The sequence below is a fragment of the Nicotiana tabacum genome, chromosome 19 (genome assembly GCF_000715075.1).
Source record: "Nicotiana tabacum cultivar K326 chromosome 19, ASM71507v2, whole genome shotgun sequence".
In the NCBI taxonomy this organism is placed as follows: Eukaryota; Viridiplantae; Streptophyta; class Magnoliopsida; order Solanales; family Solanaceae; genus Nicotiana; species Nicotiana tabacum.
In genome coordinates, this window is record NC_134098.1 from 146,057,510 (window position 1) to 146,129,598 (window position 72,089).

The window sequence follows — 72,089 nt, forward strand, 5'->3', positions numbered from 1 at the left end:
TTACGTTTTTCCATGTATTTATACCAAGTAGGGTCAGGCCCAAACGAAATCACTTTTTCCTACGTGAAATAGGACAATTACTCTGTAAAATTTGCACAGGCGTGTCGCATGGGGCGACGCGCCATGCGGGACATTAGTGGGAAAATCCAGACAGTTAAAATCTGTCAAGCTGCAGGAAAATTCACAAGCGCGACACCCCACGCACCGCGGCTATGGGGTTTTCTCAGAGTATGGATTTGTTCGTGCGTTTTGACATCCAGATGTGATTTTCGACCCCCGAACGTGATTCCGGTTTAATTCCTTGGGCTTTTACTCAGACTTCAAAGCTTCAAATAGCTCGAATTTATTCCATCCATCCACATAGCTCGAAATTACTCCTACAAGACATAAAACATGCAATGAGTAAAAAATACTAGCAATTAAAGCTCAAAACTAATAAAGTGTAGTAAATTGGAGTGCAATAAGCGACTAAAATACGAGATTATAGCCTACCATCAGTGCATCAAAGATGAAGATGGTAAAGTTCTGGTGGAAGAGGCGTGTATCAGGCGTAGATGGCAGGAGTACTTCCATAGACTCTTGAATGAGGGAGGGGACAAGAACATCATGCTAGGTAAGTTAGAAAACTCAGGGAGTCAGAGTGATTTTGGGTTTTGTAGGCGTATTAGGAGCGAAGAGGTTGAGAGGGCAATGCGGAAAATAGGCAGGGGTAAAGTAATTGGGCCTGACGAGATTCCAGTGGAATTTTGGAAGGAAGTGGATCGGACAGGCTTGGAGTGGCTTACTGTGTTGTTTAACGTCATTTTCAGGACGAAGAAGATGCCGAAGATTGGCGGTGGAGTTTGATTATCGTGTTGTATAAAAACAAATGTGATATCCAGGACTGCAACAACTATAGGGGTACTAAGTTGCTGAGTCATATTATGAAAATTTGGGAGAGGGTGGTGGAGAGGAGGGTGCGACGTAGTGTTACTATTTTTGAGAACCGATTCATATTTATGCCATGACGGTCTACTACAGAAGCCGTTCACATTGTGAGGAGATTAGTGGAGCAGTATAGGGAGAGGAATAAGGACTTGCATATGGTATTCATAGACCTAGAGAAGGCCTATGATAAAGTCCCGAGAGAGGTCCTATGGAGATGTATAGAGGCTACGGTGTTCTAGTAGCGTACATTAGGGTGATTAAGGACATGTACGAGAGAGTGAAGATTTGGGTGAGGACTGTGAGAGGAGACTTGGATCATTTTCCAGTGGAGATGGGGTTGCATCAGGAATCGACTCTTAGCCAGTTTTTGTTAAACTTAGTGTTAGAGGTGCTGACACAACATATATAAGTAGAGGTGCCATGGTTTATGCTATCTGCTGATGACATAGTCATGATTGATAAAACGCGAGACATAGTTAACACTAGGTTGGAAGTTTGAAGACAGATGCTGGAGTCTAAGGTTTTCAAGTTGAGTATGTCAAAAACTGAGTACTTGGAGTGCAAGTTCAGTAATAAGATGCATGAAGAAGGAGTGGAAGTGAAGATTAGTACTCAAGTCATCCCAAAAAAGATAGTTTCAAGTATGTTGGGTCTATTATTCAAGGCAACAGGGAGATTGACTAGGATGTTACTCATTGTATTGGAGCGGGGTGAATGAGATGGAGGCTCGCCTCAGGGGTTTTGTGTGATAAGAATGTGCCACCTGGACTTAAGGGCAAGTTTTATAGAGTGGTGGTTAGACCGACTATGTTGTATAAGGCTGAGTGCTGGCCTGTCAAGAAGTCCCATGTTCAGACATTGAAAGTTGCCAAAATGAGGACGTTGAAATGGATGTGTCGACATACCAGGAAGGACAGGATTAGGAATGAAGTTATTAAGGACAGGGTAGGAGTGGCATCTGTGGAGGACAAATTGCGGGAATCGAGGTTGAGATGGTTCAGGCATGTGAAGATGAGGGACATAGATGATCTGGTCAGAAGGTGTGAGAGGTTGTCTATGGCGGGTCTGATAAAGGGAAGGGGTAGGCCTAAGAAGTATTGAGGAGATGTAGTTAGACAAGACATGTTATTACTCCAGCTTACCGAGGATATGACCCAGATAGAAAGGTGTGGAGGTCAAGGAATAGGGTTGTAGGTTGACAGATAGTAGTGTGTTCCTCCTAAGATTACCATTAGAACTACGACTATTTTTGTATTATCTTATTCATGGTTTTTACTATTATTTGTTGTGTCATTTGCACCATTACCATAATACATTATTGTTATTATTGCCTGCACTTGTTATTTTGTCTCCACTGTTCCTTGAGCCGAGGTGTTACAAACTCATTCGTGAGTAAAGTTTATGCAAGGCGAGGCCCTCGAGTTAAGGAAAATAGCAACGTCAAAGAGGATAAGCAGATAGGAATACAGATGCACCGGGTAGATATTTGTTGGTCATTTAAATAGTCAGTAGTTTAATTTTACTAGGATTCTTAATTCAGTAGATTTATTATATTTGTAGACTCCTAGTTATGCTTAATAGCTTTGTAACAAGACTCTATTTAAAAAGACACAAGGAATAAAAAAGGGCATGCAAGATTTATATAAGAAAACAAGAGAACTAGAACTCTCTCTAACGAGTCCTAAGGTTATAGGCTCCCTTTAACGAGCTTAATTATTGTTATCAAAATAGGTCGCTCACGGAATAGAAATAAGGGAAAGGATCTGTTGAACACAGACTTTCCAGTGAATCACCATGTGACAAGATCCATTTTGTGTGACCATAACAACTTGGTACCAGAGACAAACACTATGGGCGATCCAAGCAAACATAATGAGTTACAGGCTCTCCTTCAAGAGGCGCAAGCTACAACAAAGCAAGAATAACATAAGCAGTGGCATAATCTGAATCAAGGATGGTTAATTAACTGCAACAATTATCGTTACAATTGCAGGAGTTCATTGTTGGGTTTAACAAAAATCAAGGAAAGGATTTTGATGCTGGAGCAAGCAGCAATGTAGGTAACCAACCCTACAGACCAGAGAATCGACCTAATCACCTGACAGAAAATAGTGTGGTATCAAGGTACACAAAGCTGGATTTTTCTACTTTTGACGGATCTGAAGACCCATTGATTTGGCTACACCGTTATGAGAAATTCTTTTCCAATCAGAGAACAAATGAAGCAGATAAGGTAGGATTTGCAACATTTCATCTTCTAGATGAGGCACATTTATGGTATCGTCAAGTGGAACAAGAGTATCCATCAGTTGACTGGTCGGAATTCAAAGAATATTGTGCCATCAGGTTTGGGCCTCCACCGGGCAGTAACCCACTAGGTGATCTGGTGAATCTTAAGCAAACGGGCTCAATTGAAGAATATCAGCGCCAATTTTATAAACGTTTAGCCAGGCCTGTAAGTGTGTTTGTGTGGACCAGCAAGTTAGTCTTTTCACCGTCGGGCTAATCGATTCCATTCGGCTTGATGTTGAAATGCGTAGTCCACCAGATTTGGTTCATGCCATGAATATAGCTCGAGCTTTTGAAAAGAAACAGAAGGTGGTGTGGGCAACATCTTCTCGAAGGGAGACTTGGAAAGGGACTAAAGGTTATTTCAGTACTACTACAAGTTCAACAACTCCAACTCCAAAGGGTAGCAATGCACCAGGTGGGATTACTGAACCAAAGTTGGTAAGTTCTTCTGCTCCTTTCATAAAAATGTTGTCAAGGGCTAAAATGGCAGAGAGAAGGGAAAAACGATTGTGTTATAATTGTGATGAATTGTATTCGATTGGGCATCAATGTAAGAAGCTATTTTGGTTGGAACTAACTGATCTAGATGATGAAGAACATGACCATAAAGATGCGGAAGAACCTGAAATTTCCTTATATGCCATCACGGGATAGAAGAGTGCAAGAACAATATAGTTATTAGCAATCACGAAAGGTCAACCATTGTTGAGCCTGGTTGATTCGGGCAGCACACACAATTTCATAAGTAACACAACATCGCAACACTTGGGGATGCAAGTATAGCATGGGACAAGTGCCAATGTATCAGTGGCTAATGGAGAAAAAGTTTATAGTAAAGGAACTTTCCCATCAGTATCCTTCTTATTGATAACCAAAACTTTGAAGTTGACTTCTTTGTTATTCCGTTAGATGGCTTTGACATTGTTCTAGGGGTGATTTGGTTACAAATATTAGGCCCCATTCTTTGGGAATTCGTTATACTTGAAATGGGTTTTACTTCAAATGGGAAACAAGTCGTCTTTCAAGGGCAGCAAACCTGTTCGAAATTGCAACTTCAATTATTGCATGATTTAGATGAGCACCACAACAAACTGGAGCAGGTCTTGGCCGAATTTGCTGACTTGTTTCAAGAGTCTACTGGGCTGCCTCCAATGCGAAATTTTGATCATCGCATTTGCTTATTACCTAGTTCCAAACCAGTGGTAGTTCGAGCATATCGATATCCTCATTTGCAGAAAGATGAGATAGAAAAACAGTGTGCAGATATGTTAAGATAAGGAATCATTCGGCCTAGTAGATCACCCTTCTCATCTCCAGTTTTATTGGTTCGTAAGCATGATGGAACTTGGCATTTTAGTGTTGATTATCGTGAGCTCAATGCCAAGACAGTGAAGGATAAATTTCCAATTCCAGTGGTGGACGAATTATCGGACCAATTTTACAGGTCCAGATACTTCACGTAGCTAGATTTGAAGTCGGGCTATCATCAGGTCCGCATAGATCCTCTAGACATTGAGAAGATAGCCTTTTGCACGCATCATGGCCACTTTGAATTTTTGGTTATGCCGTTCTGATTGTCAAACGCTCCATCAACATTTCAAGCACTAATGAATGAGGTATTTCAACCACACTTGCGTTAGTTTGTGTTGGTTTTCTTTGATGACATTTTAATATATAGCAAGACATGGGATGATCATCTCACTCATATTGGCATCATTTTTGAGTTATTATGTGCTCATAACCTTTATGTCAAGAGATCTAAATGTTTCTTTGGAGATATCCAAGTAGCATATCTTGGTCATGTGGTGTCTGAAACAGGTGTGGCAGCATACACAAACAAGGTTCAGACTATCATTGATTGGCCTCAACCACAGTCCACCACTACCTTGCGCGGATTCTTAGGCTTAAAAGGTTATTATCGTAAATTTATAAGAAATTATAGTCATATAGCAGCCCCTTTAACTAACATGCTTAAAAGAAATTTGTTCCAGTGGGATGAAACAACTTTGGCTTCTTTTGACACTCTTAAAAAAGCACTTGCAACTGCTCCTGTTTTACAATTACCAAATTTTAATGATCCATTTATAATTGAATGTGATTCCTCGGGGGGTGGTATTTGAGCGGTGTTGCAACAGAATGGCCATCCTATTACTTTTTCAGTCGACAACTGGCAGCTCGACGTTTTAAATTGGTTGCATATGAGCGAGAATTAATTGGCTTGGCTAAAGCAGTGCAACATTGACGCCCTTATCTATGGTGCAGATCTTTCTTGATTCGCACAGACCACTATAGCCTTAAATATTTGTTGGAACGTCTTACCAATTTACCTCAACAGCATTGGATCAGCAAGCTTATGGGGTTTGATTTTTGTGTGGAGTATAAGGCAAGCCACTTGAATAAGGATGCTGATGCCTTGTCATGCCGTCCTGGTAAAGAGGAATTACTGTATGCCATCAACCAACCACGTGTACTACTGCTTGATGCGATTAGAGAAGAGATATGCAATGACGCTTCCTTGCAAGAATTAGTCCAACAAGTGCTTCGTTAAGAACTTGATGCCTCCTGGTCAATCAAAGACAGGCTACTATTTTATAAAGGTCGTATCTACTTGCTGCCTTCTTCCCAATTGATTGCTACTATTCTGTCGGGATATCATGATAATGCCCATGAAGGGGTACAGAAAACATTGTTGTGCATACGACAAGATTTCTACTGGAAGGATATGAAGTCGATTATTGGGAATTATGTCGTTGCTTGTCCAGTTTGTCAACGCAATAAGGCTGAACATCTAAGCCCTGCAGGTTTACTACAGCCACTTGCACTTCCTGAGCAAGTATGAGCTGATATCTCAATGGACTTTATTGATGGCTTACCAAAGGATTGGGGCAAAACAGTATTTTTTGTGGTAGTAGATCGTTTTTCCATATATGCACACTTTATACCCATGTCTCACCCTTACAATGCAACCCGTGTTGCCTATGTTTTCTTTGAGAATATTGTTCGCTTGCATGGGATACCCGTTCTTGTGATAGGGATGTCATTTTTACAAGCACATTTTGGGGAGAATTGTTTTGTCAATGTGGAACAAAGTTGGCATTCTCTTCTGCTTATCACCCTCAGACTGATGGTCAAACTAAATTTGTGAATCGTACTATTGAAATGTATTTGTGTTGCTTGGTTGGGGATTATCCAAAGAAGTGGGTTGATTGGTTGCCTTGGGCAGAGTATTGCTATAATACTTCCTTTCATACTGCATTGTAAACAACTCATTTTAAGTTTGTTTATGGCCGAGATCCTCCTAGTCTATTGTCCTATGTGGCTGGTTCTTCACGAGTGGAGGCTATTGACAATGCATTGTTGGATCGTGATTTAGTTCTGCTTGACATTCGTAGCAAGTTGCAACAAGCTCAAGTTAGGATGAAAGAATTTTATGACAAAGGTCACCGTGAGGTAGCATATGAGCCAGGTTCACTAGTTTGGCTGCGTTTACATCCTTATCGTCAAAAATCTGTTGCAGGTCAACTACGCCATAAGCTTGCACCTTGGTTCTTTGGGCCTTTTCCTGTGTTGCGGCGAATAAGGGAAGTTGTGTATGAGTTACAGCTGCCCCAAGACTGTAAGTTGCATAATTCATTTCATGTATCCATCCTTAAAGTTTTTAGGGGTGTTGCTCCTACAGTTACTCCGACTTTTCCACCACTAGCGGATGGTCGTGTTGTTCCTAGCCTTGTTCTGTTTTACGAGCTCGTCTTAATCGAGGAAATTGGAAATTCTTAGTGCACTGGTGTGGGTTTGATTTGTCAGATGCTACTTGGGAGGATGCTGAATATTTTCGTAATGCCTATCCAGGCTTCGAGCTTGAGGACAAGCTCTTTACAGAGGAGGGGGTAATGTTAGAGACTCATTCGTGGGTAAAGTTTATGCAAGGCAGGGCCCTCGAGTTGAGGAAAATAGCAACGTCAAAGAGGATAAGTAGATAGGAATACAGATGTACCTGGCAGATATTTGTTGGGCATTTAAATAGTCAGTAGTTTAATTTTACTAGGATTCTTAATTTAGTAGATTTTTTATATTCGTAGACTCCTAGTTATGCTTAATAGCTTTGTAATAAAACTCTCTATTTAAAAAGAACAACAATAACAACAACCCAGTATAATCTCACTAGTGGGGTCTGGGGAGGGTAGTGTGTACACAGACCTTACCCCTACCCTGGGTAGAGAGGCTGTTTCCAATAGACCCTCGGCATCCTTCCCTCCAAGAACTCCCCACCTTGCTCTTGGGGTGACTCGAACTCACTACCTCTTGGTTGGAAGTGGAGGGTGCTTACCATCAGAGCAACCCACCTTGTCAAAAAAGAGAGAAGGAATAAAAAAGGGCAGGCAAGATTCATATAAAAAACAAGAGATCTGGGACTCTCTCTAACGAGTCCTAAGGTTATAGGCTCCCTTTAACGAGCTTATTTATTGTTATCAAAATAGACCGCTCACGGAATAGAAACAAGGGAAAGGATCTGTTGAACACAGATTTTCCAGTAAATCGCCATGTGACAAGATCCATTCTGCATGACCATAACACGAGGGGTCTATCGGAAACAACCTCTTAATCTCTATAAGGTAGGGGTACGGTCTGCGTACACACTGCCCTCACCAGACCCCATTTATTTATGGAAATACATTGGATTAGTTGTTGTTATTGTTGTTGTTATGTAAAGGGGGCAACATCAGTGTTGCCATTATAACTATATATTCATCAGTTTAGGCATATAAGTAACAGACATAGATTTCCTATAGAAGCGATCATATCAGTTTAGGCATATTGGTAAAAGACATTGATTTCCTGTAGAAGCAATTGAAAATGGACAGAACATGCTGAAAATTGAGGCATTATACCTTCGATGAGACAAAGTGGGTTGCTAGACCAAAAGCAAGCATTTCAGCGCCATCCAACCTAGCACCAGTAAGACCAGCATATTCCCCTACCAAAGAAGAAATTAGCCAAGGGGAATGAGACTTAACATTTGTACCTACAAATTCTCTTTGTATCATGACACCACAAGAATTAGTCTTCTGCAATAATAGCAACATAATCAGAATAAAGAAAATAAGGGAAGAAAAGAAAAGATCGTATCTCTAAATAAACTCGGGTATCATTCATTCAAACATGTCAGCAATTTTTACATGTCTTCAAAGGCTATCTTACATTTGTAATGATCTAAAGAAATTCAGCTATCAGAATAAAAACTAGGGCTAATTTTTGTAATAACTTAAGCTAGACAAATTCAGCCATCACCATGAAAACTAAGGCTTACATCCAGCTAACTGCTCAAATATTTGTAGGAAAAATATTTTTTAAAGACTTTCATGTGAAGAGGATCGACCTAAGTATGATTATATAACGAGTGTAAAATTATTTTTAAAATGAGGAAACATATGATCAATGAATGCCGAATGGCGGAAAAGAGATAAAAAGAACATCCGGAAAATTCATAAACTATAAGAGAAGATGCACCAAATAGTATGTATAGCAAGCTTTTGAACACCTTCTGCAGGAGCTAAGGACCGATTTTCTGTTTCTGACTCTTTTTTACTTTTGATTTCAAGGATATAGGGGAAGAAGAAGCATCATTAAATGCAAATAGTTGACTTCACCATTGCTCTTAAGATAGCCTCAACAAGTGAGCAGCCAGGTAGTGACTTTTAATTTCAAACGATGACAAGTAGCAAATAACTTCACACTAAACTTGAATGAATTACATCAACAACAGTAAATTCCTTCATAAATATGAACAATGTGGCAAGTGAAATTACCAAAGAATCCTAGAAGTCTTGATAAACAGTAAGAAGCACCTACATCAGGAAAGAGTCCCAAAGTTGTTTCGGACATCGCAAAAACCTACAGGCTAACGTACATAAGAATATGTTGGACATGAAGTTTTTGGTATCAATTACACATAGCAACCAACATCAAGTTAGAAAAAGGGTTACATATTAATGCCAAAAAAAATAAACCCTCAATGCAAATCCGAGGTACCAACTAAAGCTCATGAAAATATACAGTTTGTGAGGTTTTGCTCGAATTTTGCTAGTGCTATTCCACTGGAACATTCATTTATTGATGCATTCCATAAGAGAAAAAATATAGAGACAGAAATTTCAAGCAAATGCTAGAAAATATGGCAAAGATCAAATGTAAAAGGGAAAGAAGATAACAAGACAAAATCTACTACTCAAGCAGAGGCAATACCGACTTTTATGTTGCAACTCGAAATCTACCATGTACAGAAACACCAGCTCCACCTCCCATGACAACTCCATTAAGGATGGAGACCTTCAGTGGGAAGTCCAAACAAGATTAAGGAATGCATCAAAGAAGGTTATGTCACAGAACTAACATAACACATAACCAGGTGGACGCACGTGGTGGCAAGCGGGTCCAACTGAACCCGTTTCATCAAAAATTAATACTGTGTATATGTATAAATTAGGATTAAAGCTGCGTACATTTTGTATAAATATTTTATTTGAACCCACTTGACAACTACTATTTTACGACTTAAGTTATGTACTTCTAAGATTGAATCCGCTTACACAAAATCCTGGGTCTGCCACTGCATAACCTAGCTTAACTTGGGGTTTGCTATATGGTGCCAAAACATAGTTCAGTGTGTACTCCTCTTGGAAATAATTAGCACCGAATTTCCAGTTACTTGATAAGCATAAATAAATAAATAAATAAATAAATAAATAAGTATGTGACCTGGGACATTAAGCTATGTGCACTTAAAATTACTAAGTTATTGAAAAACTTAAATATCATCCAGAAAGATCACAGTTGTCACCAGTCTCAGACTCATTCATAAGCATTCATAAGATACAAGCAAACACAGATTAAATATGTCCAAGATTTCTAAACTACAAGTTAGTACAATTGACATTAGAATCTGTAGGGTATCAATTGGTTTAACTATTAGTAATGCTTTCGCCCTAGTTCTCCTGGGAAAAGCAAGCGATATTAGCATCTATAAGTGAGTCAATTGGTTTGACAATCAGTAATGCCTTACAGAAACATGAATGACCATCAAATCAATTGACTCACCTATAGATCCTAATGTCAGATTACTTCCAAAAGAAGGGTCACCTTAACAAATCAAAGCCTTTATAGGGAGATTGTTTGGTACGTTGAATTATCTTATCATGACAAGTCCGAATATTTCGTTATTGTTAGTGCTGTCAGTTAGTTATGCAAAATTATTATGATAGTCACTGGGATCTAGTGGTATGCATCCTTCAACATATCAAGTGTAATTCAGGTCACGGACTTATATACAAGTTGAGGTTAAGAGCAAAGCTGAGTAAAAAGTGATTATTACTTCGTTGATGTTAAGTCACTAGCTATGTAATATAAGGGGTTCCACAAAAAGCCCAAAAATGAGCTTTGACTTGGGAAATGTGCTCCATTTACTTTTCTCTCTCTGACTATTTCCGGCGAGTTCTCCCTCCGGTGTGATATAAGGAAATGAGATATTGTGAATTCATTTATGATTTGGGACTACGAGGTAGTACCTCGGTAGTGCCCTTGTTGATATTAATTTATGGCCATAGTTGCCTCGATTAATTATTGTGATTTTCATAAAGCTGAAAGGAAATTCTGTTTTGATTCCACGAGATATTATTTGAAATTGTTTGGTGTCATTAAATGTGACATACTATTTGATTCATTTTCATAGTCATTTTATCTTATTAAATTATTTAAACATTTTTTTTTCATGTCATTATCTATTTTTTAATAGGGCCTGACCTGACCTCGTCACTACTCTACTGAGGTTAGGCTTGCCACTTACTGGGTACCGCTGTAGTGTACTCATACTACGCTTCTGCACATCTTTTTGTGCAGATCCAGGTACATCTTACCAGTCTAGACGTCAGTGAGTTACCTGCGCACGGAGACTTCGAGGTATATCTGCCAGCGTCCGCAGACTCCGGAGTCCCCTTCTATTATTTTATGTTGCTTCCTTATTTTTCTTTAGACCTTGATACATAGAAACATTGAGAATAAATTTTTAGAAGCTTGTGACTTATTTCTACCAGGTTTTGGGAGTTGTAATTATTTGAATTGTGGTTTATTTATTTCAGATATTTATGATTATTCCGCATTGATAGGCTTACCTAGTCTTAGAGACTAGGTGCCATCACGACCTCCTACGGAGGGAATTTAGGTCGTGACAAGTTGGTATCAAAGCACTAGGTTCATAGGTGTTATGAGTCACAAGAAGGTTTAGTAAAGTCTTGCGGATCGGTACGGAGACGTCTATACTTATCTTCGAGAGGTTATAGAACTGTTAGGAAATATTCACTTCTTTGATTCCTTATCGTGCGCCTTTGTTGATTTCAAAGTTCTAAACAATTATCTTTCTATTCTCTCACAGATGGTGAGGACACACAACTGGATCTGATGAGCATACACTTGCGCCCCTTGTTGGAGCCGCAAGAGGTCGGGGATGGGGCAGAGGCCGAGGAAGACCGTGTGGTGCAGCCAGAGCACCTGCACGAGCTGCTGCACCAGAGCCACCAGTAGCTCCAGTTGGAGAGCAGGCACCTGAGACGCCTATTACTACTCCTGCACTTCAGGAGGCTCTTGCCCAGTTTTTGAGTATGTTTGGCACTCTAGCTCAGGCAGGGTTAATTTCACTTGCTCCTGCCACATCTCAGGCTGGGGGAGGAGCACAGACTCCCGCCGCCCGTACTCCAGAACCACAGGCCCAAGTTGACCATGCCCCAGAGGTTATACCAGTGCAGCCAGTTATCCCAGTTCGGCCTGAGATTAGGGCAACAGTTTCAGAGAGGGAGCAACTCAGGCTCGAGAGGTATAAGAAGTACCACCCTCTCACTTTCAGCGGTTTAGCTTCAGAGGATGCTCAGGGTTTTCTGGAGGAATGTCATTGTATCCTTCGTACTATGGGTATTGTGGATTCTAGAGGGGTTTCGTTCACGGCATTCCAGTTTAGAGGAGTAGCCTACCAGTGGTAGCGGGCATATGAGTTGGATAGTCCCGCTGAGGCATCTTGACTCTCTTGGACTCAATTTTCGGATATGTTCTTAAGGGAGTATGTTCCTCAGAGTCTTAAGGATGCATGGCGCGCAGAGTTTGAGTAGTTGCACCAGGGTTCTATGACCGTGTCAGAGTATGTGGTCCGATTCAGTGATTTGGCTAGGCATGCACCAGCCTTAGTTGCTACTGTTCGAGAGCGGGTTCGCAGATTTATTGAGGGTCTTCACCCTAGTAACAGATATAGTATGGCACGAGAGCTAGAGATGGACATCACATACCAACAGGTGGTGTCAATTGCTAGGAGATTGGAAGGTATGCAGACTCGGGAGAGGGAAGAGAGGGAAGCTAAAAGACCCCGAGATTCTAGCACATATAATAATTCTCGTGCCCCAGTTGCAGACGGTCGTGGTAGAGGTTATGTGAGCCGTCCTATTCATTCAGCACTTCCAGCTTCCAGTAGTGTTCCGACTACTCCCTGACCTCAGGTTCCATATTATGCACCACTACTATCTTCTGTACCCCCTGTACGGGGTGCTTTTAGCAGACAGTCTAGTCGATCAGGCCCGAGCCAGTCCCAGCAGCCACGTCCTCCGAGGGCTTGTTTTGAGTGTGGTGACACTTGTCATATTATGAGGGATTTCCCCATACTTAGGAGGGGTGCACCTCTACGGATTTCTCAGGCCCCACCTATTCCATAGGGTCCTCAGGCTTCTCAGGCCATGATTACTGCACCAGTTGCCACTCCACCTGCACATCCAGCTAGAGGTGGAAGTCGGGCAAGTAGAGGTCGCCCTAGAGGGGGAGGCCAGGCCAGATATTATGCCCTTCCTGCTAGGACAGATGTTGTTGCATCCGATTCTGTTATCACATGTATTATTCCGGTCTGTCAAAGAGATGCGTCAATCTTATTTGATCCAGGCTCCACTTATTCTTATGTGTCATCTTATTTTTCCCCGTATTTGGGCGTATCACGTGATTCCTTGAGTTCTTTTGTTTATGTATCTACACCCGTGGGTGAATCTATTATTGTGGACCGTATGTATCGGTCGTGTTTAATTGTTATCAGTGGTTTTGAGACCAGAGCTGATTTATTATTGCTCAGTATGGTGGATTTCGATATTATTTTAGGCATGGACTGGTTGTCGCCCTATCACGCTATTCTTGATTGTTACGCCAAGATGGTGACGTTGGCTATGCTAGGTTTACCGCGGCTAGAGTGGAGAGGTACCTCGGATCATGTTCCTAGCAGGGTTGTTTCATTTCTTAAAGCTCAACGAATGGTTGAGAAGGGGTGTGATGCGTATTTGGCCTATGTAAGAGATGTTAGTATTGATACTCCTACCGTGGAGTCAGTTCCTATAGTAATGGATTTTCCCGATATATTTCCAGCGGATCTTCCGGGTATGACACCCGATAGGGATATTGATTTTGGCATTGATTTGTTATCGGGCACTCAGCCTATTTCTATTCCACCATACCGTATGGCCCCAGCAGAGTTGAAAGAATTAAAAGAACAGTTACAGGAATTGCTTGATAAAGGTTTCATTCGGCCTAGTGTATCGCCTTGGGGTGCTCCTATCTCATTTGTAAAGAAGAAGGATGGTTCTATGCGTATATATATTGATTACCGCCAGCTGAACAAGGTTACCGTGAAGAACAGGTATCCGTTGCCGCGTATTGATGACCTATTTGATCATCTTCAGGGTGCCAGAGTATTCTCTAAGATCGACTTACGTTCAGGTTATCATCAAGTGAAGATTCAGGAGCCAGATATCCCGAAAACTGCTTTCAAGACTCGGTACGGTCATTACGAGTTCCTTGTGATGTCTTTTGGGCTGACCAACGCCCCAGCAACATTTATGCACTTAATGAATTGTGTATTTCATCCCTATCTTAATTCCTTCATCATTGTGTTTATTGATGACATTCTAGTGTATTCCCGGAGTAGGGAAGATCATGAACAACACCCGAGGACTGTGCTTCAGATTTTGAGAAAAAGGAAGTTATATGCAAAATTTTCAAAGTGTGAATTCTGGGTTGATTCAGTGGGATTTTTGGGTCATATAGAATCATGCGAAGGGATCAAGGTAGATCCGAAGAAGATTGAAGCAGTGCAGAATTGGTCTAGACCATCCTCAGTTACGGAAATCCGAAGTTTTCTTGGTTTGGTAGGGTATTATCGCCGATTTGTAAAGGGTTTCTCTTCTATTGCTGAATCTATGACCAAAAATAACCCAGAAGGGTGCTCCGTTCAGGTGGACCGAGGAATGTGAGGAGAGCTTCCAAAAGCTCAAGACAGCTTTGACTACACAGCCCCAGTATTGGTATTACCTACAGGTACAGGATCTTATACTGTGTATTGTGATGCGTCGCGTATTGGTCTCGGCGCAGTGTTGATGCAAGACGGTAGGGTGATTGCCTACGCATCCAGACAGTTAAAGGTGCATGAGAAGAATTATCCTGTACATGACCTGGAGTTAGCAGCTATTGTTCATGCTTAAAAATTTGGCGGCATTATTTGTACAGTGTCCATTGTGAGATCTACACCGATCACCGGAGTCTACAATATCTGTTTAAACAGAAGGATCTTAATTTGCGGCAGCGGAGATGGTTGGAGTTGCTTAAGGATTATGATATCACCATTCTCTATCATCTTGGGAAGGACAATGTGGTGGCCGATGCCTTGAGTCGTAAGGCAGAGAGTTTGGGCAGCTTAGCATATTTACCGGTAGCAGAGAGGCCTTTAGCCTTGGATGTTCGAGCCTTGGCCAACCATTTTGTTAGACTGGATCTTTCCGAGCCAAGTCAAGTTTTGGCTTGCGTGGTTTCTCAGTCTTCTCTTTATGATCGTATCAGGGAACGTCAGTATGATGATCCACATCTGCTTGTCCTTAAGTATACAGTTCAGCACGGTGATGCCAAGGAAGTCACAATTGGATATGACGGTGTATTACGGATGCAGGGCAGGCTATGTGTGCCTAATGTGGATGGCTTGCGTGAGTTGATTCTCCAAGAGGCTCACAGTTCGCGGTACTCCATTCATCTAGGTGCTGCGAAGATGTATCAAGACTTGAGACAACACTATTGGTGGAGGCGGATGAAGAAAAACATAGTGGGGTATGTATCTCGGTGTCTAAATTGTCAACAGGTGAAATATGAGCATCAGCGACCGGGTAGATTACTTCAGAAGTTAGAGATTCCAGAATAGAAATAGGAGCGGATCACTATGGATTTCGTTGTTGGGCTCCCACGGACCCAGCGGAAGTTTGATACAGTTTGGGTGATTGTGGATAGGCTGACCAAATCAGCTCATTTCATTCCTGTGATTACTACTTACTCTTCAGAGCAGCTGGCTCAGGTATATATTCGCGAGATTGTCAGACTTCACGGTGTACCAGTATCTATCATTTCTGACCGGGGTACACAGTTTACCTTACAATTTTGGAGGGCAGTACAGCGTGAGTTGGGTACTCGGGGAGAGTTGAGTACAGCATTTCACCCTCAGATGGACGGGCAATCCGAACGCACTATTCAGATACTGGAGGATATGCTTCGTGCGTGTGTAATAGATTTTGGGGGTGCTTGGGATCAGTTCTTACCACTTGCGGAGTTTGCTTACAAAAATAGTTACTAGTCAAGCATTCAGATGGCTCCGTATGAGGCTTTGTATGGTAGGCGGTGCCGGTCTCTAGTGGGTTGGTTCGAACCGGGCGAGGCTCGACTATTGGGTACAGACTTGGTTCAGGATGCCTTGGAAAAGGTTAAGTTGATTCAGGATCGACTTCATACAGCCCAATCTAGATAGAAGAGTTATGCGGATCGGAAGGTTCGTGATGTTGCATTCATGGTTGGTGAGAGGGTATTGCTCCGGGTTTCGCCTATGAAGGGTATGATGAGGTTCGGGAAGAAGGGCAAGTTGAGCCCTAGGTATATTGGGCCTTTTGAGATTCTTGAAAGAGTTGGAGAGGTGGCATACCGACTTGCGCTACCACCAAGTCTCTCTGCAGTTCACCCGGTACTCCATGCTTCTATGCTTTGAAAATATCACGGCGATCCGTCTCATGTGTTAGACTTCAGTTCGGTTCAGTTGGACAAGGATCTATCTTATATTGAGGAACCAGTGGCTATTTTAGATAGGCAGGTTCGAAAGCTGAGGTCAAAGAACATTTCTTCCCTGAAGGTTCAGTGGAGGGGTCATCCGGTCGAAGAGGCGACTTGGGAAACCGAGCTTGATATACGCAGCCGTTATCCACACTTATTCACCAGCTCAGGTACTTTTTCTAACTCCGTTCGAGGACGAACGTTTGTTTTAGAAGTGGAGAATGTGATGACCCAAAATATCATCTTTAAATTTAATAATTAATTATGTGTTCTAATACCTCGAAATGCACTATTTATCATTACTCCACTTGCGTGCGCAGTCCGTAAAATTTTCCAAAAATTTTTTATGCGAAAAATGAATTAAAATGTGAATTAGAGCTTTAAAACTCAACTGAGTTGACCTTGGTCAACATTTTTAGCAAACGGATTCGGATCAGTATTTTGACAATTTTAGTAAGTCCATATCGTGATTTGGGACTTGGACGTATGCCCGGAATCAAATTCCGAGGTCTCTAGTCCGAGATATGGAATTTTAAAGAAAAATTAAAAGTTTAAATTCAAATAGTGATCGGATGTCGAATTATGTGCAAACGACCCCAGAATAGAATTTTAATGGTTCCAATAGCTCAGTATGGTGATTTTGGACTTAGGAGCGTGATCGGAATTTTATTTGGAAGTCCGTAGTAGAATTGGACTTGAAATGTCGAAAGTTGAATTTCTTTGGGAAGTTTGACCGAGAGGTTGACTTTTTGATATCGTGGTCGAAATCCGATTCTGAAAATTTGAGTACCTTCGTTATGTCATTTATGACTTGTGCGCAAAACTCGAAGTAAATCAGACGTGATTTGATAGGTTCCGGAGTCATTTGTAGAAATTAGAAATTGCAAAGTTCATTAGGCTTGAATCTATGTGTGATTCGTGTTTAAGCGTTGTTGGATGTGATTTGAGGATTCGACTAAGTTCGTATGGTATTTTAGGACTTGTTGGTATATTTGGTTGAGGTCCCGGAGGCCTCGGGTGAGTTTCGGATGCTTAACGGATCGAATTTGGATTTGGAGGAGGAGCTGAAGCAGCTGGGCAGCTAGTGTGATCGCACCTGCGCGAAAAAGGATCGTAGGTGCGAGCTCGCGGATGCGAGGAATGATTCGCAGAAGCGAAAATGCATGGGCTCTCCAGGCACCGCTGGTGCGAAAACCGCGGGTGCGAGAATATCACCGCGGATGCGAAGACCGTAGGTGCGAAGAAATCACCGTTGATGCAAAAATCCTGGATAGAATGTTAAAAACAAAGGGGGTTCCGAGTTTTGTCATTTTTGGACCTTCAAGCACGGGTTTTGGGGCGATTTTGAGAGAGAATTCAAGGAAAACTTGAGGTAAGTCACATGTGATCATTGTTAGTCAATTATATTGGATTATCATTAAATATTTCGAATAGATTACACGTTTTTGAGGTGAAATTAGAGGATTTGGGCCTAGGGATTTCAAAATGAGAATTTGAGATTTGGAGGTTAAGTTGATATCAGATTTTTGTAAAAATGGTATGGTTGGACTCGTAGTTGAATGAGCGTTCATATTTCGTAACTTTCGCCGAATTCCGAGACTTGGTCCACGGGCCATTTTTTGAGTTAATTTCGGATAAATGTAGTATTTTCTTACAGAATTAATTCTATAATTTTGGTTGACTGTATCGAATTAATTATGACTAGATACGAATCGACCGAAATCGGAAAATCGAGGAAAAAATATACTACTTGGTTAAATTGGAGCAAGTCGAGGTAAGTGACTTGTCTAACCTTGTGTGGGGAAAATTTTCCCTAGAATTGATATTAATGTGATTATTGAAATGTGTTGAAAGTCGTGTACACAAGGTGACGAGTGTGTACACGGGCTAAATGTGAAAGATTATATTTTTAAATTGTGTAGATCATTGTTGCGCATTTATTAAATTATTTTATCTTGTTATATTCTTCATCATTGATCAGAGATATATACTTTAAATTTGTTTGATCTTTTCATGCTAATTATTTTACCTATTTAATTGAAACTTGGTTTCTTTTATACTGTGCATTATTTGAAGGTTGATTTTCTTTAAATTAAATATTATTAATATGAAGTATTTGATATTTTTTTTAATTTGATATTGAAGCAACGTATTAAAGATTTTGAAATATTGTTTTGCTAAATTATTTATTCTTGAATATTTTCGTAAGATTTTTGATACTCATTGTGATGGAGCCGTGAGCTCTTATTTGTGGAAAAATATTATTGTTGGATTATTTTGGCATGAGTCGTGAGCTCTTTATTATTGAAAATATTGCTGTTGATTTATTTTTGGAAAATTGAAATATTGGGCACTTGAGGTACAAATTATGATATATTGTGATATTGATACGCATGCGGTGGTATAAAGTCTGGGTATTGAAACTCATGCGGTGAGATAAGGGTGGCTTGATATGCGTGGCTAGAAGGGGTGACTACTAGAAGTCATGCGGTGTGATAAGAGTGGCTAAAACGCGAGATGCTATTTCAAAAAAAATATTTTCTTTAAATAAATTATGAAGGCTCCCACGGTGATATAAGGAAATGAGATATTGTGAATTTATTTATGATTTAGAACTACGAGGCGGTACCTCGGTAGTGCCCTTGTTGATATTGATTTATGGCCATAGTTGCCTCGATTAATTGTTGTGATTTTCATAAAGCTGAAAGGAAATTCTGATTTGATTCCACGAGATATTATTTGAAATTGTTTGGTGTCATTAAATGTGACATACTATTTGATTCATTTCCATTGTTATTTTATCTTATTAAATTATTTAAACATTTTTTTCATGTCATTATCTATTCTCCAGTAGGGCCTGACCTGACCTCGTTACTACTCTACCGAGGTTAGGCTTGGCACTTACTGGGTACCGCTGTGGTGTACTCATACTACGCTTCTGCACATCTTTTTGTGCAGATCCAGGTACATCTTACCAGTCTAGACGTCAGTGAGTTACCTGCGCACGGAGACTTCGAGGTATATCTACCAGCGTCCGCAGACTTCGGAGTCCCCTTCTATTATTTTATGTTGCTTCCTTATTTTTCTTTAGACCTTGATACATAGAAACATTGAGAATAAATTTTTAGAAGCTTGTGACTTATTTCTACCGGGTTTTGGGAGGTGTAATTATTTGAATTGTAGTTTATTTATTTAAGATATTTATGATTATTCCGTATTGATAAGTTTACCTAGTCTTAGAGACTAGGTGCCATCACGACCTCCTACGGAGGGAATTTAGGGTCGTGACAGAAGGTCTCCTTGTAGTCAATCTCCTCTTTCTGTGAGTATCCCTTAGCCACTAGCCTGGCCTTGAATCTTTCCACCTCTCCGGAGGCTTTATATTTGACCTTATATACCCATTTGCATCCAAAAGGACTCTTGCCTTTAGGAACTGAGTCCTTACATAATACAAAAATTGTTTCAACACAACACAAACATCTTATTTAAGCTTTAAAAGAAACAACCAAGTCATTCTTGAGAAGTCATCTACCATAGTTAGAAAGTACTTATTTCCATCAAAAGTTGGAACTCTATATGGTCCCCATACATCAGCATGTACTAGTTCAAAACATTGAGTAGTTCTGATACTGTTACTAGGAAATTGAAGTCTAGTGTGTTTAGCAAGTGGGCACACATGGCACTTATTTATAGTAGACATACAATTGTCTAGCTTTATTGAAAACAACTTTTGAAGTACTCCACTTGACATATGCCCCAACCTCTTATGCCACAGCTCAGCATCTACTTCTTCTTTTTGTGCTACATTCTGCAGATTCTTTGCTTCAGCTTCTTTGACAACCATGCTCTTTGTTTCTTGTATTTTAGCTACATGTGGTGCTAAAATGTAAAGACCATCTGTCTCTTTATCAATCGCTTTCACTATCCCACTCTAAAGATTCTAAAAACACACAGAAATCAGGAAAAAAGGTGACACAACACCGTAGAGCCTTAGTTAGTTTTGACACTGATAATAGATTATATCTTAATTGAGGAATGTATAGCACATTTTCTATTGTGCTCCATGCTGAAAGTATACTAGTACCAATGTGTGTAACATTAGCTACTTCTCCATTAGGTAGATTAACTTGCTTAGAATTACTAGGCTTGATTTCTTCTGCCTTAGACAACAGATTAGGATCAGACACCATGTGGTTGGTAGCTCCTGTATCAATAATTCAGCCATGAGCTTTATTATTCACTAAACATGCACTACGGATACCTGTCATATTTGCTGAGGGAATGGTTCCAGTAACTTTGTTTAGCATCTGCACTATTTGATCATATTGTTCCTTAGTAAATGAATAAGCAGGAGTTTGAGATGTTTGTTTCCCCTGCCCACTGTTGTGAAGTCCTGGAGTCTGCATCATCAATTGTGGTTGAGCCTGCATCTGTGAACTTTGTCCTTGTTGAGTCTGCATCATGAATTGTGGTTGTGCCTGACACTTTTGGTATGTTTCTTCAGTGAAGACACTATAAGCAGAGGAATTGACTGCTCCCCCTTTCTTTTTGGATTTAGGTCCTTGTGGATAATCAATGATCTTGTAGTAATTTCTTTTGCTATGACCCTTCTTCCTACAATACTCACAAAACTCACCATAGCCTTTCCTTGGTCTTGGATAGCTATTAGGATAAAAGTTGCCAGACTGCACATTAGGACCACTAGTTTGAAAATTGTTGTTTTGAGTCCTTCCAGATCTAGAACTGAGCAAAGCAGTAGGCTCAAAGTTCTCAGAAGTTATAGTAGTTGTGCCTAAGTTTCCTGCTATAGCAGCTACTGATTTTTGGCTTTCATCTCTCATGATCATAGAGTATGCTTGATTCACTGAGGGTAAAGTATGCATTAGTAGTATCTGACTCCTTGCTAGAGAGTATGACTCATTCAGGCCCATTAGAAATTGATACAACTTTTGCCTCCTCATGTGTACTACATAGTCTCTAGATTTTTCACAATCACAACTAGGTGTAAGTACTAGAGTTTCGTATTCATCCCACAGATCCTTTAATTTTGTATAGTACACAGAGACTGAAGAGGTACCTTGATACAGAGTCGCAATCTCCTTGTGCAAATTGTACGACCTAGATCCATCTACCTTGCTGAATCTCTCTCGGAGATCTTCCCACACTGCATGTGCACTTGATCCAAACACAACTCCTCCAATAAGTTGAGGAGCTACAACATTCATCAACCAGGAGAGTACAATAGCATTACATCTTTCCCACTGTTCCCACAGATTATCTCGAAACTTCTCCTTTTTCCACTTTCCTTCTACAATACCTAGCTTGTTTCTTCCTCGTAGAGCAATTCTCATTGATCGATCCCAAAGAGTATAGTTATCAGTACCTGTTAATTGAAACGAAATGAGATGAGCTCCACTCGTATCTACTGGTCCAAGGTACATTGGGTGATTGTGAGGTAAATCGACCAAACAATCATCGCCAGTTTGATTTTCGTCCACAGCGTCAGCAATTTTACCCGCTCCAGTGACAGATGTGTTCACAGGAGCAGTATCTTCCATGGCTTCTTAGTTGTGCTTTGACAACAATTATGTCAAGAATGTCTATGGTGAATTTTTCAATCACAAATCTAACCGCTCAACACACGCAGCTTCAGCTTGAATCGATGGGGACTAAAATCACTAGCCTTAAGGCTCTGATACCATGCTGAATTAGCAGATTTGAGATGAAGAACCCTAGCTAAGACAAGAGACGAAATGAAATGAGGAAGGAAGAAGAATATCTGTATCTTTTTCATTCAATGAAACAATGGGCTACAACTCTGTATTTATACAATTAGTTACTATTAGAACTAACTAACCGCCTCTAACAATCTACTAACAACTCTACTGATAAATAGTCTAAAATTCCCTTGCTCTATATACAAACTAAGTGACCCCTTTCTCTACAGGAGTAATCTAGCCCTTGTAAATAATGTTATTCCTTTCACAGACTTTATCAGCTCTCTTACCCTGGCTTGACAGACTGCTTTTGTTTTTCTTTTGGTTTGCTCCTTGTACTTATTATAGAACATGATGTAATGGAGCTAACATATCTCATTTATAATCATTGCATCTTCTTGATACAACAATATATAACATCTTACTTCATCAAAAAAAGAAAAAATAGAGAACAAAGCTGAGTTCAAAGATATGGCCTTGGCCTACATCTGAGGTTATGTGATTGAAATAATTACTTGAGGAGTTAAACTTCGAAATGTAATGAAAATAAAATTAATCTATGTTAATCAAATTAAGAAAGACATTGAAACAATCTTCTAGACAATGGTACAAACGATTTAACAAGTTTATGTTGTGGCAGAAGTACAGAAGAAGCAAATACAATCATTGTGTGTATTTGTGCAAGCTTGAAGTCAGATCCTTCATATATCTTCTCCTATACATTGATGATATGTTGATAGGTTCCAAAAGTCAAGAGGAAATTGAGAAGTTGAAGATTCAACTGAGAAAGAAGTTTGAGATGAAGTATTTGGGTGAGACGAAGAAAATTCTTGGTATGGAGAGAAAAAGAGATAGACATTCAAAGAAACTCTATCCATCTCAGAGAGAATACTTGAAGAGAGTAATCAATCGATTTGGCATGAATGAGAACACGAAGTCGGTTAGCACTCCTCTTGATCCTCACTTTAAACTTAGTGCTACCATGTCGCCGAAGAATGAAGCTGAACGAGAGTATACGTCAAGAATGCCATATGCGAGTGCCGTTGGTAGCTTGATGTATGCAATAGTTTGCACAAGACCTGATATTTCACATGCTATCGAAGTTGTAAGCAGGTATATGCATGATCCAGGAAATGAGCATTGGCAAGCTGTGAAATGGATTCTACGGTATATTCGTAATACTGTAGATGTTGGATTGATTTGTTAGCAGGAAAATAGTCAATATCTCATTGGATATTATGACTTGGACAAGCGTAGATCAATTACTGATTATGTTTTCACTTTTGCAAATGCACCAGTTAGTTGGAAGTCTACTTTGCAGTCAACGGTTGCTTTGTTTACTGTTGAGGCAGAGTACATGGCAATTACAGAGGTTGTAAAGGAGGCAGTTTGGCTTCAGGGGTTGCTTAGAGAGCTTGGTATTAGTCAAGAAAGCATCACATTATTTTGTGATAGTCAGAGTGATATCCAATTAGCAAAGAACCAAGTTTATCATGCAAGGACGAAGCACATTGATGTTCGATATCACTTTGTACAAGATATTATAGAAGAAGGTGGAGTCATGGTGTAGAAAATTTGGACTACAGACAACCTTGCCGATATGCTAACAAAAGTAGTGAGTGCGATCAAGTTTCAACATTTTTTGAACTTGATCAATATTGTTGAACTTTGAAGATTGAAGTTGAAGACACAATCAAAATTTATCAGTGAGAGAAAATTAAAAAAGTAAAATCTTGTCAAGGTGGAGATTTTTTAAATTTGACAAGATTAATGTGAACTAGTGTGAATATTTGAAGCCTCCTTTTAGGAAAAAATTGGTAGATGCATTTTTCATGCATTTACATTGCATGATCACACTTAATATGATGTCATACATGACATTATTAAGGTAATTTCCCTTCTATAAATAGCAAAGGTTTTGTTCATTTGAAAACATCTCTCAGTTGCCTTTTTATCTCCTAAGGCATTTGAATCTTCTTTCTCTCTCGTAGTATTTCACTTGTCACTACAAGAAAATGAGGATACGACAACATTATATAAATGTCATATTAGGTCACTTAAATATCGTTAATTCATTTACCGACATTTAATTTATATTTGTACTAAATGTCGTAAATTTTGGGGTCTGGAATTTTCTGACATTTATGTTAATGTCGGTAAGAGATTTGCGACATTTATAAAATTGTCACTTGAAATTTATGACATTTAACCTAATGTTGGTAAAAGATTTACAACATGTATTTATAGCCTTTATAAAATGTCACAATCTTATTTCCGACATTTATATTAAAATGTCAATAAAAGATTCACGACATTTATTTATAACTTTTGGGAAATGTCGTATCAAAAATTTCAACATTTAGGTTAATGTTAATACTTTCATAGTGACATAAATATTTATATCAAGTCTGCAATTTCATAAATATGAAACACCAAATCAATGTAATAAATACAAAATATATCTAAAGAAAATAACTTTTATTATTGTATCAAAAGAACAAAGTGATGATCGAATAAGCGTACTCCTTACAATTTTGATGACGTCAAATCAAATCATCTCTCCATTACTAACTAAATCAGAAAAGACAAATCTAAAAACTAATTAAATCATAAAAGACAGTGAATCCAGCATACACCTATGTTAGAATCACTCCTAATTGGAGCTACTTCCCTTAACTTCCAGAATAAATTATGCAATAAAGCTTTATGGATGCATCTTTCCAAAAGTCGAGCATTCCCTTGCTAGTAATTGATCTCACATCCACCAAAAATGTTGTACAAGAAGTCCATATAAAAAATATATAACTATATAATAAAGTACAAGAAGAGTACATTTATTGTTTTCAAAATTTACCCTCTTCTTTTTCTTCGTACCAGCTCCACTGTTTGCAGTTCTTGATTATGTTAACCCGACAAAAAATATTAGACTATTCAAAACTTAGATTTGATTATCAAGCTACATTAGAAAAACATCAAGCACTAGAATTCAGAGATCAGACTTCCCAAAAAAGCAGAATTTACAAGTTGATCTTAAAAAAATAAATTCTTTCAGTAAATTAAGAATGCTAACAATTGTTCCTAAGTAGAATAAATTGCAACTCAACAATATCAACCCCAGATCTTTCTCAAACATTTAAAAGGGATAACAACATAAAGAAAAAACAGAACTTGAATCCAGTAACTAGTTATACATCACCACTCTTGCACTCTAAGGAAAGGCCTCCCTTGTATATACAAATTGAGTTCAGAGTTGAAAGTTAATACGGAGGAAATGATACGAATTATTGAGCAGAAATAAAGATAACACAAAAGTACTTAACCAAAAGAACACCACACGAAGAAAAATCCACATATATGACTATAGAGACTTGAAACAACCAATGATGCTTAACCAAACTTGCCGTCCAAAAGAATAAGAAAAGAAGAAATACTTTGTAGGTGCTGTTTTATGGAGAAGAATTCTATCTTTTGCCACAACTTTATGTCTCTTTCTCTGTCAAGGAAGAGAGTTAAATAACAATCGCTATCAAATTTCAAAAGTAACTTAGGACAGTTTTCTTGGCTGAAAATTCATATTTATGCTTAATATATTTATTAAATTAGCTCAGGACCATTTTAGCAAGAGTATATTAAGAATATGATATGCTAGAGCACACATTTTGCCTATAAGACAATGAATGTTAGCTCAACCGAATGTTCAAATGAACAATTCACCAGCTCTTTCCATCTAATGCTAGATAAGAATAATGGCCTACAATATACAAATCAAAGTGCAAACTTAAACATAAGATGTAAATAAAATCTGAAAGAATTATGACTCCAACCTGACTAGAAGGCCAAATGTGTCGTGCTACGCAAAAGAGGCTAAGAATAATCTTCTTAACTGAACCATATATTGGAACTACTTGAAATTCCAATGAAACATTGGACTACCTGAAATCGCAATGAAACAGAGTTTAATAGCCAAAACCCATAGATCATCATTCACATGAATCTACTATCTCATTCCAAAGCAGGTTGAAAAGCAATCCTCTAAATAGAACTCGAACTTGAGCATCCAATTTAAATTTAAAAATACAGTGCTAAAATTACTCTTCTCAGTGTCCAACATGTCATATTAGCGAAGTGTTGAAGTGTACTTAGCAGATACAAAGTCTAAATTAAAAACTGAAAAAAGAGTTCGGCTGAAACGAAGGTAGTTCCTTAAATTGTCCTACGTCATAGAATCAGTTCACAATCATAAAGGTGGAAAAGATATCGATTACAACTTTTCATAGAAAATCCTAATGGTCCACCTAAAACTCAAAACTGAAGTAATATTAATTGGCAAAATTTTCAAAAATAAAAAACATAAAAAATAGCAAACAAGATGTCAATTAGCGATGACGATACTCAAAAAACTAGTTCTCGAATCTTATTTTATAAAGATAAAAATTTACAAGGGTGGAAATCCTTCATAGAAACATAGATCTCCGATTCAAATAGAAAACCCAGAATTCAGAAAAGAGATAGGCAGTATATATATATTATATATATATATATATATATATATATATATATATATATATATATATATGAGAGAGAGAGAGAGAGAGAGAGAGAGAGAGAGAGAGAGAGAGATGAGTTGGGTTACCTGGAATGGTTGCCGGTGATGGTGAGAGAGAGATAAATTGGGCAGAGGCGACCGCAATTCCTAAACTTCGATAGATGAGGGCTTTTTGCTTTATTCATTTATGTCTAAAATTTTCACTTATGGGAGGGAAAGATAAAATACTAAAATTTTCGTTCAATTACCGAAAAAAATGTAGAGAAATTTCTAACATTTGTGGTAAATGTTGCTAATTACCGACAAATAACATGACACTTGGAATAAATGTCACTATAATTGTGACATTTTGTATTAAATGTCCTTATTTTTGCAACTCTTTCTTATAAATGTCATGAAATTCTCTTTTCCTGATATTTATTTTTAAAGTTACTAAAGTCAATATATTTATTTGAGTTGATTGTGCCCGAGTACTAGGCAAAAATTAAATTTTGCCGAACCTCGTTAATTTCTGGTGTTCTTTTTATTATTGTCTCATTTACTATTTATTAGCTACCTTTAGATATAATAGTTGTGATTTAATTACTCTCTATATATTCAACAATTTTTAGATTGAAGGAAAGTTTAAAATGACGTCCAATAAGAAGTAACTGCGCAGTTTTATTTTTTTGATCAGTGAGGTAACTACACATGTTTAAGCAAATACAATTCGAGAGAAAAAAAAATTCTCCTTCGCCTTAAGAAGATCAACAATAGTTCTCAAGCTTAAGAAGATTAACAATAGTTCTCAAGCTAAGAAGGAATATGATCTTCTTTTTTCTTTTCATTTCTTCTTCCTTTTTTTCATGATAGATAGATAGTACCTATTTTCACAAAAACCACTCTAATAATGAAATTTTGGGTAAAATCAACTTTTATTTCTCTGCTTTATTGAGACACAGGAAAACAATGATCATGATAAGAAACCAAATCAAATCTTGATTTTTTTCCTCATACAATGAATTAATGTGCGGAAGGTGACCAGTAATGCTTAAGGCTTAACTTGCATTTATGGGATGTCTGAGCTGAAGCCAGAAAATTTGAGCATTCATTGGAAGCACCATCATCCCCAAACAAACTCATGTAAGCATAGAAATCAAGTCCCCATGTTAAAAAAAAATCAAGTAAGTCAGACTTCAATTAAAAGACGACAACAACAACAACAATTACTATTACTACAACTACTACTACTACGACTACAACTAACACTTCAATCACAAACTAGTTAAGGTCGGGCTTAATAAATTATATGGATAATAATCAACAAATAAAGTTTTCAATGAAACACAAACTATAGACGATATAATATATTTGAGGACAGTACGGTAAAGGAAACAGTACAAAGAAAATAAAAGTAGGCCAACAAAATAATAGTGACATCATATTTGGAATACCATTTCATAAGAAAGTGCATTGAGCTTTAATATGAACGTTCTAACATTTGATGATGTCTCCACCAAAATCTGACAACCAAAAGTAACAATTAAATTATTATTTTTCAAAAAAGAAGTAAATAAACAACCAGTGAACACTTGAACTGGAGTATTGAGAGCAGAATGGGATTGCACCTGATCGGTTCCGCCATTGTTGGAAGAGGCTTCAGCCATTGTTGTTCTAGCTGAGCACGGAAATTTACTGCCAGGTGGCTTTCTCTCAGCTTTTTGTCCGTTGACCAACCCGACCCGACCCGTTTCGTCTCGTCTGCCCAGGCGGGATTATAACATGGTATCGCCTTAAGGTGGATTGGGTCGACTGTGGTCAGTTTGCGTAATTCCTTTGAATTTCTCATTTACATTCATCATGCTGCTTGCACTGCTATTCCTCGTGTTGTTAAGGCCGAGTAAATGGCTAAAATTGCATCAATTTTTAATTGACCAAATTTCATTTATAGCCACTCGGACCAAACTTATAACACCCAGTAGCTCAAAATTACAATATACATTTTATACCCCCAAAAGTAATTCTAGTGACTAGCCACCAAATAGCAAGTAAACCATCTTTTAGATCTAGATTTTCATATATCAAAAGCCCCAAAAACAATAAATAAAACGAGAAGAAAGAGTCGTCGGATTTAATGGAGGGTCGCAGGTGTTTGAGTTTCCGTCAAGATCTAAAAGCTAACGGGATCGAGCACAGTGGATTAGACTGACTGGGTTTTGATTTTGATTTCACGATTTGTGGTGAGGTCGAAGCTGGAGCTTAGACACCATTAATATTAATACTACAACTGTTGAGATTTGACAAATCTTGTATTCAATTCTTGAAACCTTCAACTTAAAGACAAGAGAAAAAATCACTCCAAATCAAGTAGTAGTCCCAAAAGTTTGACCAATGTAGAGGTAGACCCCACGTCTTATATTTTTAGACTATGTATTAGACTGGAGAGCATTTCTTTTGAATATTGATATATTATAAAATATATACAAAACTATACGAAAATTATATAAAATAGACTATCACTATACAATTTATATACAATAGATTGTCACTATAAAAAATATATACAAAAATAGACTATCATTATACAAAAAATATACTAAATAGACTGTCACTATACAAAATATATATAAAAATAGATTGTCACTATACACAAATATACTAAATAGACTGCCACTATATAATTTATATACAATAGACTGTCATTATACAAAGTATATACAAAATAGACCGTCACTATACAAAATATATATTAAATAGATTGTCACTATACAAAAAATATACAAAATAAGCTGTCACTATACAAAAAATATACAAAATAGATTGTTACTATACAAAAAATATACAAAATAGACTGTCACTATATAAAACATATACAAAATAGACATCTCGGGCTATTAAATGTAATATGTTTGGGCCGAAGGGCCATTTCGTATCAATGGAAAAAAACATGGGTTATTAAAATTTTGAGGGGCTATAGAGAATCATTTTCTCTTTTTAACTTGTGAACATAATTTAGGGAGTAACCTGTAACACCCCGAAAATATTTTGAACTACTTAAACGCTATTAAGAAAGTTGATGTGCGCTAATTATATTATTTTGTGTGCAGAAAAGGGACTATTATATGAATAATATCAATTGATCATGATAATATATATATGAGGTGCATTAAGAATGGTTTATGGTCTAAGAAGGGCCCCAAGGCTAAGTCAAGTTGAAAATTTTATGATGGGAAAAAGTTTCAAGTGAGTTCACACAATACCTAAATTCAAACGATCATACCTCTCTTGATATGAAGAGTTATATGGTTTATTACCTATAAAATTAAAGCCCTTTGAGTATATTTTCCAACTCTTCCAACCGTTCGTCATTTGGACATTCCTACAAGAAGTTATGATCAAATTACCAAAGGTTGACATAATGCGATTCTGCGACCATTATGCGATCGCAAAATGGTTATGCGACCGCAAACTAGTCGCAGAATGGACCAGCCCAGTTCTGGGCACCAATTTGTGCGACCATTGTGCGACCCGCACACCAATTGTGCGGTCCATTGTGCGACCGCATAGCTGAGTTCGGAGGGTTAATTTTTTTCTTTTTATAACCCGACCCCATTTTGATAAATAGGCTTTGGGGCTTATTCTGGTCGCAGAATGGAACAGAACAGCCCAGTTCTGGGCACCAATTTATGAGACCATTGTGCGACCCCGCACACCAATTGTGCGGTCCATTGTGTGACCGCATAGCTGAGTTCGGAGGGTTAATTTTTCTCTTTTCATAACCCGACCCCATTTTGATAAATAGGCTTTGGGGCTTATTTTGGGGTGTTTTTCTGGGGGTTTTAAAGAGAGGTAAGAGCATTTTAGAGAGAGAAGGAGGGAACCTAACATTATAATCATCCAATCTTGCACCAATCTTCAAGAATCAAGGAAGCTAATCACAAGATCTTCATCTAAGAGGTAAGGTTCCATACCCTAGTTTCCAATTTCGAATTTGGGTAAAAGATAGTTGATTTGGAGTATGATTCTTGGGTATAAGAGCATTATTTATACATGCTTATACTAATAAGGTTTGTGGAGAGATTGTTGAGCTCAAATAAGTAAAGATTGGGTTATGGAGTGAAGGAAATCTTGTAGAAGAACCTTGTAAATAGATTTGCACGCCTAGTGTTTGATAAAATGCTCAAATGAGTTGAGATCATGAATATCTTCCTAATAATGGTTCAATTTTTGTTATGTCTCAAAATAGATTGGGATTGTTAGAATTTCCGAAATGTTGTAGTAATTTAAGGAAAGATCAAAGCAAGGTATGTTGGCTAAACTTTCTCTCTTAGAATAGATATCCATAATATTTCCGTAAGTTCAAATATAATTGGCTCAAGATTCCTAACTTCTATATTCCGTGTTATTCCCTATAAACTTTTTTATTCCGAATGAGCCTTATGTCGAAAGATAGATGTTCAAAGTATGGTTTGCATATTAAAATGTTGTGGCTTTGAGTCGTGTTATAGATAAGAACTAGTATACTAATTGTGTGAGAAAATCTCAATATTCTTAAGACTCGAAATTGCTCATGTGTACCTAAAGTTTGAATTGGAAATGTATTATTGTTGATAACCTATAAATGTAGTTGGAAATGAAATAAGTGAATTGGGATATAAAGTGTGGCCAATGTGCAAGAGTAAAAGTTATACTTGTGGCCAATGGTGCCAATGAAATGAAATGATGTGAGAAAGGTTATGAAATGAGAATCGACTCAAATGTTTTAAAATGACTTCAAAAATAGAATTGCCTAAAAGCTTTCGTACTCAAGTCATGCCATAAGTGGCTGTTTTAACAAATACTATGCTTTGTGAGTATTTCCAATGTGTTTTGCGTTATTACATATTCGTGAGTGAAAATTGTGTATTATCTTTTTTGGGAAAAAGTATTTCAAGAATAAATGATGTGTTACTTGTTGATGATTTTAACTTGTGCATCAATTGCCAATTATATTACTCCATTTCTCGGAAAGAAATCTATTATGCTTAAATTGTTCGTTTCTAATAAACTTAAAGTTGTGATTTCCGGAATATTATATGTATGTTGATATTTATAATGATGATACATGGGAGGGAAGAAATGAAAGTGTGGAATATCAAATATGGCCACCGTGCCTTGAATAAAGAATCTTGTGAATGGCCAAAAGAGCCAAGGAAATATTGTCGTTGTGAATGACTAAAAATACTAGTGGAGATTTATACAATGTGAAAGATGATGAGGTAAATATATTTGCACCTATGTTATTTTTGTGAATTATTCTCCTTATTTAGGATGAGATTGATGTGATAAAATTATTCCTCTTAATTGAAATTGAGATTTTGGTTGATGTCTTCAAATAAAACAGCCTAACCGATCGGGTCGTGATCGGACTCCATACTAAATTTACGGTGATAGTAATTGTAGTTGATTCTCTAAGAAATAGCCTAGCCGATCGAGTCGTGATCGGATTCCGTACTAAATTTACGGTGGTATTGATATTGATAGTAATTGTGGTTGATTCTCTAATGAGATAGCCTAGCCGATCGGGTCGTGATCGGACTCCGTACTAAATTTATGGTGGTATTGGTATTGATAGTAATTGTAGTTGATTCTCTAATGAGATAGCCTAGCCGATCGGGTCGTGATCGGACTCCGTGCTAAAAGTACGGTGGCATTGGTATTGTGAACACTGGTATTGTGAACATTGATATTGTAAATACTGGTATTGTAAATATTGGTATTGTAAATATTGGTATTGTGAACATTGGTATTGTGAACAATGGTATATCGGTGTTAATGATCTCCCAACCAAAACTTGTATATGAAGTTCGTATTTTGAAAATTATTATGTTTTAACCGGACATTTGGATATTGTGGATTTTGACTTGCTGTTGCTATGTGTTGCCTTTTCTTATATGGGCATTCTATTTTGAAAGAGGATTTTTAGCTATACATACTAGTGCTATTCGACAGTACTTATGTTTCTTTTGCTGGGGGCGCTGCATCTTTAATGGATGCAGGTGGTTCTACAACAGGTGTCATTGATCAGTGATAGCAGTACACTCTTTTCAGCTGATTTGGTGAGCCCTACTTCATTTCGGGGTCATGTATTTGTTTCTCATGTACTGTGTTTTGAGGTATAGCCGGGGCCTTGTTGCCGGCATTTCCATATTACTCTTCTATTGTACTTAGAGGCTCCGTAGACATGTTGTGGATTGTGGTTGATGTTGGGAACTGAACTAGATATGTTGGTATTTGAAAATCATGTTTTTCATCAATTCTATAAACTCGTAATATTTTAAAAATTATGAAGGAAGCTGCTAATGGGAATGAAAAAGGATGTTGTTAATGAAATCTTTTCAGTGTTTGATTAATGGAGTACATCTCCTATTATTTCATGAATGAGTTTGGGTAGAATAAAATCTAACATGCTTGCTCATCCGGGTTTACTTGATTGAATGTCAGTCGCGCTCCCCGAATTTGGGGCGTGATATAACCTTAAAAGTTGCTGTGTGCGCAAATGGCCCATGATCTATACAGTGTCACAAAAAGTTTTTTCAGAGACATTATTTTGTGGCGACCACTTATGTCGCCGTAGTGGCATGGGTTGACCTACCTAACATCTATCTTGTGGCGCATTTTTTAATTTTTTGTGTCGAGCTTAGTCACCGCAAAAGGTAAAAATAAAATGACAATAAAATCTTTTGTGGCGACTAAGTTCGAATGTTAAAAAATGCGCCACAAAATAGATATTAGATTGGTCGTCACCGAAAACGGCAACCCAAATTATTATTTTTGGTAACAATATTCTTTGTCAACCTTTTAGGTCATCACAAAAAAATAGTGATTTAGGTTGTCATTTTCAGTGGTGACCTACCTAACATCTATTTTGTGGCGCATTTTTATCTTTTTGTGGCGAGTTATCCTCGTTATTATTGTTTTATTTTTAGCTATTATGAGGACTAAGCTTGACACAAAGTTAAGTAGTGCGCCGCAAAAAAATGTTTGGTAGGTCGCTAATTCGCTATTGAAAAGGCGACATATAGCACTAATTTTGGTGAGCGCATTCGTGGTCGCCACAGAATGTTGTATCTGAAAAATCTTTTTTCCTGTAGTGAGATCGTGGGCCATTTGCACAAATAGCAACTTTTGAGGTTACTCTGTAAGTTATGTTCACAAGTTAAAAATTGGTATAACTTTAGCTATTTACTTTAGCCACCGAATGTCATCATTGAAATTTTCTTATGTAATACTCTAACAATAACAAACGTTAAAGTAAGTAGTTAAAGTCAAGTAGATTATTATTTAAAATATTATTTTCTCCTACAAAAGATAGGCTAATCAAAACCATTTTCATTTTTATATTTACTTTGCACATAATATTGGTGAAAATTTTTCGGCAAGGCTTGGACCAATATGCATGTGCATTCACTCCCGTTGCATTGTTATTATTGTTTTATTATTAGCTTTTTTGGCGACTAAACTTGCCACAAAAAGTAAATAAACGCGTCGCAAATAGACTTTACGCAGGTTGCTACGCAAAACAATGACATATAGCACTACTTTTGGTAGCGACTAAAGAGATAGCCACTGTCATTACTAAAAGGCAGAATAGCCTAGTAGACCCTTATACTTGTACGATTTGTCATCTCGGTCCCTATACTTCGTGAATTTCATCTAGACATTTACAATTGTTAAAACACATTATTCTAAACTTCTTTGACCCGAGTGTTGCTCAATCACGCTAATATTAATATCCACATCAGATAGAATATGCCGCATCATTTTTTATTTTTTATTTTTAAAAAAAGGGCACCATTTTTACCTTCTTCACCCTCCAATACCACTGTAATAAGTTGAGTCACCTTTCCATTAAAACCTAACTACCGAACAACCACAAGAGAGATACTAGCAGATTTGTGAATATCCACCACAATTGTTTGAGGGATTAAAAGTGGACGAGGAAATAATTGAAGTTGCGGTCACTTCAAAATCCCAATAATTTTCACAAATCAAGCAATTGATTAGTGCACCCTGCACGCCATTCAGGTTCGGGCACCCCGTGAATTTTTTCTTCGTTTGTGCTCTTCATATCCGCTCCTTTTGGTGTTCTTGTCCGATTTGACTTGAACTGCTAGGATTTTTTTTTAATTTTCTATTACAGCAAGGTGATGCGAAGAAAAAATTGTGGTGGTCATCGTTGGTCTCCATCGCCGGTGATGGTTCAAACTTTTCCACTGTGTTCTTTGCAATTGATGGTTCGAAGGTTTCAACGATGAGTTTTCGACAGTTTCCGATGAAATTCCTATTCTTCTCGATGATTTTTTGGACGAAGTTCCTGTTGAGAACCTATTGGTATACCATTTTCCAACAAAAGTAATACTCCTATAATTAATGATTATTGGGCTTCATAATGATGTAGTGACTAGAGAGCAACATAGTGCAGAGTATTGCAAGGTTTCCAGAATTCAATTTTAAAGCTTTGCAATGGCATACGGAGGCAAGTTTGATCTAGGAGGCAGCTTTAGGTCTTCCCAATCTTCATCTTCTATCTTGGAGAAGTAACTGTCAACATCATCATCTCTAATTAGGTCCAGTCTAGACGGCTCCCACTGAAAACATGTGAAAAGCTAAGTAAAAGCATGAAAGAAGCTCTCAAGATATCTACTTCAGAATTATCCATGATCAAATGGACGTAACGCACCTTAGGATTTCTATCCTTGTCGATGAGTAAAGCTCTGCATCCCTGCAGTGTAAGTCAAGTGTCAGTCATGTAATTCGGTAAAATGAATAGCTTAAAGATGGCATATTCTACCTCGAAAAAATCCTTGCTAAATTCTCCCATCAACACATGACAAACCATCCTATACTCTCGGATAAGGCAGCTACCAACACCTTGCAGCCTCCCTTCTCTTATCTGTAACAGAAAAAGGAAACTAATATGAACAATCTGCAGATACTCAAGAACTCTCCAATGGAAATGTTGGCCAAATCAAGACATTAGGACCGTGTAGAAGGAGATTCTACTTGTGGTTGTGGAGTCAGCAACTAAAACTGAGGCCCAAGGAACGGAGAGGGGGGTTTCTAATGAGTTGTTCAATTTAGCTAGTATAAGAAAGAAAACAGCATTATCAAGATAATTAATAAATTTTAATTCAATTGAATTCCGTGGAAAGGGACAAAGCCAACAGAGATGAATCTGAAAAGGTTGAACCACTATGAGGACCAGTCACCATGCTTCGAGTCGAGGAAAAGTATATGATAAAAGGGGTATTAACAATCTAGCATAGAGTGCTTTGACCAAATAACAACCAAACAGCTAACCTGACCAACTTCTCCTGAAGCATAATATAGAACAAAGAATTTTTCACATTGTTCTCTCTTCCTCTATTTCATTACTCAATTAACTACCATGAACGAACACCTGATAACTGTTTACAAGGTATTTCGACTAAACGCATTAAGCAAGAAGCATGCAGGTACTAGAGGAAATAATAATAATAAAGTACATCATTTGTATCTCCGTTTAGGACAAGAGGGGTTGCTCTGATGGTAAGCAACCTCCACTTCCAACCAAGAGGTTGTGAGTTCGAGTCACCCCAAGAGCAAGGTGGGAAGTTCTTAGAGGGAAGGATGCCGAGGGTCTATTGGAAACAGCCTCTCTACCTCATGGTAGGGGTAAGGTCTGCGTACACACTACCCTCCCCAGACCCCACTAGTGGGATTATACTGGGTTGTTGTTGTTGTTATTTGTATCTCCGTTATAACACAACAAAACTAAATGGTTCTAATTTAAATTTATTTTAGTTCTTGAAATACAGATTGCGACAAGGTGGGTTGCTCTGATGGCAAGCACCCTCCACTTCCAACCAAGAGGTTGTGAGTTCGAGTCACCCCAGAGCAAAGGTGGGTAGTTCTTGGAGGGAAGGATGCCGAGGGTCTATTGGAAACAGCCTCTCTACCCCAGGGTAGGGGTAAGGTCTGCGTACACACTACCCTCCCCAGACCCCACTAGTGGGATTATACTGGGTTGTTGTTGTTGTTGTTGTTGAAATACAGATTGCTCCCGTCTTTCCTATGAATGACCAGAAGATTCAGAAATAGATATTAGTAGGCGTTTTGTAGAAAAATAACTAAGTTCTTTCAGATTGGGATTAGATTCTCCAGATCATGTAACTATGAACACCTTTCACAGCTATATTAGGTGCTCCGTTTGACAGAACCGATCATAGTCTTTTCCAAAGGAATATTGAAAACTTCATAACTTTTTAAAGGACTTCAGTAAAATGAGCATTGTTCGGTACCCAGCCAAATCAAGTAGAGTTTATGCAACTTGCAGTTGGAGGAGGAATATTTGTCCTCTTAACTTTTTTTGTCCAACAATCAAATTCAAAAGCCATTTCCAGCTTCTGAATCTTTGCCTTCCAAAACATATAGCTAGCAACGAACCTAGGCACTATAATTTGTTCAGGTAACAACATAATGGTATCACAAAGTAATGCTTGACTTACTGATCTCAATGAAATTTTAAGACTTGTAGGGGATGCTTTCTTTAGCGATTGGATGGTAGAAGAGACCCAGTCATCATTCTTGTTCAAAGCCTCACTTTCCTGTAGAAGATTTATGCAAGTTCACATCAAGTATTCTGAATTTCTGATAACCTATTTTATCAAAATTGTACAAAAGTAATTTTACGATGGAAAACAAAAGAATGCATCAAATCACCATCCATCTCTCAGACTTACAAGAGCAGATATGATTTCTTCGACTGTTCTTCGAGAGAAACAGCGATCAATGATCTTCATCCTACATACATAAAATTGCAGAACTGAGACTGGTGCACTGTTGAGAAAGGGGTCATGAAATTCTGAAGACTACTGGTTTATTTTATTTGAACAACTTTTTCCCTTCAGTCGATGCAAGCTTAGGAAAGCTATCCATCATCTTAAGCTTCGAATGGCCATATAAAAGTAAAGCGAACATAGTCTTGCAACAACAGGAAGAGAAATAACACGATGGCAAATAACTAATAAGAAAGAGCATACATGATCTCTACGATTCATCAACACTATATGCTCTTTAAGTTCAAACAATCCCCTTACAGGTCCTGGGACTCTGTTCAGAAGGTAGTTTCCAATGAATCAGCATGAAAACAAACACCATAATAGAGATACTAAATGAACTCACTTGTGGTAAGAACTTCCTTCTTTCAACTTTGGTATGTGGGAGAACCGACTAATGATGGTCGAAATAACATCTGGATCACTCGTATTGACTTTAACTAGCGCTTGTTCTAAAAGTGGCAACCTCTGTGAACAGAAGCAAGATCAGAAAGCATTCAAGTTAGATCAGAGATGGGAGGAACTAAACAGTTAGACACATGTTATGCATGTATATCAAGATCTACGAACTGATTATTCAATGTGCCAATACTCTTGTCAGATAATAAAAACTTCAGCACAAAAATAAACCATCATGAAAGGTCTTCAACCACCCAGAAATCCACAAATAGCTTATAAGTCAACCAGTGGCTTAAGGAAGAAACCACGAATTGATCAAAGAACCATTCCGCGCATGGTTGACAAAATCCAGATTCTGAACATGCATGATTAGCTTGGGCACCGTTGGGCAGAGACCGGAAGAATTTTTCTCCTAGTATTTTGAATTCATATTTGTTTGTACCCAATCCTGCTAAAAGAATTTCAATTTACAGAATGACTCTGCATGAAGCATCTGTATTGCTCCACTATTTACTATTTGGGAGAAGAAACAACAAGAGATTAATTATTACAGCACCAAATAACTGAACTTGCTGATGCTGAACCCAAACTAAGTAGAACAATTTGTAGATTGCATCCTGGTCCACTGGAGGTCTAATATTGACCACAGACCTTTTAGAACTAGAGTACATTTGGGCCAAAATGGACGCCCAAATTTGATTAAACATGGTCAAATTGGCAGAAATTAAACATCCTAAGAAAACATAATCAAAAAGATTATGAGACCTATATAACAAATGCCAGATAAGATTACTGTCCTAACACCATATGCCTAACATCTTCCTGCATTTAATGAACTAGCAATTTTATTATTACATGTAAAGGCAATATCGATTTTTCCATTTTATATACTATTCAGTTCCGACATATTAGTAACGTAAGACCTAATTGATTTGTTCTAGAAGCAACTCAAAATGGCCAGAACGTGCTGGAAATTGATGCATCATACCTCTGAAGGTACAAAGTGAGTTGCTAGACCACAAGCAAGCATTTCAGCACCATCCAACCTAGCACCAGTAAGACCAGCATATTCCCCTGCCAAAGAGTATAAGAAAGTAGTTAAGGGAAAACAAGACATAGTATTTTACTATTTATACCTACTAACTTCTCTTTGCATCGTAACATCACAGGAATTAGTCTTCCCCAATAAAAGACAACACCAATAAGAATAAGGAAAATCAGGGAAGATAAGGAAGGATAGTTTCTCAATAAAATTTAGGTATAAATCATGAAACCATGTCAGTGATTTCAATATAAATCTCATTCTTCATATATCCTTGTAGAGAAGATTCTTTGCATGTATTCAAAGGCTATCTTAAATTTGTAATGACATGAAGAAATTCAGCAATCACCATGAAAATTAAGGCTTAATTTTGTGATGACCTAAACTTAACAAATTTTGCAAATCACCGTGAAAACCAAGGCTGACATCCAGCCAACAGCCCAAAAATTGTGTAGGGAGAATTATAGCAGACTTATATCTTTAAAAGCTCTGACCCAGATGTAATAATATAATGACTTAAGAGTGAAATATTTTTGAAATGAGAAAACGTGTGATCAAGAATGCAAACAGTGGAAAGTAGATATAAAATGTCAGAAAAAATTCAGAAACTTCAGGAGAAGATGAACCGGAAGGAAAACAATCACTGCTACTTTGCTACAGGGCATGTACAGTAAACTTTTGACCACATTCTGAGGGAGGAAGAACCTATCTTCCTTTTTTCAAACTTTTTACTTTTGGTATCAAAGGTATAGGAGAAGAAGCAGCAGCATTAAAAGCAAGGTAGCTAGGGGCGATAATTGTTCTCAAGATGGCCTCAAACTAGCCAAGCTTCAGCAACCAGGAAGTGACATAAATTTCAACCAATGACAAGAAGTGAATAACTTCACCTAGAAACTTTAATAAATTACATCTAGCAGTAAATTCTTTTACAAATATGAGAAATGTTGCAAGTGGAATTACCAAAGAATCCTGGAAGCCTCGAATAAAAGTAAGAGGCACCTACATCAGGAAAGAGTCCCAAAGCTGTTTCAGGCATAGCAAAAACCTACAGGAAAATGAACGTAAAAATATTTGGACATGAAGTTTCTTATACCAATTTGTACTTATCAACCACCAACCAAGTTTGAAAGAGAGTAATTATTACAGCCAAGATAATAAACTCTCAATGCAAATCCAGAGGTACTACTAACTAAAGCTCATGAAGATTTACAGTCTGTAAGGTTTTCCTCTAATTTTGCTAAAACTATTCCACATGAATATCAGATATTGTTGCATTCCACAAGAGGCCCACAAATATAAAGAGCAGAAATTTCAAGGAAATGCCAAAAAATGTAGTAAAGGTCAAATACAAAACCGAAAGCACGATAACAAGATTGAAGAATTGAATCTTTTACTCAAGGAGAGGCAATACCGACTTCTCTGTTGCAACTCGAAATCTACCATGTACAGAAGCACCAGCTCCACCTCCCATGACAATTCCATTAAGGATGGAGACCTTCAAGGGGCAGTCCAAATAAAATTAATGTATTCCTCAGAGAAGGCTTTATTACAAAAATAAAATTACACCATAACCTAAGTTAACCTGGGGTTTGCTATATGTTGCCATCACATAGTTAAGGGTGAACTCTTCACGGAAATAATCAGCACCCAGTTTCCAGTTACCTGAATGCATAAATAAATAAATATGTAATTAGCCAATTTTTTGGAGGTTAAGCTATGTGCACTTAAAACTGAATCACTCAAATTTCTTAACATCATCTAGAAAGAGCAAAGTTGTGTGGCACAAACATTATTAAAGGTCACCATAGTCTCAGACTTACTCATAAGAATCTCATAGGACACAAGAAAACAGATTGAATACGTCCAAACTTTTTCAATGTTAAGGCTGCCCGATTATCTTAAGGCCTAATGATTGATCGGAAGAAAAATAAAAATGAAGAGTTAGCGAGAGAGAGAGATAGAGGAGAGTGATAGAAAGAGAGGGGGAGGGGAGAGTGAGAGAGTTGAATAGATGAAAAAATAGAGCCTCTTAACAAGTAAGACAAGTGATCAATAAAAATATAAATAAGAGCGACAAAGAAAAACTATTGTTTTGAGAATGAGTGACGAAGAAAAACTTCAAGAAGTTGAGACAACAATTTAGAATTGCCTCTGTCCTATTTTCTGCAACACAATCAAACTAGATAGATAGATTAAAAAGTTACTTGGACTTGCATAATAGCAATTGAAGAAAAAAATTAACAGATAGGAAAAGTATAGCATCATGGATCTATGGTTTATGTTTGAACTGTTAAATGACTTCAAAATATTAAAACTTATGAAACTTCTCAGATTAGCATTTAGAAGTGCGTCGCACATTTCTGGATGTCTAAAATTAAACATCTAGTGTATAACTAAGGACTGAGGCAAATTTTCACCTGCATGGATCCAGTTTTAAATATAATCTATAAATACTGAAGATTGTTATTACCAAGCTATAACCAATTTAACAGGTAACCTACCCCGGCGAACATTATGAACAACAGCTGTAACATCACCACCAGCACAGAAAGCCCTTCCATTTCCCTGGAAGTATTCACACAAGAAAAGAAGTAACATTTCTTGACTGATGTTAAGATATTTTATACTTGTACAGGGTCACTTGTAGAACTGTGAATCCTACACCAAAGCTTGAGAAAGAGAAAAAAAAACTAAAATAGAAAACTGCATATAAGAAACTAAACCAATACATACCTTTCAGTTGTTCTACTAAGCTATTTAATTAAAGGTATCCAAATAAGCTTCTTTAGCTGATTTTCGATCTTATTTCGCTCAAGTTCCAATTATTTACAGGCAAGACAAACTGCTCGATACTTTCTACTTGACTCTCTGATGTCAGTAAGTGGTTTAAGCATGTGGCTGTTCAAGCGTATATTAACAGCTAATTAGAGGGGGAAATTTTCCTTCTCTAGACTTTTTTTGTTTGATCGGCAAGGATAACATTACTGATTTCCAGCAGAAAATGATGGAAAGTATTTCTCTTTAGATTTTTTTCAGCAAAGTCATCCCTGTGACCTACTTTCGACAATCTGGATTAACACTACTACGACATAGCCCTAGTGTATGGCAAAGAAAATAGATAGGATTGAATACTAGATTGGTCAGACATGGAACCAGCGAGATAATACAGAGCCACTTTGCCAGCTTTATTCTTAGAGGGGCAATATCGCAGGAGCCATGAGGACAAGCTCTTCACTGTGTCAAAAGATGAGTAGGGGAACAGACTGAGTTCTTTGAAAAACAACTAATTGATATCATATACAAAAACAGCACACAGAATTCCTTTTGGGTAGCCCTCTGACAATACGAGCTTTTTCTTTCCAATGATCTCCTGATAAAACTGGCTCTATGGATCTTTAAGCACAAGTCAGAACGACCAAGAACTCAGAGAGACACAATTGTGGAGTGATGCATAACAAAATTCAATGAAGAAACAAAATAAAAGAAATGAACAGTTCGCAATCTGAACAAAGTAACTCCTCAAATCAATGCAAATCTGCCTGCTAGCATGAATCAGTTGCTAGTATGAAAAATACAAGATACCCACAGTTACTATCACAGAAGATCCTCCTACTAGTGTGAACATACCTTCAATATTATCATCTTCACATTAGAATCTCTTTCACTAGCATGGAAAAGTTCCAACAGCCGAGATATCTGGACAAACAAATAAGTTTAAGAGGACATTTATCATTGATAACATGTAGTCAAAACTTCTATCTATTTCATCAGGTGAAGAGCAATTTACATCAATCACTATATGACACGAATATGGCATGATTTAGAAACCAAACGTTCACCAAGTTAATATAACAACAATAATCTCTTCCAGATGATTGCATGAGAAGATAGAATAAAGTGAATCCATATCAAATTAGTCTTTTTAGCTACCGCTATCATGATCTAATCTCCTCAACCCAGTTGCATAAAACCAGAAGATAACTAGTTGAGCAAGTAACACATTTATGCTTGCTTCTCCAGTTCCACAGTCATTCGATGTTATTAGAGTACTTTTTTTTTCTTTTGAAAAATATATAATGTTGAGAGGCAAACAGAAAACGTAAAACATCATTAGACTACATAACAAAGTTGCATGACAGTACTTGATATGCAGTGTTTCCAGGGAAAAGGTGCAAGGCTAGGATAATTACATTACAACATTCAAGTCTTATCTATTTCACATATTATTTGAAGGCAGAAAACAATGAATTCATCAGAAAGTGTGGGACTTTATAAGGGCAACAAGAAAAATAAAGAACAACGAAAGCAGTACTCCAAAAAATAATACTCCCTAAATATCATAATTGGCATACCATTTGATGAGAAAGAGCATTGAGCTGCTTGGGCCTATTTAATATGAATGTTCTAACGCTTGATGTCTCCTCCACCAAAACCTGACAACCAATAATAACAGTTAAAAAAAGAAAAGGTTCACATTTGAATTTGGAGAGACATAAAAGATTCATCAAAATTGAGAAGAAACCGCGATCATCTAAACAAAATTTTATTTACTTCCTATGGGAAAGGTTTCAATTTAGTAAAAAGAAAAATAGATATGGCAAAATGAAAATCATCAAATTAACTAAAATAACAAAGTGAAAGACTAAAACGCGAGTAATGGGAGCAGAATAGGATTGAACCTGATTGGTTCCGCCATGGATGGAAGAGGTATGAGCCATGGTGGTTCTCAGTTTCTTGGGAATTGTGAATACTGGAATACTGCTTATTTAGCGATAATATATTAGGTTGTTGGTCATAATATTTTGATCTTTTGTATTTGAGACACAATTAATTTAAATATGTATTCTATAAATCTTACTTAAAGAACTTTTTTCATTTTTAAAGTTTACTTTCATTTTAAATATGAAAGAATAATTACATCTATCCCATCACATCTTTTTAACGTAACTTATTTTGCTTTTAACACAATAATTATGTGGAAGTTTATAAGAAATTATTATAAGTTCATTTGAAGTGGTTTGTATGTGGCAAGTGACTAGAGGGGTGGGTAAAAGTTTTTACTCACACTCAATATGTATATAACATTATATTAAGTTATTATGATTAGATGATAATTTAATGCGAGAATAAAATAAAAAATCACTAAATAAATAGGAAAATAAAGTTTTGTTATAAAATAAAAACTGTAAAGTAAATAAATTGAAGACAAGTATAGAGAGACATTGATATATTATTCAAACTTCAAACTTATGTACATAATGAACTGAAAACTCCTTTATTTATAGAAGAAAGGAAGCAGTTGTGAGGCTTTTCAGGAAGCAGTTGTGAGGCTTTTCAGGAAGCAGGTGTAAGGCTTTTCTTTAGCTACTTGTAAGTTATCTGCATGAGTTGCTTGCGACCTGCATATTTAATAAGAAGCTGCTGCAAATTATTTCATTGAGCTGCTTGCAACCTGCCTGCATCAACTGCTTGTAGATAAATTTCAACAGAGTACTAAATGGATAATCTTCTTCAGGAAGATTATCTATAGTGGAGTAATAAATGGACATCCACAATATAATTATTTTCATAACACTCCCCATCGGATGTTCATTAAAAGGTATTGTGCCTCATTAAAACCTTACTAGAGGGCTGAAATACACTATTCATCAAATGCATAAATGCTGCTGGAGCATTGGTTAGTCCAAAAGACATCACAAGAAATTCATAGTGGCCATAACGAGTCCTGAATGCCATCTTTAGAATATCCGAATCCCGAATTTTTAACTGGTGATACCTAGACCTCAAATCAATTTTGGAGAACACCCTCGCTCCCTGAAGCTGGTAAAATAAATCATCAATATGCGGCAATAGATATTTATTCTTGATTGTAACTTTGTTCAACTGCCTATAATAAATGCACATCTGCATAGTACCATCTTTCTTTTTCACAAACAGAACCGGTGCACACCAAGGCAATACACTAGGCTTAATAAACCCTTTTTCAAGGCGTTCCTGAAGTTGCTCTTTCAATTCTTTTAACTCAACTAGTGCCATACGATACAGAGGAATAGAAATGGGTTGAGTTCCCTGTACCAAGTCAATATCGAAATCAATATCCCTGTCGGGTGGCATACCCGGCAGGTCTGCAGGAAATAAATTCAGAAAGTCTTGCACGACCGGTACTAAATCAATAATATGATTATCTTCATCATCATCTCTCATAAAGGCCAAATATGACAAGCATCCCTTTCCAACCATACGTTGGGCCTTCAAATAAGAAATTACCTTGCTAGGAACAAGACCTAGAGAACCCTTCCATTCAACCTTTGGCAACTCCGGCATTGTCAACGTCACGATTTTTGCGTGACAGTCCAGAATAACATGAAATGGAGATAACTAATCCATACCCAGGATTACATCAAAATCAACCATACCGAGTAAAAAGAGATCAACTCTAGTCTCCAGTTCCCCAATAGTTACTACACACGACCGATACACACGATCCACAGTAATAATATCGCCCACAGGTGTAGATACACAAATAGGTGAAACTAAGGACTCACAGGGCATATCCAGTGAAAAAAATCCTAGTGAAGAAAAAAGAGTACACATATTTAGTAATACGTATTTCTAGCTGCCTCATTAAAAACCTTATAAGGAAAACCCTGTGGGAAAAAATCTTAATAAGGAAAAAAGAGTACATCGCATATTTTACTCCCCGTGATGAAAACCTTGTTTTAAATATTTGAGTCTCCGCATTCCAATCTTGTATACCATTTCTCAAAAGTTAAAGTTGGCAAAGATTTAGTGAATAAATATGTCGGATTGTCACTTGAACGGATTTATTGCATATCAATGTCACCATTTTTCTGAAGATCGTGTGTGTAGAATAATTTTAGTGAAATGTGCTTCGTTCTATCTCCTTTTATAAATCCTCCCTTCAATTGGGCTATGCATGCAATATTGTCTTCGTATAAAATTGTGGGTCTTTTCTCACATTCCAAACCACATTTTTCTCGAATAAAATAAATTATTGATCTCAACCATACGCATTCCCTACTTGCTTTGTGAATAGCTATTATTTCAGCATGATTTGAAGAAGTAAAAACAATAGATTGCTTTGTGGAGCGCCATGATATGATAGTACCTCCACATGTAAATACGTACCCGGTTTGAGATCTAGCTTTATGGGGATTAGATAAATAACCTGCATCTGCATAACCAACAAGATCTGCACTAACTTTGTTAGCATAAAACAAACCCATATCAAGAGTTCCCTTTAAATATCGCAATATATGCTTAATCCCATTCCAATGTCTCCGTGTAGGAGAAGAACTATATCTTGCTAGTAAATTAACAGAAAATGCTATGTCAAGCCTTGTAGCATTAGCAAGATACATTAGTGCACCAATTGCACTAAGATAGGGTACTTCGGGACCAAGAAGTTCCTCATCCTCTTCTGGAGGTCGGAACAAATCTTTATTCACTTCAAGTGATCGAACAACCATTGGTGTACTCAATGGGTGCGCTTTGTCCATGTAAAAGCATTTTAAGACCCTTTATGTATAGGCAGATTTATGGATAAAGATCCCGTCTGTTAAATGTTCAATTTGCAGACCAAGACAAAGTTTTGTCTTTCCAAGATCTTTTATCTCAAATTCTTTCTTAAGATATTCAATTGCCTTTTGGAGCTCTTCGGGAGTTCCAACAAGATTTATGTCATCAACATAAACAACAAGTATAACAAATTCTGAAGCCATTTTCTTTATAAAAATACATGGAGAAATAACATCATTTATATAATTATCACGACCCAAAATCCAACTAGTCGTAATGGCACCTAACCCATCCCGTTAGGTAAGCCAATTTCCAACTAATCAATTTCATTAATAATTATTAAAGCAATTTACGTGAATAAAGATCCTCATCTTACACAATCCTCAAGAACTGGTAGTACAAATCATGAGCTTCTAAGAATAGAGTATACAAAGCGAAAATGAAATAAATACATAGTGTAGTAACAACATCAGTCAACATCTGTACGCAATGTGCAGAAATGTAGTATCAGTACAACCGACCCCATGTACTGAGTAAGTAACAAACCTAGCCTTAGGTTGAAAGTAGTGACGAGCTTCTACCAAAGTCAGGTCCAAAACCAATAGTCCACAACAGTCCATAACAACAATAAGCAAATAATACCATAAGTAATTCAGAGATAAAATGCTCAGCCAAATCATGATTTCTAAAAATAGTTCTGCCTTTCAAGTACATCAATGAAAACCCGAATCGTATACCGAAGATTACCAAAATTATGAATAAGTTTGAAAACAATAAATTTCTCAAAAAAAAAAATCTTTTCAATAATAAACAATATGTCTCATTTTCTTTCCCAGATAACCAGTGTAAAACAAATGCATCACTATGCCCATCTGTCAATATGTGAGAGAAATCATGAATAATGTGATACCGTACAACATGAGGAAAACACATCTCTATGCATATATGTCATGTGTGCATGGCAATGCAATGTATCTCATAGATTGCACTCATGTACTCGCACTCTCAGAGTACTCAATCTCATTATCTTACATTTTCTCTCAGTGTGCTTAGCACACTCAATCACTCAGCGCTATACAATACATGCTGCGGCGTGCAGCCCGATCCCTGTTTATAGTCGACTGTACTCATTGGGGGTGTACAGACTCATGAGGGGCTCCTGCAGCCCAAGCGCTATAAGCACGAACAACTCACGTGCTGCACGGACAACTCACGTGCCATAATATAAATATCTGGATCCGCACGACCAACTCACGTGCTGCATGGCCAACTCACGTGCAATAATAATATAAGGATCCGCACGGCCAACTCACATGTTGCACGGCCAACTCACGTGCAATAATAATATCTGGATCCGCACGGCCAATTCACGTGCTATAACAATATCTGAATCCGCACGGCCAACTCACGTGCAATAGTACAATATATAGATCCGCACGGCCAACTCACGTGCAATAATATAATATATAGATCTGCACGGCCAACTCACGTGTAATAATATAATATATATAAAGCCATATATATATATAAAGCCAACATGGCATGCTGCGACGTACAGCCCGATCCCAAAAATATACTCACAATCAGGCCCTCGGCCTCCCTCAGTCATCAATCTCTTCAGTCTCTCTCTCATGGGCTCACAATGTAATGAGAATAGCCCAAAAATGATGATATGATGTATCGATAAATAATAACAGAGACTGAGAAATGATATGCAAAGAAATGAATATGACTGAGTATGAATTTTTAATTAAAAATAAATATTTCACATCAATATGACCTCTGTGGGTCCCAATAATACTGGCACATAGCCTCAATATGATTTTTAATATGTTTTTCAGTTCAATTTCTTTAACACATAAAACTACATAAAAAATGCCAAGATTATTTAACTACAAAATTCCACAGAAACAATATGTCACAATTTCTATAGTGCACGCCCACACGCCCGTCACCTAGCATGCGCGTCACCTCCTAACAATTCACAAAATACATATATTCAGGGTTCATACACTCAACTCCAAGATTAGAAGAGTTACTTACCTCGAATAAGCCAAATCCAATGTCGAGCAAGCTAAGCAATGCTCCAAAAATTTTATTTTGCGCGTATCAACTTCCAAATGGCTCGAATCTAGTCACAATTAATTTGATTCAGTCAATAAAATTTATTGGAATTAATTCCATAAAAAAATATAATTTTCCATCAAAATCCAAAATTTAGCTCAAAAAATCATCCGTGGGGTCCATGTCTCGGAATCCGATGAAACTCACAAAATCCGACAACCCATCCAATTACAAGTTCAACCATACTAATTTCACTCAAATCCGACTCCGAATCAATGTTCAAATCTCGAAAATTCATTTTTATGAAATTGTAGAAATTCCTCCAATTTCTTTTGAAAAAATCAATAATCTAACGCCGAAAATGAATATTAATTCATGGAATATAATCACAAGAGAGTCAATCACACTTACCCCAAGTTTTGTGAAAATTTTTCTTTCCAAAGTCGCCCAATCCGAGTTCCAAAATCCGAAAATGAAGAAAGAAACCAAAACCCACGATTTTATCTTCTGTCCAGTCATTTGCCTTCCGCGATCGCGGAAAATGCTTCGCGATCACGAAGAACAAATGCCCAGCTCTTCTAGACAACCTTTAGTATATTAGTCATAACTCGTTGTACAAAACTTCAAATTGTAATTGGTTTATCTTTCTGAAAACTAGATATCAAGGACTATAATTTTCATTTGTTGCTCATCTCCCAATTCCTTATACATTTCTAGATATAAGCTTCTAAAGGCAGCCTTATGCAACAGAGAATTTCCAAACTCTTCCCAAACAGCCTATAGTATATCCACCATAACTTTTTGTACACAAATTCAAATGACATTTGGTTTAAATTTATGAAAACTATACATCAAGGGCTACAACTTTCATTTTTGTATCATCTCCAAAGTCCTTATAGATTGCGAGATATAAGCTTCCAAAGTCGGGTGAGTGCAGCAGGATTTTCCTCTACGCGATCGCGAAAAGGCTTCCGCGATCGCGATTCACAGTGCCCAAACAGCAAAACTGCTCTTCGCGATCGCGATGCATACCTCTGTGATCAAAAACCAGCAACTAAGAATGGCCTAGAAATGGTCCGAAGCCACCCCGAAACTCACCCGAGCCCCTCGGGACCTCAACCAAATATACCAACAAGTCCTAAAACATCATACGAACTTAGTCGAAGCCTCGAATCACATCAAACAACTCTAAAACCACGAATCATGCCCCAATTCAAGCCTAATGAACTTTGAACTTTCAAATTCTATATCTTGTGCCGAAATACATCAAATCAATCCGGAATGACTTCAAATTTTGCACACAAGTCATAAATGACATAACGAAGCTATTCTAATTTCCAAAATTGGATTCCGACCTCGATATCAAAAAGTCATCCCCCGGTCAAACTTCCCAAAAATTCAACTTTCGCCATTTTAAGCCTAATTCCACTACGGACCTCTAAATAATTTTTCGGACACGCTCCTAAGTCCAAAATCACCATACGGAGCTATTGGAATCATCAGAATTAAATTCTGAGGTCGTTTACACATAAGTCGATATCCGGTCACTATTTTAACTTAAGCTTTAAACCTTGGAACTAAATGTTCCAATTCATTCCAAAACCTCACCGGACCCGAACCAATTTCCACGGCAAGTCACACAACAACTGTAAAGCCCAATTTGAGCAGTAAATGGGGAAACAGGGTTGTAATACTCAAAATGACCGATCGGGTCGTTACAGTAATCCTCTTTCAGCAAATATTCACTGAGGCGATTATACCACATGCGCCCAGATTGCTTTAAACCGTAAAAAGATCTTTGTAATCTGATTGAGTACATTTACCAAGATTTTGAATATGCTTCAAGTATTTTAAATCCTTCAGGGATTTTCATGTAAATTTCATTATCAAGTGACCCGTATAGATAAGCTGTAATCACATCCATTAGATGTATTTCAAGCCTTTCACGTAAGGCTAAACTGATGAGATATCGAAATGTTATGGCATCCATAACGGGTGAATATGTTTCTTCATAATCGACTCCAGGTCGTTGTGAGAATCCTTGTGCAACAAGGCGAGCCTTGTATCTTTCAACTTCATTTTTATCATTCCCTTTTCGCACAAAAGCCCATTTATGACCAACTGGCTTTATACCAGCAGGTGTTTGGACTACTGGTCCAAAGACCTCTCTTTTAGCAATTGACTTCAATTCCGATTGAATTGACTCTTGCCATTTTGGCCAATCAGATCTTTGTCGACATTCTTTGACAGATCGGGGTTCAAGATTCTCACTATCTTGCATAATGTTAAGTGCAATATTATATGCAAACATATTATCCACTACTATTTTAGATCGATTTAAATTAATCCCATTACTAGTAGAACTTATTAAAAGTTCCTCACTCACTTGAGTCTCGGGTTCATTGATTTCTTCAGGAATCTCAGAACTAATCAGATCTTGGGTCTCTTCAGGAGATCCCTTCATAATATCATTTTGATGATTTGTCGATTTTATTTTTCTAGGATTTCGATCATTAGAACCCAAAGGCCTACCATGCTTCAGGCGTGCTTTAGGTTCACTAGCTCTCATGCTATTAGATGGTCATGCTGGGACATCAATTCGGATAGGCATATTCTGTGCAGGGATATGTGACTTAGTTATCCTTTTCAAATCAGTAAATGCGTCTCGCATTTGATGTGCTATATTCTGTAAATGGATGATCTTCTGGACCTCCTGATTACATATAGGGATACGTGGATCAAAGTGAGATAATGATGAAACATTCCACACAATTTCTCTTTTGATTTCCTTTTTCTCTCCCCCTAATTGTGAAAAATTTATTTCATCAAATCGACAATCTGCAAATAATAGAGGGTGATTCAAACCCAACATATATTCCTAACCTTCTTTGCGGGCTCATCTTACTGCGTTGTAGTGGTGCTACTGGCACATATACAGCATATTCAAAAATTCGTAGATGGGCAATATTTGGTTCATGACCAAAAACTAATTGTGACGGAGAATATTTATTATAATGTGTTGGTCTGAGACAGATAAGTGATGCTGCGTGCAAGATAGCATGGCCCCAAACAGTAGTGGGCAATTTTGTTTTCATAAGTAGTGGTCTTGCTATCAATTGTAGTTGTTTAATGAATGACTCTGCAAGGCCATTTTGAGTATGAACATAAGCTACAGGATGTTCAACTTTTATCCCAACTGATAGACAGTAATCATCAAAAGCTTGAGATGAGAATTCTCCAGCATTATCAAGGCGAATAGCCTTTATAGGATAATCTGGGAATTGTGCCCTTAATCGAATTATTTGGGCTAATAACTTTGCAAATGCCAGGTTGCGAGATGATAGTAGGCACACATGAGACCATCTTGAAGATGCATCTATTAGGACCATAAAATATCTGAACAACCCACTTGATGGGTAAATAAGTCCACATATATCCCCATGTATATGCTCTAAAAAGGCAGGGGACTCAATGCCAACCTTCATTGGTGATGGTCTAGCGATCATTTTGCCTTGATATCAAGCATCACAAGAAAATTCATCATTTGTAAGAATCTTCAGGTTCTTTAATGGATGCCCACTCGAATTTTCAGTAATTCGTCTCATCATTATTGATCCAGGATGGCCCAAACGGCCATGCCAAAGCACAAAAGTATTTGAATCCGCAAACTTCTGATTTACGATAGAGTGTGCTTCAACTGTACTAATTTTTGAATAGTATAAGCCAGAAGATAAAATTGGTAACTTTTTTACAATGTAATTCTGGCCAGAAATATTCTTTGTAATACAAAGATATTCCACGTTCATTTCATCTATTGTCTCAACATGATACCCATTTCGGCGGATATCTATAAAACTTAATAAGTTTCTTCGGGATTTGGAGGAGAATAATGCATTGTCGATAATAAGTTTTGTTCCCTTAGACAGAAATATAATGGCTCTTCCGGAGCTTTCAATCAAACTTATATTACTAGAAATTGTTGAAACATTTGCTTTTTCCTTATACAAATAAGAAAAGTATTTCTGATCCTTAAATATGGCATGAGTTGTTCCACTATCAATTACACAAATATCTTCACGATTGGTCTTTGATCCAAACATAATTTGAGGATTATCCATATTCTTCAAAATGCATAAATAAAATATATTATAGTAAACATCATTATCAAATCATAACTTTTATTTATGTGCAATAATTACATAATCATACTATCTACTACAAACAACCAAAATTAAAATATTTACATTTCTACAGATTCACTACCGATCACATAACTTGTTTCTCCTTCTGGGAGTGCAAAGTAATCAGCTACATCCAAATGCATGAAGTCTAAATTATCTTCAAAAATAAAATTTGCTTCAACATTTTTCTCAGTCTTCTTCAAGGAGGCTTGATACAACTCAACCAGGTGCTTTGGCGTACGACATGTACGTGACCAGTGCCCTTTTCCTCCACATCTGTAGCATGCATTTTCTACATTTGATGCTTGCACCGCTTCATGCTTTTATTCCTTCCTTTTCCACTGCTGGTGGTGATGAGGGTTCTTTGGTGCATTATTATTACCATTATTAGTGTTTCTTCCCCGACCACGGCCATGACCACGACTGGGGCCACGTCCTCTTCTACGCTTAGCTTGGTGAAAGTTCGTCGCATTCACTTCAGGGAATGGACAAGAACCAATAGGTCGGCTTTCATGGTTTTTCATTAATAGCCTATTATGTTGCTCGGCTACAAGAAGATGTGAGATAAGTTCAGAATACTTTTTGAATTCCATCTCTCGATATTGATGCTGCAGGAGCATGTTCGAGGCATGAAAAATGGTAAAAGTTTTCTCCAACATATCATGATCAGTAATATTATCACCACATAGTTTCAATTGGGAAATAATTCTGAACATATCAGAATTTTACTCACTGATAGATTTAAAATCTTGTAGCCTTAAATGAGTCCAATCATAACGTGCATGTGGAAGAACGACCATCTTCAGGTGGTCATATCTATCGTTCAAATTATTTCACAGTATGACTGGATCTTTAATAGTAAGATATTCCATTTTCAGGCCCTCATCAAGGTGATGGCGTAGGAATATTATTGTTTTGACACGGTCTTGGTTTGATACCTGATTTTTGTCCTTGATGGTGTCTTCCAGACCCATCGCATCAAGATGAATTTCGGCATCAAGCACCCAAGACATGTAGCTTTTGCCCGATATATCCAGGGCTACAAATTCAAGTTTAGAAAGATTTGACATTATTTAGAAAAAAAAAGTTCGTACCTATGATACTTTCAAAGTATTTGCTTGAGATGGCAGAGTCTCTGCTGATAACGTGTTATAAAATAAAAACTGTAAAGTAAATAAACTGAAGACAAGTATAGAGAGAGATTGATATATTATTTAAACTTCAAACTTATGTACATAATGAACTGAGAACTCCTCTATTTATAGAAGAAAGGAAGCAGCTGCGAGACTTTTCAGGAAGCAGCTGTAAGACTTTTCTTTAGCTACTTGTAAGTTGTCTGCATGAGCTGCTTGCAACCTGCCTGTTTAATAAGAAGCTGTTGCAAATCATTTAATTGAGCTGCTTGCAACGTGCCTACATCAACTGCTTCTAGATAAACTTCAATAGAGTACTAAATGAATAATCTTATTCAGAAAGATTATCTATAGCGGAGTAACAAAAGAATCTCCACAATATAATTATTTTCGTAACAAGTTTTATTTTGTCTTATTTTTGCCCACTACTACTTTTTCTTTCATCTTTTTTAAGTGTGTAAAAAAAGGGAGAATAATCGGTTTTATAATAAAACCAGAGATTCCATTTCATCACCAGCTCCGACTTCACTACTTAGCAGAATCTTGCCAAAATTCAACGCCTCTCACTCCCTGCAAACTCCATACCCAATTTGGAGCTGTTCTCTGTTACTATTAATCTGAAGAAATTGCAAAAAAATGGGATCAGTATTTGATGAAAAGGATTTCCTGGCATGCTGTGGGAGCACCAAATTCGGAAAGGAGATGGTAGCAGCTGCCCCCTTTTCCACTCTCCAAGATGCCATCCTTGCTGCCAGACATATCTGGTTCAACAAGGTTTTATGTATACCCATTTCACCTCATAATTTCCTTATATATACAGCTGTTGATTGATTGGTTTATTAATTGGAACTCGGTCAGGTTGATGTAAATGGGTGGCTTGAAGCATTTGCTGCTCATCCACAAATTGGTCAAAGCCCTTCCAAGAATCACCAAAGCCCTACTTTTGCCCAGTACACTTCTCTGTTTCCCTAAAAGTTTTGCCTTTTATTTTCTATTTCTGAAGATTGAGCGCAAGTTTAATGTCTTTTTCTGATGCTAAATTGAATGAATTGTTTACGGCCACAATATTTTAGTTTTACTTTTTGGCTTTAACAGTTGGATTAAATATTGCTACTTGCTCGACTAGAAGGTAAATCATGAATCATGAATTCATGATCCCTGCTACAGTGGTCATGCTGCTTTTAAAAAAATTTCTTTCTTTTGTTTTTTATGTTGAATTGTAAGGCTTGTTGGTGTTAGGTATTTAAAAGACAAATATCAAAGTGTTTAATACATAACATTCTACAGACCCTCGTAGTATCTAAGATATTAGTTAAGAAAATCTAGAATCTAAATTCTGAAAATTGACTTTAGTATTCTTACAGTTGCATTTGAATCTATGTACAACTAGAACTTAAGTTCTCAAAATTAAATGGTATTGCATCGCTTGTCGCAACAAAATTGAGTAAATAATGCTTATTACGTGCTCTTTTGGGCAAATCTTCAGGTTCTCCTATGTGTGTGCTATTTGAATTTCTGTAAGATATGATCGTGTTTTATCTTGTCTAATTTTGTATGACCATGCATACATTTTAACATTTGTATTTCTGCGACATTGAGCTATATGTTGGCCTTAGAGTTAACATTCACAACCAGCAAAATTGCTACGGTTTATGTGCTTTATAGAGAACTGCTTTAATGCTGTTGTTCTGACCCATGGCTTCCCCATCCCCACCCTCCCCCCCATAGACCTACAATGTTTACGATTTCATCTTCTCAAGCTATATGCCAATACCTCGTCAGACTGGAAGGTAAAGTTAAATGTCTCCTTTTGCAGGTGGAGCAAGGGCGAGCAGTCAACAGCTCTGGCCACTGCTACTGATTCTACGTTACAGGTGTTTTGATCTAAAGATATTTGCATCTATGAATTCTATGAATCAAATGAAAAATAGTGCTTGACCTTTTCTTTTTTTGTTTGATTGGGAAGTAGGTTAACTTCGTATTTTGTGCAAAAAGGTTCAGAGTTTGCATAATAATTGATCTTTCAGGAACTGTTTGAGTGGAATGCTCGCTATAGGGAGAAGTTTGGATTTATCTTCTTGATATGTGCTTCAGGGAGAAGTACCCTTGAGATACTTGCAGAGTTGAAGGTAAAGTCTCTCTGTTTGAAGACAGAATGATTGCAGATATTTTATATTAACCTCAATTATAATCAGACATGTAATACTCTTATAGTTTTTACTTTTTAGAGCAAAGCTTTTAACTTTAGAACATGAACATTTGAGTTCAAAAAATTCCGTCTAGTATTTAAAGCAATTCTTCAGTGATAAAGGCGTAGAATTTCTGTTCCACCCCCCCTGATGTCAAGACAGACTTTCATCTTGAATTCTATCTTGTGCCAACATTTGATATCCTTACAACATTTTAAGGAAATCACCAGAGTTCGATCCCTTTGTTGGCTTAGTGCATTGAGATTCATAAAATAACCATAATTGATGTGAGAATGCCGAGTCTGGCCTCCATCCTCTTGCATCATAAAGGGGTGATCTTTCGATGGCCTTCTTCAATCAAGGTCCTTGAGATTTTTAAATATCAGGAAGTAGAATATGTAGTCCGTTTTTCTGAACAACAGACTTTTTGTGTTACTTTATCTACTGAGGGCAATGGTGAAATAAATTTGTTATCTATTTTGTCATTCAAATACTGATCCATATTCCATTTCAACTTTACCTCTTGTAGATACGGTACCAGAACAGACCAATAATTGAGTTTGAGATTGCAGCCCAGGAGCAAATGAAAATAACTGAATTACGCCTTGCCAAACTCTTCACGGACAAAGCAGATACTGCACCAACAATTAAACCGTTGGCTACAACTAATATTGCGAGAAAAGCAGAAGGTAATTTCATCTTCTTATTTCTGTTAATCATTTATTTTTATTGTTTTTGTATATTTATGTAATTCGTTAGCTTAATCTCAAGTTTTTCGAAGTTGCTCCTTATTCTCCCACTATGAGGATTTTTGCTTCACCTTTGCATAAAAGTCTTTCCAAAAGTTCTCTAAATGAAGTGAGCACAATATATTTCAGATCTTCTCTTCCTAAACTTTACTGTTGAAGGATTTCAAATCTACTCTATGGTCTGACCTATGAATCTTGAGTCATCGGAGATGTTAGCAATTGGTTATCCCCTTGTTTCCTGCAGTTTGGAAACATGCCATCTGCAAAATACCTTCGCCTGATCTTCTCAATTACTCAATTTTCTGATGCACCTTCTTGAGAAACTCTATTTCAAGTATGCAGTGAGGATAACTCTTACAAAGTTCGGCAACTATTTATAATTCCCTAAAATAGCATTTCCATATGTTACATTTTTCATTGAACCTTAAATTGTAGAAGATCGTGTGAAAATTATTGGAGCACATATGACTGCTGCAACTGGAGATGCTGGAGCAAAACCAGCTCATATACCAAATAGAACTCGCCCGCCCATCACAACCCATGTTCTGGATACTAGTCGTGGATGTCCAGCGAATGGAATTGAAGTACAACTAGAGATGTGGAATGACAACCAAACAAGACCGCAGTTTGACAAAGCTAATATTGGTGGGTGGAAAGTACTAGGGTCTTCAGCTACGGACAAAGATGGTCGAAGTGGTCAGTTGATGAATATGGTTGAAGCTTTGGCTCCAGGAATATATCGGATAAGTTTCAACACGGGTGAGTATATTCCTGATGGATTTTTTCCCTATGTCTCTATTGTTTTTGAGATCAGAGAGTCCCAGAAATGGGATCACTTTCATGTTCCTTTGCTGCTCTCTCCATTCTCATTCTCCACATATCGTGGTAGCTAGTTTAATAAGGGGGTTGGCTTTATTGAAAATTTTCACAAGAATATTACTGTATTGTATTTGGATGAATGAATCACTTACCCTTATGCTTTGCCTGGAATTGTATTTCTTCTATCAGTTTGTGTTTCCAGATTAAGCTAGACAATGACATAGTGGTTGTAAATATAAGTGTTTCTTTTTCCAGATTAGCTAGACAATAGTTATTGTAGATACTATAATTTCAAATCTTCTTTAAAACTTTTATAAAGAAATTATTGAGGCCAACTATAAGATATTGTCAAAAGGAGAAGGGTAAATTTAGTTTTTTCCCTGAGATATTTTAACAAGTGGAATTCATCGTGTCAAATTTTTGATCGATTTAAGTACAAGCTGGAGCTCTGTTGGGGTCAAGACAAATATGAGATGATTTGCTAATAACAATAGCTTTGACATCTACAAACATTAACATCATAAAATACATAAACAATCAGCAGAACAAAAATTCTTTTCCACTTTATGTATCCTGGCCCCCCCCCCCCCTTTTCCTAGCTAGTAAGTACTAGTTTGGGATTGTTTCTTGATTTCTCTTTGCACTAATTTTCCATAAATCTTTGGGCAAACATATGAATAAGGAAAATTACTCTTTCCCTCTATTTTTTAATTTTTTACGAACCACAAAGAGGTGGATGTTCTTTTATTAATAAGGAAAATTACTTAGTTTTTCCTACTTCCTCTTGCCTTTTTTTCCCTCTTTTATTTAATACATGATACATACCTATAAAATTATAAATAGGGATTCTCTCGGACCCTCTTCTACTTACCATCTTCACAAAATAAATTTTATCTTCTTACATTATCCTCTTTAGCTTCGAAACCAAAATGTCTTTTCAAACAACTAGTTTGAATAATATTCCTGGAAATAATACTAGTTACGATGGCGGAAATATATTGGATAATCATGGTTGGCATGCCCCAAATAAAGCCGTTTGGGGTGTTATAGCTTTCGTTTTTCTGCTTGTGCTCTTGTGGATCATCGACATACTCAGAACCAAAAAATCCTCCAAAAATACTGAGCCAAAGGATAGTAATGATGCTAACGTCTAAGGTGTAGAGAGGAAGAAATTAGAGAAGCTATATACTTCGACAATCTTTTAGTTTTTCATTCCTTCAAATTAAGTTTTTGGGTTTAATGAAGTTATGATTTTTACCATTGTGTATTATAATATGCGAGTCTGCTTTTCTTCATAATATATGTTGGAACAAGGTTGGAGAGTACTCCTCATGCTTTTGGCGTCCTATCAAACTACTAGCTAAGATATTGAGAAGATTAGTGCATGCAATTTATAGAAGAGATGTTGAGCTATGAAAAAAGGATTTGGTTGAACGTCTAAAACCAGACATAACATAATTTGAAGAGAAATAATAAATCCGAATCTTCTCTTAACTCTTTGTTTCTTAGTGTGTTATTTAATTCATTTTAGTTTTCTTGAACTTTAATATATTTTTTGTGTTATATATAATACTATATTATTAATTTATAATTTAAAAAATATAAAGATCCGTGGGGCTTATGTCCTATGTCTCGAGATTTTGATGCATGACATATTTTGATTATGATCAATTATTATTGGATGAATTTACGCGATTTTATTCCACTGGCAATCCTAACAATTGGGAGTATGTTTTCTCTCTAGATACGTTCAGTCAAGAGAGCAGAGGGTATATATATATATATATATATATATATATATATATATATATATATATATATATATATATATATATTAATTCACTCGATTGATCTTGTGAAATGTGGATTTATCTCCGGATATCATAGCAGCCACTGCTGCTTGCATCGGATAAACATTGCCTTCTGGAGGAAAATTATAAGAATTCTGCATAAAATAAACATAAAATTTATAAAATAAAATTCCAAGAGATTAAAGGTAGTCCGGTGCACAACGCTATCACACGTTAATGCAGGGTTCGAGAAAAAGTCGCACCCTAAAAAATGTGATATAGACAACATATTCTAACGCAAGCATTAATAATTGCTTCCACGATAATGAAATTGTTTGCGGAAAGAAGTACACACACTTACGAGTTATGCTAATCTATTACATGTAGTGTTCATATTTTTCCATTACATGGAGGGGAGTTGGATCAACCTAAACTAATTTACAAGTGGTAATTGAAAAATAGCCATAGTTTCAAAAGTAATTGAAATTTAGCAACTTTTCATGTAAAAGATAAATTTGAATAAAAACACTGTTCAAAATCCGTGAAATATTCCAGCATAATATGCTGAAGTTCGAATTTTTTACATGTGAACTTCCAGCATAACATGCTGGAATATCATAATGTGCCGGAGTTTCAAAATAATATGGTGGAAGTCCATACACAGATGCTCCAATCTCCAATATATTATGTTGGAACTTTCCGTGTGTTGGAGTTCCAACATAATATACTGGAAGTTCATACACAAGTGTTCCAATTTCCAGTATATTATGCTGGAACTTTTCGTGTGCTGGAGTTCCAACATAATATGCTGGAAATTCATACACAGGTGCTCCAATCTCTAATATATTATGTTGGAACTTTTTGTGTTGCAGTAAAATAGTGACTATTTTTCAATAACTTTACAAACGCTGGCTATTTTTCGATTACCAATCCGAAAACTGACTAGCCCGTGCTATTTTGAGCTAAACTTTCGCTACTCAAAATTGACATATAGATTCTGAAAATTAGATAAAGACGCAAAAAAAAAAAAAAAAAAAAAGGAAACTAGTCTGAAAAATTAGTAAGACCTTGAAAAATGTTACATAGAGAATAGAGTGGCAAGTCAATATATCCCAGAGGTACTATATTCGATTTTCATCGTACCTGCCATTTTTCATTTTCTCTATCCGAGTCTGCCACAGCAAAAGGGGAAAAAAGAAAAGGATTACTGCATCGTATAGCCTGTTTTGAGGCTACTTTTTTAATTCTTTCTTTTGTTAGCATTCTGGACTAAATTTGCTTTAAAAATTAATTGAGTAAATTATTATTTTTTGCGAAAAAAATTTAATTCACCGTGTATACGGGTAAAAACAGGGCAGTGAACACCCCAATTTCCCGGTGGGGCAAACAAAGCAAGAACATAACTACAAGAAATCGAAATCGAAGCAAGGAACATCTCGTATCAAGGTCCGAACAAAGCACCTGCCACCGGAGCCATCGAGACCATGCCCCCGGATCCAGTTCGAGCTCCAAGGCCTCAGAAAGCATTACCAAATGTCCGCACACGATGAACAAAGGGTTGTGATATCCGTGCCCGACCGAATATCACGGCATAGATCTCGGCCCGTATCAACAGCAGATCAGTGATTAACGAAAACTAAGATTTTTACCTTTTTTAGAGTTATATTAGGAATGAAACTCTACTATTATATAAAGGGAGTGATTTTTTTTCGAGAAACACACTGTAACATGTATATCAAGGCAATATACATTTCTATGCTTCTAAGAGTTATTTCAAAAGTTCTTATTTTTGCTCACAGTTCTTCATCAGTAGCTTCGAACCGAGGGCAGAACAGTCACTAAGCTCAGATCTGAGCTCGAGCCTAACATCACAACTGGTTTGATTATTTATTCTATCTTCAATTCACTTGTTTAACGTTATTGATCGCTTGTATTGAATTAGTCCACATATCCTTAAAATCGCGTATAAATTCAATTGTTATGCATTTTTAAGGGTAATCACATGCAACTAATTGGAGGCGCACTTAAAGAATGATCTCAAAAAGAAGGTCATCCTAATATTGACCAGCTTCCAATAAAATTAATATTTGTAAATTATTACTTTTTCTTTCTTACTTTATGTATGGTTCCTTCCCTTTTTTCCCCTCTTTTCCCAGTAAGTACTGGTGGTACGGGATTGTTTCTTGATTTGAAGTCTCTTTGCCATGTTTCCATAAATCTTAAGGCAAGTATATGAATAAGGAAAGTTTACACTTTCTCTCTCTATTTTTATTTTTGTCACGAACCACAAAGAGGTGGATTTTTGTATTAATATATAAATAAGAAAAATTAATTAGTTTTTCCTACTTCTTCTTTCCTCTTTTTCCTCTTTTGTTTCTTTCCAAGAATTATTACACGATACCTATGAAACTATATATAGGGGTCTCTTCCACCCTCCTCTATGTACCACTTCAGAATATAAATTTTCTCTTCTTGCATTCTTCTCTGAGCTAGTTGAATTAAAAATGTCTTTTCAAACAACTGGTTTGGAGAATATTATTCCTGCAAATAATACTGTTTATGGAGGTGGAAATCAGGGGAAAATAAATTCTGATGGTTGGCATGTCCCAAATAAAGCCCTTTGGGGTGTTTTAGCCTTCGTTGTGCTAGGCCTGCTCTTGTGTATAATGGACATGATCAAAAGTAAAAAATCCTCCAAAAATACTCAGCCAAAGGATAGTGAACAAACAAAGGAAAGTGATGATGCTACGTCTAAAGTGTAGAGGGGAAGAAAAAAAAAATATATATACTTCGACAATCTTTTAGTTTTTGATATTATGTCAAAATTTTTGAACTTCGACAATCTTTTAGTTTTTGATATTATGTCAAAAATTTTGTCTTTTATTACAAAGTTTGGGAGAGTAAGAGAAATTATATTGTTCGTCATGTTTTTCTTTCCTTTCAAGATTTTTTTTTGGATTTAACGATGTTATGGTTTTTAACGTACGTTGCATGGGTAGTATAATTTATACGATTCTTCTTCTGTTTTTTTTCGCTTAATATGTTGGAACAAGGTTGGAGGAGAGTGCGAATTAATTATGTTATTTTCTCCTATTGAACTGCTACCTTAATTAAATATTTTTAGTTCAATGTATACAAAAGATGTGAAGCTATTAAAGCAGGTAATTGGTTGAACGTCCAAAAACAGTCTTAAAACAAATTTGAAGAGAAAAAAATAAATCTGAAGAGCTCTTCTCTTAAGTCTTTTTCTTAATGGGTTATTCCAATTTTTTGGTAGTAATTTGCCTATATTTTGTGTTTAAACGTGTACTCTATTAGTTCTAATAACACCAAAAATCACAAAAAGTTCAATACTTCTGCATAAACTAGATACAGTTTTCGTTGAAACTAATACTGTAAATTTGTTGGGCAGAGGCTGTGACAGAGGTTGTAGCGGCTGTGAGTTTCTTCTCTTACCAAAAAAAAATTGTTAATATTTAAATTTTGAACAAGACAAACGTCAAAAACTTGTAGAAAAGAACTATATATATGACCAAACTCTGTCATCCATCCCGCTAACTTTTCGACGTAATAAAGGTCCAATAATATCCTTAAACTATTGAAAATAGCTAACTTCTGTCCTCCGTTAGCAAACTGGGCCAACAAAATCCCCCACGTTAATTTTCTAGGCCAATAATGCCTTCATTCTAACGGTTGCCCACATAAGCCTCCTCAGTGGCATTAATTAGCTGACATGGTAATCCACATAAGTGGATCCCCTTCTTAATTACTCTCTTCTTATATCAATGGTCACTCATTCCCAAACCCTAATTGTCATTGTTCCCCAATTTTAAAAATCTCTCTTTTCCTTTGAAATTTTTTGCTCAATGTTTGATTTATCTGTAAATGCGCATGAAATTCAATATGCAAGAAGGTGTCGTTGCGGATTGATTGCACTATATTTGACAGCTTGGTCAGACACCAATGCTGGGAGAAGGTTATACCTTGTCCAAGATCCAAAGTTAGTTTTGAATTTATTTCGTTTTTGGTCGATTTATTTGATTCATCTTCTTTTGTCAGGTTAGGTTATGATTTGCAGAGTTTTTATTTGAGATGGTCCTTGATCATTAGTGTTTATGTAGAAAAAATGACTATTTTTTTCACTGAAAATTCTGATATGATATAGGTTTGTTCTTACGGGTTTTTTTGAATGGATTGACGAAGAGCTCCCTTGTCGAGCGGTGATGGTGATCAAAGATTTAAAAACTAAACTTGATGCTGCTAAGGTTGAGAGGAACAATTTGAGAAATAAAGTTTATGACATGGAACAAGCTACTATGGTTCAAAGGGGCCCTATGAAGATGAAACTTGAGGAATTAGAGGATACTATTAAAGCCGAAAGAGACAACTCTAAGAACTTGTTTGATGAAATGGAAGATGTTATCACGGTTGAAAGGCATAATTTGAAGAGGAAACTTGACGAAATGGAGCAATTTAAACTCGTGGAAGCTGAAAAAGCTAGTAATTTAGAGGCCAAAGTGAAGAAGATGAAAACTATCATTTTAGTTTCATGGGCTTTGTTATTTAGTTTGGTTGTCGTAGGGATGATGAAGTAAATGTATGTTGTTTTAGTATGTTGTTGTAGTATTTTGGTTTAGTTATAAAGATGATGAAGTGAATGTATGATGGTTTAGTATGTTATTGTAGTATTTTGGTTTTGTTATAGTAACTTTGTTTAGTACTTGGTTGCTTCCTTGTAATTTGAAGCTTCAAGTTTTGATTTTTGCATTCACATTCTAGTAATAGAGAGATAAAAATTTTGATGTGCATTTTGTATAACACCAAAACCCGCTCCAAACCAAATTTAAAGAACTTCAAAAACCAACTTTCACTATTGGGCGCCAAAACGCTCCTGGGTCATCCAAAACCCGATCCGAACATACACCCAAGTTAGAAATCATCATACGAACCTATTGGAACCGTCAAATCTTGATTCCGAGGTCGTTTACTCAAAATGTAGACCGAAGTCAAACTTGCCCTTTTAAGCCAACCTTAAGGAACTAAGGGTTCCGATTCCAACCTAGACTCTTCTAAAATTCGAACCAACCATCCCCGCAAGTCATAAATCAGTAAAAGTAAGTACGAAAAATCTTATTTAGGGGAACAGGGTTCTAGAAAGAAAAACGACCGGTCGGGTAGTTACAATTTTAAACACCACTGTTGTGCAAACTAAACTGTTGTCATATTAAACACACATTAAAAAAGTCTTTCCCAGAACTGTTGGACATAAAATAAATTATTGTCATATAGTTTTACAGCTACTAAAATCAAAACATTTTAACTGCTATCATAGAGTTTGCAATAACTAACATCGAAACACTAAACAAGTCTTGACAGAACACATTAATTGACAAAAATCGATATTTCAATTTCCAACAACCAAGATAAACTGACCAGCTTTGGTTGTTGGAAATAAATATATGTCAACAAAGTTAAAGACCCGCAACTACCTATAACAACCAAGATCCCTAGATTTGTGAGTTCCCATTGAGTTTCCTACTCTTCAACTTTCCCACTTTCTTTTGTCTTGCCACTTCCAATTGATTTCCAGTCACTGCTTCTTTACCTTTCCAAGTGCGCTTAGTAGGTGAATTAGGAAGATCTGTGGGATAACTGGCACTGGTATGATCTCCTCTGAAAGAGATCACTCTTGTCCCATCTGACATTAATTGATTCTGCCTCATCAGCAATCTTGTTTGATCTTAAGAAATAATCTCAGACATTAAAGTTGAGTCACTTTCATGCTCACTACCATCACCAAAGGGTTCTGTTTGGTGTCTTGGTATTCTAGGTGTAGGTATGAATACAAATTCACTTTCATGTTCACCTTTTTGTGTTGGTTGAGGGGCTGAACAACTAAGATCCTCAACATTTCCTTCAGCACCAACCTATAATTAAAAAGAAAAACTTTTTGTTAAGAAGCAGGTACCTTGCATGTCCTTGAATTGTGGTCCAGTTTACCACAAATGCTGCATGTCATTCTAGTTCCCTTTCTTGATGCAACTCACTCTCTCTGTCTCTTGTTAGCCTCATCCTTCTCCCTATTTCTTTTGAGTTTTGGCCTTCCAACAGTTTTGGCAAGTGGAGGTGGTTCCATAGCATGTTCTGGTAATACTTTTCGGAACTTTTCACCTCTAACAGGTATCAACTTGGCCTTATATGTCATCAGGTAAGCTTCCTTGTTGTACCACCAATTAATTTCAGTCATTGGATCATCTCTCTTGTATTTTAGTTCCCTGATGGCATGGGAGGCATGGGATGCTAGTTAACGGCCAGGTTCTACAAGTGCATTTCTTCTCCACTAGATTCACTCTATGTCTATCATTACCCTCAGAAATCCCATAGCCAGTTTCACCATTGAAATAAATAGTACGTAAGTTGGCAACCTTCAAATACCCAGCATACAACTTCATGTAGTTAGGACTGAACTCATCTCCCCATGTTCTAGCTTCTTCTTCCTTCTCTCTCAATATGTCCATGATCTTGATTCTAATATCCTCAAGAATCTTCAGGATAGGCTTGCCTCTTCCTTCTAATATCCAAGAGTTGAAGGACTCTAAAATTATTGTCCACCATCTAATTTTTGCACAATGTATCAAAGTGTGACCTCCACCAATTCTGTGGTGGATATCTAACCAACTCCTTAGCAGCACCAACAAACAATTCATCAAGATTCTTCAATTGATCTTTAAAGTCCTCCTCATAAGTGCTCCAAGCAGACCACCATAGGTATTTCTTCATCTCTCCAGAAATTTTGATCTTCTTACTCTAGTTGGCTTCAATATGCCTAACACAAAACCTGTGATTTGAGAGAGGGAGGATAATTCTTACTGCTTCCAACAGACCCTATACATGAAAATTTAAATAGAATTAGGATAAAAATAACTGGAATAGTCAATTAAACAAAATCATAACTTGTACCTTTTGCATATCAGACATAAAGGTAATACTGATTCCATCTTTCAGATTTAACAAGTGTTTCAGCAACTCCAGAAACCATGTCCATGTCAAGGTATTTTCCTTGTCAACTACATACCGGGCCAAGGGATAGAAATGATTCATGCAATTTTGTGAAACAACCACCAATAGTTGTCCCTTGCAATGACCCTTTTAAAAGGTCCCATCTAGTCCAATGAATGGTCTCATCCCTTGTTTGAACCCCAACTTCATTGCATTGAAGTATATGTACATTCTAAGAAATCTCCTTTTACCTTTAGCCATGACATCTTTTGATAAATTGATAACCACATCACTATCAGGATTGCTCTCTTTAGTCTCATTTGCATATGCTTCTAAACTGTTATAGTCATCTAAAAAGCTTCCTTGCAATTGCTGAAGTGCCATCCTCTTAGCCCTTTTTAATGTGGAGTTACGTACATTGAATGAAAATTAATTTTTCAAATCTAGTTTCATATCATTTATCTTATACTTGGGGTTATTCTACACCTTACTCTTGAAATATTGAGCTAAAATTTTTGTTTTGGCTCTAGGATTCTCAATTGCATCTTCATAGTTGTGCTTTGTCTTCAATGTTTTTATCTTAAAGATAGGACCCTTCTTATCTTCAGAGATGAGGCATACAAAAGGGCAGCCTACTACATATCTATACCTTACTCTTATTTTATCACTTTTTCTAAGCTTCAGTGGTTTGGGATCATCTCAGACAGGGTCACGTTCATGTTCTATTTGTGGCCGCACTCATCGTGGCGAGTGTTTTTTAATAGCATAGAAGTTCATGACTTTTCTGGCCTCATCCAACTCCTTAAATGTCATAAACTTATCAAGCTCTTTGTAGTGAGTAAACTTATTATTAACTTCTTTACCCTTTTGCATCCTAAGTAACTCTAATTCTTCAAAATCATATTCTGTAACGACCCTGTCACGCCCCAAACTAGGGGAGGCACGACTGGCACTCGATATTGTATTCGATCGAGTTAGCCACTAAATATACTAGCTAACTAGACTGGGGGCCCAACAGATCGGGCAGCACAACATCTGAAATACTAAGCCTGGACCGTAAGGTTATGACATGAATAACAATAAGCCATATAAACATAGGTAGACAAGCCAAAATAATAAAATACTAGCTGGCCGACGAGGCCGCGACTGAAGACATACATGCCTACACACCTATATATACATGCCAAGCCTATGGGCTGGAGACTGAAAGCAGCAAAAAAAAGAAACCCAGAATATTATGTCCACAATAGCCTCTAAGAATATCATAAGCACTGTCGAGATAAGGCCCCAACTATACCCAATCTGTACAACAAAAGTAACCATCCTATGAAAGCTCCAGGAAGAGGTGGAGCTTACCAACTCACAGCTGAACCCCGAAATTCTAGCGGAGGGGTTGATCAGAGTCCCTACCTGGACCTGCACGCACGAAACAAAAATGCAGTGTCCCCAGGCAACGGGACATCAGTACGAATAAAAATGTACTGGTATGTAAGGCAGAAAGTAGAATCATACATAGCTGATGTAAAAAGGTAATAAAGATACCACCTGACACTGAAACTCTGATAGCCTCCATGGCCGACATCCGACCTCATAGTAATAAAATATGCATGGTATGCTCGTGTAATCGTATGTCGTGAATACATATATATTGATGTAAATGCATGACATACCCAACCAAATGCTAGCAATGGCGGTCTCTCCCGGTAGCTAACCGGTATCATATTGCCAACCTGTGGCCATCTGTACAATATATATAGTCTTTCGGGCAAATAGGCCCCTTACCTCCGATTATAGCTCGAAGTCCATGCATAATATGTCATGTATGATATGAACTTTGAATGCACATAATAGGCCATAACAAGAACTTAGCCAACCTTGGCTCATTGGTACTCTTATTCTCATAATCTCATAATCACCTTCGTATCGCATACAAATATCTCGTGGAACTTCATATCTTTTTTAATAAGTTTGAAAACTTAACTTGACTTTTAGAAAGATTACTTAACTCTGAATATGTTAATAAAAAGCTTAAGGTGCTTCACTTAGTCCTTATACCTGATTTCTTGATAATTAGTAGAAGAAAGTATTTCAAAAAAAAATCAAATGTTTTAGTAGTTTAAACATAAAAATTATATTTGAGAATTTTGAAATCGACGTGTCACTTTAGAGATTTTAAAATATACTTTAACAAGGAAGAAGGACTGATCGCAAATACTAAATGCCTTTATTTTTAAGTCACACAACCCAAAGAGGAATAAGAATTCATATATATGGACATATATTTAAGAAAGCCGACAAAATGACATATATAGATGTCGAATACCCTTTTTAACCGAACGAGTGGAATATCAACCTAATAGCATCATGAAAATACTTCAGCTACGATACCAATGCCTTTCACAGAAGGTCTTTCTAGCAACAGAATAGTAAAATATCACATTTGGCGTCTTAGGAATTTCCCAAAATTCGTGCTAAAAGGAAGGACGAAGCTTAGCCTTAACATACCTCTCCAACGAACGTCCGAATGCCTGTAGTTCCTTCACGAAAGTTGTTCCTTACGTCCTAAGCTTCGAAACCACTATATATATGCAGCTTATATGCACCTATAAATAGTTCATAAATGAGTTTAAATTGGCAGATTTTCCATATGACCCTAACTTGTCGAAACGCCCGTAGAACTTTGTAAAAACGATTATAAAAGAGTCCCAAGATGATTATCTTGGCAAACCAAGTATAAATCCTGAAGAAACAGCAAGAACAATAATTTCCTATCTTCCAAAAATAGCTCCAAACACAGCTAATAGAAGGGGAAAACGATTGCAAAGCATAGAGATTGCGCTTCTAGGCACGAGGGAAAACTTTAACGATAGAAATCGTTAAGAACACACCTTAATCACTCAAGAACACCATAAAACCCTCTGTTAAGCTTTCTCACTTTTTTGGGACGAAGATGAAATGTTTTGGGGTCTTAAAAGTCGGATTTTTCGACTTATACCACTTGTTTGACCCGACCCGGTTCGTGACCCGATTTCAGCCCGGACAGTCCGCGGTAAAACAGTCATAACCTTTTACTCCAATGTCGGTTTGATGTGCAATTTCTTTGGTTGCAAACTAGACTCATAGACCTTCGATTTGGTAGTTTGTGGGTCCCATAACGCTTTATATATTGGGAGAAATGATCTGATACATTTGACCCAAAGTTTAGAAAATTTATTAGAGAAATTTACGATAACTTTTGCCGACTTTTATTTCGCAACTTGCTTGACTCCAAAACTTAACATGTGACCAGTGTGATATTATAATACCTCATAACATATTATTCTTAGCATATTATACACTCTTAGTCTTATCCCACAGGTGCAAATTAACTTAAACCTTCCGAACGCGCGGGGTGCTACCCGAGCCATTTCTTTAACCATGAACCTTTGTTTAAGGGATTCCTTTGACTTAAAGCTTTAGTTTAGTTCCCTGATATTACCACACATTTTCAGTCTTATTCTCCCAATGTGCTATACCCAATCATATATACCTAATATAACCACGCCACGTTACGTATATTATGTGGGAGAAGAGAGAAACACCTGGGGTCTCACAGTCTCCCCCCTTAAGAACATTCGTCCGCGAATGGGTCAAGTCAATTCTTTGGTTTCATTTCTTGTCTGCTAATAAGTTATTTGCGAGGCTATATTTGTTACATTTGCAAAGCATAAATCAAATTCTGAAGATTCCAACTACTAGGCTTCGTATAGCTATCTCGCAATAAGAAATTTAAATTGCACTTTCAAGTCATTTAAAATCCAATTAAGTTGCTGTAAAGAAATAATTAGCAATTATTTAAATGCGACTCACCTTAAGTCGTAAATAGGTGGGGGTACTTCTTCCTCATTTCCTCCTCAGCTTCCCGGGTCATTTCCTCGATGTTGTTATTTCGCCATAACACTTTCACGGAAGCCACTTCTTTAGTTCGAAGCTTCCTTACCTGCCGATCTAAAATAACTACTGGTACCTCTGCATAAGATAAGTCTTCAGCAATGTGAATATCCTCAATGGGCGTAATACGTGAAGGATCTCCAATGCACTTCTGCAACATAGATACATGAAACATAGGATGGACTGCTTCCAATTCTAAAGGCAAATCAAGCTCGTACGCCACCCTACCAATCCTCCGAATAATCTTATACGGTCCAACATACCTGGGGCTGAGCTTCCCCTTCTTTCCAAATCGCATGACGCCCTTCATAGGTGATACTTTCAGGAAAACCCAATCTTCTACATCAAACTCTAAGTCTCGTCGTCGAACATCTGCATAAGACTTTTGCCGACTTTGTGCTGTACGCAGCCGGTCTCTAATAAGTTTTACCTTTTCCATTGCTTGCTGGACTAAGTTAGGACCTAGCAACTCTGCTTCCCCGACCTCGAACCAACCGATCGGCGACCTACTCTTCCGCCCGTATAGTGCTTCGTAAGGAGCTATCTGAATACTAGCTTGGAAGCTGTTATTATAAGCGAACTCAATAAGAGGTAGATGATCATCCCAACTTCCTTTAAAATCTAGCACGCAGGCATATAATATATCCTCAACTGTCTGAATAGTACGCTCTGCATGTCCATCAGTTTGCGGATAAAAAGTGGTGCTAAGATTTACCTGCGTGCCTAGACCCTTCTGAAAAGATTTCCAAAAATATGCTGTAAATTGAGCCCCTCGATCATAGATAATAGATAATGGCACTCCGTGAAGGCGAACAATCTCTCGAATGTAAAGCTTGGCTTAATCCTCGGCTGAATATGTCGTCCTGACTGGCAGAAAATGAGCAGATTTTGTAAGCCTATCAATAATTACCCAAATAGAATCATACCTCCGTGGAGTGCGAGGCAAACCAGTGATGAAGTCCATATTTATCATGTCCCATTTCCATAATGGAAACTCAATACACTGGGTTAGGCCTCCAGGCCTCTGATGTTCGGCTTTAACTTGATGGCAGTTGGGACATTGGACTACCATCTCCATGATATCTTTTTTCATTCCATTCCACCAATAGATCTGTCGAAGGTCCCGATACATCTTTGTCGCTTCGGGATGAACTGCATATCTAGAATAATGGGCCTCCGAAAGAATCTTGGCACGGAGCTCTCCTACTGACGGTACACATAAGCGGCCCTGGTATCTAAGGACTCCATCTCCAGTTAGCTCAAATAAAGGTTATCGCTGCTGTGGAATACTTTCCCTCAGTTTTATAAGCTCAGGATCCTCGTGTTGTCGCTCTTTCACTTCCGTAACAAAAGAAGATTTTGCCGTATTCTGAACGAGAATGCGTCCACCCTCTACATCTACCAAACGCACCTGCAAACTAGCTAGCTGGCATAGATATTTGGTCATCTTGACCTTATCAGCTTCAACATGGCTTAGACTGCCCGTGGACTTCCGGCTAAGGGCATCAGCAACAATATTAGCTTTGCCGGGATGATATAAAATATCAACATCATAGTCCTTTAGTAATTCTAGCCATCTTCTTTGTCGTAGATTCAACTCCCTCTATTTAAATAAATGAAGGCTCTGGTGGTCGGTGAAAACATCAATATGAACCCCATATAGATAATGCCGCCAAATCTTTAGGGCAAATACAACTGCGGCTAACTCAAGATCGTGCGTAGGATAGTTCTGTTCATGTTTTCGCAACTGTCTGGAGGCGTACGCGATAACCTTACCATGCTGCAT

The 72,089-nt window shown here is 37.2% G+C and overlaps 2 protein-coding genes and 1 long non-coding RNA gene across 5 annotated transcripts; 1 reads left to right on the forward strand and 2 right to left on the reverse strand.

Moving 5' to 3' along the window:
* Window positions 1-25,638: 25,638 nt before the first annotated feature.
* On the reverse strand, window positions 25,639-28,058 carry LOC107777110 (uncharacterized). The gene is made up of 2 exons (XR_001646125.2): window positions 26,719-28,058; window positions 25,639-26,018 (listed from the first exon to the last, which is right to left on the reverse strand). It is a non-coding gene; the product is annotated as an uncharacterized LOC107777110 (long non-coding RNA).
* Window positions 28,059-34,991: 6,933 nt separating this feature from the next.
* Window positions 34,992-43,746, reverse strand: LOC107777109 (3-hydroxyisobutyryl-CoA hydrolase 1). Of its 2 annotated transcripts, none has more exons than XM_016597099.2 (14): window positions 43,590-43,746; window positions 43,263-43,343; window positions 42,538-42,606; window positions 41,412-41,475; window positions 40,493-40,572; window positions 40,322-40,405; window positions 39,871-39,955; window positions 38,857-38,942; window positions 37,816-37,937; window positions 37,374-37,434; window positions 37,140-37,238; window positions 35,444-35,545; window positions 35,333-35,374; window positions 34,992-35,193 (listed from the first exon to the last, which is right to left on the reverse strand). In XM_016597099.2, exons 1-14 carry the CDS (start codon window positions 43,626-43,628, stop codon window positions 35,170-35,172), a joined length of 1,038 nt encoding a protein of 345 aa, XP_016452585.2. In that variant the 5' UTR covers window positions 43,629-43,746; the 3' UTR covers window positions 34,992-35,169. The 2 variants fall into 2 exon arrangements, with proteins under 2 accessions (XP_016452585.2, XP_016452584.2); XM_016597098.2 differs by having other exon boundaries at window positions 34,992-35,240.
* Window positions 43,747-54,310: 10,564 nt separating this feature from the next.
* On the forward strand, window positions 54,311-57,873 carry LOC107773252 (uric acid degradation bifunctional protein TTL-like). Of its 2 annotated transcripts, none has more exons than XM_075238834.1 (6): window positions 54,311-54,601; window positions 54,686-54,777; window positions 55,644-55,701; window positions 55,855-55,956; window positions 56,546-56,705; window positions 57,201-57,873. In XM_075238834.1, the coding sequence occupies exons 1-6, from the start codon at window positions 54,464-54,466 to the stop codon at window positions 57,656-57,658; spliced, it is 1,008 nt and encodes a 335-aa protein (XP_075094935.1). In that variant the 5' UTR covers window positions 54,311-54,463; the 3' UTR covers window positions 57,659-57,873. The 2 variants fall into 2 exon arrangements, with proteins under 2 accessions (XP_075094935.1, XP_075094936.1); XM_075238835.1 differs by having other exon boundaries at window positions 54,327-54,601; window positions 57,204-57,873.
* Window positions 57,874-72,089: the final 14,216 nt, after the last annotated feature.

Bases quoted from the DNA above. Each gene is read 5' to 3' on its own strand.
- LOC107773252 (XM_075238834.1), top strand. From the start codon at position 54,464: ATGGGATCAGTATTTGATGAAAAGGATTTCCTGGCATGCTGTGGGAGC. The intron at 55,702-55,854 runs GTGTTTTGATCT...TTGATCTTTCAG, and splicing joins CTACTGATTCTACGTTACAG to GAACTGTTTGAGTGGAATGC. The intron at 55,957-56,545 runs GTAAAGTCTCTC...TACCTCTTGTAG, and splicing joins AGATACTTGCAGAGTTGAAG to ATACGGTACCAGAACAGACC.
- LOC107777109 (XM_016597098.2), bottom strand. From the start codon at position 43,628: ATGGCTCATACCTCTTCCATCCATGGCGGAACCAATCAG. The intron at 40,406-40,492 runs GTTAACTTAGGT...TGCCCCTTGAAG, and splicing joins CAACATATAGCAAACCCCAG to GTCTCCATCCTTAATGGAAT. The intron at 35,546-37,139 runs GTAAGTCAAGCA...TTTCTGTTACAG, and splicing joins TTAAAATTTCATTGAGATCA to ATAAGAGAAGGGAGGCTGCA.